This window comes from Gymnoscopelus braueri, assembly GCF_963280865.1.
Source record: "Gymnoscopelus braueri genome assembly, chromosome: 13".
Lineage (NCBI taxonomy): Eukaryota > Metazoa > Chordata > Actinopteri > Myctophiformes > Myctophidae > Gymnoscopelus > Gymnoscopelus braueri.
In genome coordinates this window covers 50299544-50371632 of record NC_137615.1, presented here as the reverse complement: position 1 = coordinate 50371632, position 72089 = coordinate 50299544, and the positions used below count along the sequence as shown (strand labels likewise).

The 72089-nt window shown below is 40.8% G+C and overlaps 3 protein-coding genes across 4 annotated transcripts in view; all 3 read left to right on the top strand.

Annotated features, from left to right (window-relative positions):
- Positions 1 to 14707, top strand: part of LOC308099667 (high-affinity choline transporter 1-like) — a gene marked incomplete at both ends in the record, with an annotated part of 19364 nt that extends 4657 nt beyond the window's left edge. The window contains 7 exons of the mRNA XM_080448401.1: positions 1 to 48; positions 514 to 669; positions 3123 to 3271; positions 3908 to 4042; positions 9921 to 10008; positions 11838 to 12055; positions 14147 to 14707. The exon at positions 1 to 48 is cut by the window's left edge and continues 66 nt beyond it. Coding sequence (XP_080304527.1) covers positions 1 to 48; positions 514 to 669; positions 3123 to 3271; positions 3908 to 4042; positions 9921 to 10008; positions 11838 to 12055; positions 14147 to 14707 — 1355 coding nt within the window. The remainder of the gene's footprint in view (positions 49 to 513; positions 670 to 3122; positions 3272 to 3907; positions 4043 to 9920; positions 10009 to 11837; positions 12056 to 14146) is intronic.
- A 31890-nt stretch (positions 14708 to 46597) lies between these two features.
- LOC308098217 (5-hydroxytryptamine receptor 3A-like) lies at positions 46598 to 52729 on the top strand. The gene is made up of 9 exons (XM_080446478.1): positions 46598 to 46627; positions 46751 to 46917; positions 48826 to 48870; positions 49239 to 49348; positions 50665 to 50837; positions 50965 to 51128; positions 51348 to 51558; positions 51665 to 51823; positions 51991 to 52729. Exons 1-9 carry the CDS (start codon positions 46624 to 46626, stop codon positions 52248 to 52250), a joined length of 1293 nt encoding a protein of 430 aa, XP_080302604.1. The 5' UTR covers positions 46598 to 46623; the 3' UTR covers positions 52251 to 52729.
- A 3907-nt stretch (positions 52730 to 56636) lies between these two features.
- LOC308098214 (5-hydroxytryptamine receptor 3A-like) lies at positions 56637 to 67758 on the top strand. 2 transcript variants are annotated; one of them, XM_080446474.1, is made up of 10 exons: positions 56637 to 56768; positions 59521 to 59590; positions 59836 to 60002; positions 60124 to 60168; positions 60277 to 60386; positions 61491 to 61663; positions 61777 to 61940; positions 62182 to 62386; positions 62498 to 62656; positions 66769 to 67758. In XM_080446474.1, the coding sequence occupies exons 2-10, from the start codon at positions 59551 to 59553 to the stop codon at positions 67017 to 67019; spliced, it is 1314 nt and encodes a 437-aa protein (XP_080302600.1). In that variant the 5' UTR covers positions 56637 to 56768; positions 59521 to 59550; the 3' UTR covers positions 67020 to 67758. The 2 variants fall into 2 exon arrangements, with proteins under 2 accessions (XP_080302600.1, XP_080302601.1); XM_080446475.1 differs by having other exon boundaries at positions 62498 to 62787; positions 66769 to 66929.
- The last annotated feature ends 4331 nt before the right edge of the window (positions 67759 to 72089 follow it).

Here is a 72089-nt window from a genome sequence, read left to right as displayed (position 1 = left end):
TCATCTGGGCCCTAGGGCCCCCTTCATATGTGCTGTTATTCCTCGTTGGTAAGAAGCAGCATGTATATTCTTTCCATTTTCTGTAGGACTGTCCATTGTAGTCTGGGAAGAGCTGAGATTTAAGCCTGTGTATTTGTTTTTAGAAAAAACACAAAACACACTCCAACATCTTGTTTATTATGCCCTCAACTTCACTAAAATAGGATTTGGGTACAAAATTGGTGGGAAGATGTTTTTACATTTTGGACCCGCAAAATAATCATAGAACTGGGGACCCCCCAAAATAATCATATATGTACTGGGTAACCCCCAAAATAATCATATTGGAACTGGGGACCCCCACCCTGACAAGCACTTGGAATTGTAGAAGTTGGCATTTAATTTTGTTTTCTTTGACCAGTTTGTATAGTATAATCTGTTAGTTACTTTTGATGCAGTAATGTTTTTTTTTCTTTTAAATTAAATTATCACTTCACTGTCTTCTGTTGACCCCCCCCCCCCCCCCCCCAACAGGAGGCTTGGTCTTTGCTAAACAAATGAGGTCTAAGCGCTACGTGACGATGATGGATCCATTTCAGCATCGCTATGGCAACACAATCACCACAGCCCTTCTGCTTCCCAGTCTCCTCAGTGACATTCTGTGGGTGGCCGGCACCCTGTCTGCCTTGGGTCAGTCATAGCCTTGTTCCCAGCCTTTTCGCATTTCCGAGGAGAAAAGCCTGGTCACGACTTAATGCAGAGTAGAGCTGGGATCGGGCCCGAACACGTCCCGTTACCGACATATTTATGTCCGACCTGAATCGAGCCTGACCATTCATTATTAATATGCGTCCGACCCAGGGCCCGGTACTGATGCTTTTTTTCCCTCACTTTTTCTTTTCTTTCTTTTTCTTTGAGGAAGGCACTTTATTAGTCAGGCAAGGTGCACATTATAACACGTTTGCGTGTCAGTGTAATAAGTGGCTTCCTCAAAGAAAAATAAATGAGGAAAAAAAGAAAGAAAAGGCGACTGACTGATTATACTAGTAGGGGCCTGTAAGTTACCATGAAAGGGGATCATTTTATATCTATACAGTACATTGATTATTAAATAGTATAAGACATGCACAGCACTGCACACACACACCTTTTCCACAGTTATCATCAATAGCCTTTATTAATATTCGGTCTTACCAGCATTGACAATAGAGCACCGAAGTCTGACGTAATGTACACATCCTAGGTTTGTCTACCTGGTTCGCGGTTTTCCACCCCCATTCTGAATCCCCATAGACGTATTTAATATCGCGTCAAATAAGAACTGTGTTCCAAAAATAAACAAATGACCCTGGCGGTTTTACTCTTATGGATATGAAGCATCAACTGACGGTGAGAAAACGCTAATGTTACTTCCGCCAAATTAGAAACAGACTGTATCAAATATAAGTGACTGACTATCATAAACGATACAGAACCTCCTCCCTGACAATATCGTCGAGACAGTTTGTTTATTTTTCGACCACAATTCTTATATGAGACGATTCGATGATGACCCAATGTTATTCTCCATAGCTAAATTACTTTACGAACCTGGGGATGAACGAGTGACGTCAGGACTTCTGTACTCTATGGACATCAGCTTTTAAAGTCCACGTAGCGGGCAGAGGCAGGCTATTAATATGATCATCATGGATCGAGTTATTTACTCAACTGTTGACTGTTTAACAGCTTATAAATCAAGCTATTAACATTTACCAATCCAACCATCGTGGTTTACATGTTGTCATGGAGGAAGAGGATAGCATCCACAGTTGGCGGGTTCAACCCTGTCCTCCTCTGTTCAATGGTTCTTCCAGCTGCACTAAAGTTTTGTCCGCTGCTGCCGGTTGGGAAAATGCTGTTAATTAGCTATTTTAACATTTAAACCTATTATTAATATCATTATTTGGATAAAGTAGTACAACGATTCATAAAACCCATCATAATCATTTAATGTTTTTATCATGATCTGACAATGTCAGTGCGGGTTCATTCCCGACAGCCTGCTGCTGCTGCTGCTGTGGGCTGCAGTTATAGATCAGCCTTATTCGTCGTACGATGGTGTCGCGCGTTGAAAATATCAGAGCTACAAGCTCACAACACGTTGCAATGCGTCGCCTAGTGAGCTTGTATGTCTGCTATTTTCGATATGCAACAACACCGGCATACGGCGAAGCACAAATCAAACTTCACACAGCTGATGCGTCTCCTCCTAATCAGCGCTGCTACGGTGTCATGATAAACAGAACCGGGGTGCCGACGCCCGAGGTGATAGAATCTGAACCAAGCCGGACCCAATTGACGATAATAAAACACAGGGACCCGAAATCGTATGGGTCATGGATATTATACAAAGCACAGCACAGTCTGTCTGCAATGGATAAAGTGGTGAAAGTTGGTGACACATTGCAGGCAACTTGAGGCAAGTAATCAACATTCCTTGCGCCATCATGATATAACATTAACAAAACAAAACAAAAGCTTTAGGTTTGGCATATTAAGGTTGAATGAGATGTAACTCTGGTCCATAGCATTAGAAGGAGTTCTCCTTCCTTTCCCCTCACACCCGCGGTAGCGCAGGCTGTGCAGCCTCTCGTCTTTAGTAAAATATCAAAAAAGGCACTTTCGCTACTCACCAAAACAAAGACCGTTTTATGGAGTTGAAAGCCTACTCTACTTAGAGGGAACACTCGGAGCCCCCCACCTCACGTGTACAGTAAAATACACTTTTTGGACAGAAAATTTAATATTTCACCAAAAGGAAAAAATGTTTTGGTTACTCCACTGCGCCCCCTACATATCTGGTCAATGGAATTTTTCTATTGACCAGATTCTTCCTTCCGGTGAAATATTTTCTTTTCTGTCCAAAAAGTGGAAACATCATCATCTTTAATTATTAGAGATTAGACATATCCATTACTGGTTAAATAACGTTATGTTTTCTTTCCTACAATATTTAACAACTACTAAAGTGAGGTTGTAAATCTGCTATGAAAGTTTGTCTATTGCTGTGGTTGGTTCACCTACAGTATTATGACATGTGCAGAGTTGGGACACTAGGGTTCAATTGGCTTATAGACACGTGTGTATTGTGTGTTTTACAGGTGGGACAGTCAGTGTGATTCTTGATCTTCATTCGTCCTACGCCATCATCCTGTCTGCAGGTGTTGCTATCACCTACACAATGCTGGGAGGCCTTTACTCAGTGGCCTACACCGATGTCATCCAGCTGTTGATCATCTTCATCAGTCTGGTGAGAGCAGACACAATAATAATACTACTAATAATAAGAAATTATGCATGAGAAAACAGCAAAGAAAAACAACTTTTTTAGGGGAAAAAACTCTAAGAAAAGGCTAAAACGAAGGAATAAAGTCAATAAAAACACTGGAATGAAGCGAAGGGGGAAGGGGGGGTTAGCTGGGGAAAGCCATATTGAAGAGGTGGATTTTGATGGTGGTTTTGAAGGTTAGGAGGGTGCATGGGGGCTTCTCTGAGAGTATTGGGAAGTGTATTTCACAGAGTTGGGGCAGCAAAAGCTCTATCGCCCCAGGTACAGTACATGAATGTCAGGGGCAGCATAGCTGAATGGGTAGAGACTGGGAAGCAGAAGGTCTTAGGTTCAATTTCCGGCCCTGGCAATATGTCGAGGTGTCCCTGCATGAGCAAGATCCTTAGGTTTACTTGTAACTGCACTTGGATATTTTCACAATTTAGCTTTTTTCTTTTGGAAATATTTTGGGAAATATATATTTTTTTTGAAAGAGTGTGGCAAGTTTTGATACATTTTGGAAAGTGGTTAAGGCAACCTCCATCCCCCATCCACGATAGCATTGGAGGTGCAAAACATAATTATGTTTTTGTTGAACTATTTCCTTTCCTTTCCCAGTGGCTGTGTGTTCCCTTTGTAATTCTCCACCCATCATCATCTAATGTGACACTCACACCTTTACACTCATCGCCCTGGATGGGGGAGCTCAAGACGGAGGACGTTGGAAAATGGATCGATGAATTCCTCTTATTGGTTAGTTTTTGTTTTCCCCCAAATCCTATTCATGTACAGTGTGCATCTGTGTTTACATATCCGCACTGTCAGGCGGAGACTGTCAATGTCCATATTTCATATTTGTATATATTTTATAATTATGGTAGGTTACACAAAAGTAGCAGAAACAGCCTACAAGCTGGAAGATCTACAATTTTCACAGAATGTTTGCCTCAGAATAGCTATAGAGTTCATGTGGTGACTAAATAATAACTGCATTGGATCCATTGGAACGCAGGTTCTTTTTTCCTTTGTCTTAAAATTGTCTTAAAAGTAATAGTTACAAGCTACAGCTACAATTCAATTTTATTAAAGTGTCAAATCACAACAAGTTGTCTCAAGACACTTTACATGTAGAGCCGACAGACCCGACAGTCCCACCCTGAGCGAATTTTTTTGCGACAGTGGCAACGAAAAACTCCCCCTTAACTGGAAGAAACGTCAGGCAGACCCTAGGCTCTATTAGGGTGGGGGCCTTCTGCCTCGACCGTGTCGGGGGGAAAGAAGAGAGAGAGAGGGAGAGACAGAGGAGAGACAGAGAGAGATACAAGTAGTAATAACAATAGTTGCAAATATAATAGTTTAAGATTGTATGATAATATAGTACAACAATAATGTGTATGCAGTATATAATGGTATAAGAATGTTAAGATAATATACAGTAAAGTGTAGTGGTATAGTGTAATGTAGTAGGAATCCACGGTCGTGCTCCATGGAGAGGCCTGGTCCGCAGTCACACTCTTGATCTGCAGCTGGGGGTCCGTAGTGACAGTCCATGGAACTGCGACGTGGGAGATAAAAGAAACTCCGGGGAACGGGTCCCCGGGAGTGGAATTAGTGGCCTTACTAGAACGTGAATCCGTACAGTTTTAATTACAATTGCACCAGTGGGACACAAACCCACACAACCCAAAGGGAGGGCGAGAAGAGAGAGGACGAGAGGAGAAAGGAGAGAGGAGAGAGGAGGGGGGGGGGGGGGGGAGAGGGGAGAGAGGAGGACTGTAGGGTGACTGAGTACTGAGAAACACTATACAAATACAAATTCACGATGTAGGTCAAAAATCACCTGGCATCTGTCTACATACACTTCGGCTATAGGCTTTATCATAAAGAAAGTAGTCTTTATAATATACAGAGTGTGTCTGCTTCACGGACTGAGACTGGGAGAAGGTTCCACAGCTGAGGTGCCTGAAACTTAAATGCTCTGCCTCCTGTTCTAACCTTTTTGGGGTTTCCTGGAGCCGTAAGCATTTTTTCATACTGTGGACGCAATGGTGTTTTGGCTGATCTCTTCTTCTGGTTCCTGTCAGTATGCGTGCAGCGGCATTCTGGACTAGCTGCAGGCTATTTAGGGACTTACTTGGGCTCTTATAAGGATACTGGTTAAAGCAAGCACATCATGGCACTGGCATAATCATAAGACTTAAGTATAATGTAGGCCAGGGCATAAGTGGTTTATAGAAGCAAGTAATCAATAAATTAGAATAGTATATGATTAATATTGTTTGATTGGCCGCCAATTGTCAATGTTCAGGATATATCGGTTATAAAATTGGCCCTGACAGTCATACAGAATATAAATGAGTAATTACAGAACAAACCCCTGGGGGGGAAGCAGTACATGAACAGAGCTCACCTGGCATGCTCTCATTCAGCCTCACCGTCTTCTATTGGAGAGGATCCAATCAACACAACTAGAGTCAACACCAAAGTAGTTTACAGAGTTCATCCACAAACAGGCGTTGTTGAATAGTGTTGAAAGATGATGAAAAATCAACAAACAGCTTGGCATAATTTTGAGTAAAAGATCACACAAGGTGACAATAGCGTGCTGTACACCCTGCCACTCCTATGTTCAAACTGCAACAGACCAAGAAGGTGTTTAGTCCAGAAGTTCCTGTTTAATCAGTTTCTCAACAGACTATTATGATCAGGGAGCTCAGGGCAACTGGCATGCAGTCACCTTTTGGTGGTGTTCTGTGTGCGTGCACATTTGTATTGCTTTTTTATATATTTCTGTGAGGTTTATTTTCCTCTAAGTGTAATGTTAAAAAATGTGATCATGAAATCAAAATGTGGTTTAGTAGTTAAACCGAATGTCTAAATGATCAAATATAATCAGTGTAATACAGAACATGAAAACAATAAGGATCTTTTGAAACAACAAATTCAGTGGGATTATTTATCAAGCATGTCAGCGTAGGACTGGCTGCTGATCTACAACCGTATCATTACTTTTAATGAAATGTAAAACAGGTATGCTGACATTGGTCCAGGTCTAACCCTAACAAATCATTTGACTAGACGTTTCCAGCAGACAGAGAACTGAGAAAAAGAAATAAACTAAGGAACTGAAATTTCAATCATAACTAATGTTTTTATTATTATTATTATTATGTGCATTACACTTTTTTTCATAATTATATAATTAAACTATTGACTTATTCTCATTATTTCAATTAGGGGTCTATAATAAGATGAAAAGGCAGTGGCTAAATAGATCTCATGCCCACAATGAGACTGTTGGGGCCCAGAGGGGGCCCTTCTGTTCTAACCTTCTTGAATTAGCACTCACGTCACGAATGTGTTCCATTGTGAGCTTGTAGATTCTCTACTTTTACTTGTAGTGGAGTAAATTTTACCAGGATGACTGTAGGGTGACTGAGTACTGAGAAACACTATACAAATACAAATTCACAATGTAGGTCAAAAATCACCTGGCATCTGTCTACATACACTTCGGCTATAGGCTTTATCATAAAGAAAGTAGTCTTAAATATACAGAGTGTGTCTGCTTCACGGACTAATCCAGTACCTGGCCTGTAGACCTGTAGACTGAGTCAGTGGGTCCCTAGACATGAATAATCACAGGTGCTTGTCCGCAATAGTGCCACGAATGGCGTAATGGCCAAATCAAATATGGCCGCCATCGGCTATGATGAAAATCCAACTTTTTTGTTTTTGAGTGTATATTCACATGTAATACCTCCATTTTGACTAATTGGGGGTGTGGAATTCATTTCTTATATTGTTATGACCATTTTGGGTGATTTTGACCTTGAAAGGTAATGGTCAAGGTCATTTTGCTATTCCGAAGACCTTAGCCATAACCCGGCCATTGTTAGGAGTAAAAACAGGTGCAATCAGTCTAATCCAACTAATTCTGACATTTAGAATACATTTTTGATATTGTTTTGACCATTAAGGATCATCTTGTCATTGAAATATCAATATCAATGTCATTATTAAATAACCCGATTAAAGGTTTTTTCTTTACTGTCACTTTTTTTCATAATCATTTTTTTTATTTATAACAAAAGACATGTACATGAGAAATATAACAATTATAAACATCCCCCTTTAACTTTTTCTCATGTGCATGTCTTTTGTTTTAAATAAAACAAATGATTTTGAAAAAAATACAATAAAAGTGACAGTAAAGGAAAAAAACATAATCGAGTTGTTGAATAATGACATTGATATTGATATTTCAATGACAAGATGATCCTTAATGGTCAAAACAATATCAGAAATGAATTCTAAATGTCAGAATTAGTTGGATTAGACTTATTGCACCTGTTTTTACTCCTAACAATGGCCGGGTTATGGCTAAGGTCTTCGGAATAGCAAAATGACCTTGACCATGACCTTTCAAGGTCAAAATCACCCAAAATGGTCATAACAATATCAGAAATTAATTCCACACACCCCAATTAGTCAAAATGGAGGTATTACATGTGAATATACACTCAAAAACAGAAAAGTTGGATTTTCATCATAGCCGATGGCGGCCATATTTGATTTGGCCATTACGCCATTCGTGGCACTATGGCGGACAAGCACCTCTGTGATTATTCATGTCTAGGGACCCACTGACTCAGTTCAAGTGAGAAATTCCCCCAACACCAAATTGCGAACAGGTCTACAGGCCAGGTACTGGATTAGACTGAGACTGGGAGAAGGTTCCACAGCTGAGGTGCCTGAAACTTAAATGCTCTGCCTCCTGTTCTAACCTTTTTGGGGTTTCCTGGAGCCGTAAGCATTTTTTCATACTGTGGACGCAATGGTGTTCTGGCTGATCTCTTCTTCTGGTTCCTGTCAGTATGCGTGCAGTGGCATTCTGGACTAGCTGCAGGCTATTTAGGGACTTACTTGGGCAGCCTGATAATAAAGCTTTGCAATAGTCCAGCCTAGAAGTAACAAATGCGTGAACACGTTTTTCTGTATCATTTTGAGACAGAATGTGCCTAACTTTTGCAATATTACGCAGGTGAAAAAAGGCAGTTATTGAAATTTGTTTTATGTGGGACTGAAAGGACTATCTTGGTCAAAGGTAACTCCCAGATTCTTTACAGTGGCCCTGGAGGTCAAGTAATACCATCTAGGGTAAACTTCTCATCGGCTAATTTATCTCTAAGGTGCTTAGGGTCAAGTACAATAACTTCAGTTTTGTCCGAGTTGAGGAGTAGGTAATTACGAGTCATCCAACTCTTGATGTCTATAAGACATGCTTGAAGTTTAGCCAGTTGATCTATTTCATCTGGCTTCATCGATAGGTATAATTGTGTATCATATTTCCTAATGATCTCACCCAAAGGAAGCATATATAGAGTAAATAGTAATACAAGCTTTCTGCCCGACAGCGGTGATGTCCATGTGTGCACTGGTTCAGTTCCTTTGTTTTGCGTTTGATGGTATTACTACTATATTTCATTATTTTATTTGGCTTGACCCCAGTCTCTGATAGCCTGGTAAACCATCCCCCTTCCGGAAATCTCATTTGCATTTGATTTCAGGAATGAGTCTGGCATGAACTCCTATTTGGCTATTTGGCTGTGGGCGGGAGCTAGTACCGTTGCCTGACAACCCCTTCAGCCAATCAGCAGTTCGTTCCACCACCACCACAGAGCAGCGTGGCGCAAGGGGACATTAGAAAGGGCCATGCCGAAAATAGGTTGCTTTATTCGGATACATGTTTGTCACTACATACCCCTGCCGGTTCTCTGAATTTTTCTGTCATGATTAATTGACCACATATATGAAGTTAAACAACTAAATGCTGTCCGAAAAATTTCTTAAAAGTAATTTCCGTGCCACAAAAAAGAAGTCTGAGAGCGTTTTGAAGTTTTAATTTACGGCTGAGAAATGTTTAATGGTGGCCGTTCGTTTCCGTTCGTTTTCGCTCGGCTGCACTCGGCTCCATTCGGCTTCCACCTGATTGGCCAATGTGGGCTGTCAATCACAGAACAATGAGCGAGGATGCTGATAGGAGAGTTCATGTTGTGAATTCCGCAGAAACGCCCAGACAAGCTCTCAGGCCAGACTCACTCCTGAAATCAAATAGAAATGAGCTTTCCGGAGGGGGGGTGGTTTACCAGAGTCTGGTGTATTAACTCAGCTGTGTGGAACCTCATGCACACACCCTGGCACATTCCTCGTTAGTGGCAGAAAAGATCACAAAGTGAGTAAGTGGTGCCTGCTCTGTTTGATAAGTTTATGCTGGTATTCAGGTGGTACTACTCTGTTTGATGTGTGGGCGCTGGTATTCATGCGGTACTACTCTATTTGATGTGTGGGTGCTGGTATTCATGCAGTACTACTCTATTTGATGTGTGGGCGCTGGTATTCATGCGGTAATAGTGCCGCGGATCATATGAGACGCGTTGTTAGCTTGTAGATCAGCTCTGACGCAATGCACTGTGTGTGTGTGTGTGTGTGTGTGTGTGTGTGTGTGTGTGTGTGTGTGTGTGTGTGTGTGTGTGTGTGTGTGTGTGTGTGTGTGTGTGTGCAGTCCCTGGGAGGACTGTGCTACCAGTGCTTCTATCAGAGGGTCCTTTCTGCTGCATCACCTGCTCAGGCCAGAATCATGTGTTTTGCATCAACGATCATCTGCTTCATCATGGGGATTCCCTCATTCATCATAGGAGCAGTGGCTGTTTCTGCAGGTACTTTACAAACACACAACTTACACACACTGTTAAAGCTGCAATCCGTCACTTTTGTCCTACCCAGGATTCGAACCCTGACCTCCTGCATGAGACCGATTTTCTACCGCTGAGTTAAGACCTCCTTGGCCAGGGGGGAATATTGCTCTTATGAGTTTCAGGCAATACCACTTGTCAACCTAGCATGGAATTCAGACTGATTCGCTCTGTTTGGCCATGGTCCTATTTGACTCATATTTCCAAAAGTCACCAATTACGTAGGCAAGTCACGAAGTGACCTGAATTTTACATTGGAAGCCACTGGTCCCCCCCACAGACCAACCAGAAGCCGCTGCGCCTGGGTGCCCGCGGGTGCCCGTCCTGCCCCTTGGAAATAGGATCAGTACCAGACTCAGAAGCAAAGTGAGAAGAAAAAACCTGCCGAACTGAGAGAATCAGTCTGGATCCCAGGCTATTTGTCAATGGAAGAGTATAGGCAGACCTCCTCCAACCACTGTAGTATTAACATACTCTACAATACAGATTGGTTCAAATAATGTTTACAAGTTTGAGATTGCAGCTTTAAACTCACACTCTGTAGGATTTTGGATATCATTTTTCAATGGCATATTTTCACAATAACTATTCCACATAAATGTGTTGTGTCCACCACTAATCTAAATACTGTTTTTATTTGCGAGTGTCTGGCCCTATATTCCCACTACTCTGAGCTTTTGTCCTCGTGAGATGAGAAAAGTCTGGGCATGATGTTAGATTCCCACCAAATAGTAAAAAAAGAAAAGAAAAGCATGCACGTGCAGGAAGGCAGTAAGGCACAACAAATGCAGCAACACCCGGAGCAGAGGCGATGATTGACAGGCAAAATCCCTCAACTGCGACACCTGCAGGCAAAGATTTATTCTTTTCATTGCAGTTGAAAAGGCTTTATGAATCTGAGAGAAACTAGAAAAAGTGCTCCTGGGAGCACAGGTCTCCACCAGGTCAGGTACGTTACTGTGGCCTCCTGGTGGCGCTATAATAGGCCAATGTGAAAAGGGTGCCATTTATTCTTAGACCTTTAACGGCAATCGGACAGTGCATTCATGATTTGAGGCATTTTGTTCCAAAAATGTGTTTTGCTTTAGACCTGCTGGTGGCGCTATAACAGGCCAATGTGAAAAGGGTGGCATTTCTTCCTCGACCTAGTGGGAATGAGCGTGTGAAATTTCCTGCAAACTTTGGAAGCCAACCTTAGCCAATGAGGATGGAATATGGGAAATCGGACAGATTGCTGTTGATCACATGACTATAGAGATACTGTGTACCGATTTGCATGACGTTTGGATAAAATCTGTAGGAGTAATATTAAAAAAAGGGTTTTGCACAAATCGGCCTCCTGGTGGCGCTATAACAGGCCCATGTGAAAATTTGGGGCAGAGGTTTTGCATTGGCATCCAGGGAGTGTGTGTGCACAGTTTCGCAGCGACCGGGCCAACGGTGCCGGAGATTACCTGGGCACGGACGGACGGGGTGCAAAACATACTCTCTCGGCATTCCTTTCGGCCTGGCGGAGACAAAACACCTGCTATGGATCACTGGAGTGGAATTTTCAGTTGAAACATTTGAATACACGTTTGAAGGACCATGATAAAGACTTTTAATGTGTTGTAAAACTGAATGTCATGAAACCTTTAAAGATTGATTGATTCTGTTCCGAATTGTTGCCATCTTGCCGATCAATGATGACATATTTGTCATTGGGCTGCCCTCTGCTGGTCCACTGACTATAAGACAAAAACATGTTCAAGTTCATCTTCTCATCACTTTGGATGTCCGGTTCCCCCTTTCAGACTGGAACCAGACAGAGTATGGTCTTCCAACTCCGTTTGAGCGAGGGGAGGCAGGGAATGTGCTTCCACTGGTCCTGCACAACCTCGCCCCGTCCTGGGTGTCTGTGTTGGGCATTGGGGCATTGACTGCAGCCGTCATGTCCTCTTCAGACTCTGCCATGCTTTCTTCTGCATCCATGTTCACTCAGAATATCTACAAAAGCTACCTCAGGAAACAGGTTGGATACTTTGCTTTATGTGTACTATAACCATATGTAAATATGTCTCTGCATGTTTGCGCCTACTTGTGTTTATGTGTTTTTATGTATAAGTGACTATATCACTTTGCATCCTGCCAAGAAATGCTAAACCGTTGTTGTGATAAGCACAGAGGACCTGTAGGGCTTTCAGCTATGCAAAATAGGTTTTGGTATGATAGCAGATGGGTGCTCTATTAAAGCTGCAATCCATAGCTTTCTTTGTGAATAAAACATTATTTGGACAATTTCTATGTTAATACAATATAACTAACACAATTGCAGTGGTTGGATCTGCTCTTCTATTGAGACATTGTGGTTGGGTAGGACCACTACTGGTTGACAAGAGCAATGGCATGAAATTCTGAGGGAAATGTCTCGCCCTCCCAAATTAGCTGTCCGTTATTATCTCAACAGTAGAAATGTCAGCACTCGCAGGGGGAACAAACCGAATCCCGGGTACTACATCGTACAACTTACCATCCTAAATCTCTTAAAAAGAGTCTTACTGTATCACATTTAACCATGTTAGACAGATATGTAGCTCTGATGAGGAATTTCGAGGAACAGTCAATTATCGTTAAAGACCGGTTTGAAAAAGGTGTTACAGGGAAGAGTGGATATAAAAATGTAATATGTATGCTGAAATGTCCCTGTGACCTTAGGAGCTCTGAATAGCAGGATCACTAAAAACAGGAATGCTCTTTGTACCTAGCTGCATCCAGTCCAGTATTTCTACTCTCAAAATATATTGGGATGGAGGTGGACCCGAATGAGGATTTTAGCATTGGAACAATATTATATTAGTATGATTCATGGACTCCATTGATTCATTATCATGATTAGGCCTCTGGTTGTATGATGTGTGTGGTCAGTGTGGATGCTGTGATTTGCTGTTTCCTCCCCCAATCGTTGTTACCTTTGAAAACTGGGGCATGGAAGGTTAAATTTGAAGATTCGTTTTTTTCTTCAATAATGGCAATAATGTGTTTGCTTCATCTATGTTGCATTACTTGTGCTACCTTTGTATGTTATTTGTATATTGTATGATTGTTCACTATTGTGCTAAGGTCTTGACACGCCGGTTTCATCATCCCATGACCTGCACCTGTCATTCATATTTAGTCTAAAGAAGAGCTTTGGCTCTAAATGTTACTTACTCGTTGGATGCCTAAATAAAAGTCACTTAAAGGACGACTTCACCCATTTTCAACCTATCTTCATATAATTAGGCCTCACTAATGCTCATGATAATATGGTAAAAATAAGAATCTACTCGGCCTGTGTCTTATAGGAGAGCTGAGGACACTTCAGAAACCTGCCTACTAGTGTTATTATTTTTTTAACGCAAGAACAATGGCTTCCATTATAGCATGCTAACTTTCCAGGATTAGAAAGCCTGCAGTTTCTATTACAGTAGCTTGGATTCCCCATCAATGATGTCACAGGTAGGAGGGTTTCTGAACTGTCCACAGCCCTCCTCTGAGACACAGACAGAGTAGACAAAAATGTTACCATATTATAATGAGCATTAGTGAGGACCAATTATATGAAAATAGGTTGACAATGGATGAAGTCGTCCTTTAAGGGAGCCACAGTGGGCAGAGCTTCTTTTTGTTTTGCTTTTGATCCTTGTTCGTTTTGAGTCCATCAAGGTTGTTCGATGTGTGTGACTTATTTTGATCTTGTTCGAATCCCAGGTAGGATATGAAAGTTATGAATTGCAGCTTTATTGAATTAAAGAAATACATTTGGGACCAGATCAGTGAACGAGAATAAACACTTCTGAGATCAGAGTTTTAAGCCTGATGTACACTTTGTCGTATGATGGTGTCACGCGCTGAAAATAGCAGATCTACAAGCTCATCCACAACATATTATGAGCTTATAGATTTGCTATTTTCTGCGGGCCACACCACCATCCAAAATTTGGTATTAGGCACCAGAAGGAGATCAGACGGCCAACACTGATCTGCATCGTCATTAAGACACAGTCATAAAGCAAATACTTGATTTAATATTGCATCGATGTCGTCATTTTGTAATAACAAGTATTTTCCACTCTCTCTCAAGGCATCAGAGAGGGAGTATGCATGGGTGATCCGCCTAGGTGTGCTGCTAGTGGGCTTGGCTGGCACCGGTCTGGCCTTAACTGGGGAAGGCGCCCTGGCTTTCTGGTTGATAAGTTCAGACCTGCTGTACTGCACGATCTTCCCGCAGATCATCTGTGTCGTACATTGTCCCTTCGCTAACGGATACGGTGCGGCCACCGGCTACTTCCTGGGGACTTTTCTGAGATTTCTGAGCGGGGAGCCTCTACTCCACATCCCCCCTGTCCTGATGTTTCCCGGTTGGAGGGAGGATGAGTTAACAGGAGACATCCACCAGTATTTTCCCTTCAGGTCTTTGATAATGTTGCTAACCTTGCTCATCATTCCCTCAGCCTCCTTGCTGGCACGTCTGGTGTTCACCCGCCACATGCTGCCTCCTTCCTGGGATGTCCTTGGTGTCTTTAGGGAGGCTGGGACGGCTGTAAAGGGTGAAAATGGAGCGGGGAGAGCAGAAGTAATCTTACCTGCTGCTACTGAGACTACTGAGAATTTGCTGGCTATCTCCTCCACCTCCAGCTGCTAGGAGGATGGTAGAGCCCAACCGATGATACATATTTTATGCCAATTATCCCGATTTTGGAGAATACTAGACCACTGAATATTGATGACCGCAATGGATAGCACTTTCTAATAACTATACAGTTATAAGCATTTTATTGCCGATTTTAATGTTCTTAATGATTGTATTCTCATACTTTTTAAATGATAGATTCAATAAGTATTATATCAATTTACAAACCAGTTATTTAGGAGTTGTTAATGGTTCATAAGATCATTCAGAAAGTCTTAAGTAAATTATATTCAGACCATTTGTATGTATATTTATGAGTAAATTTGTACATGCATGGTTAGTGAGCTTGTTAATACCTGTTTTGTTACACTTATTCATATACTCAATGAATGATTTATTAAGGTAGTTGCTACTTGTTAGTTAAGTATTTCGCGTGAGCCCATCTAAAGTGATGACTATCTATGCCGTATAAAGCAATTATAAATGAGATAGAAGCGGTGATATAGAAAATGCCAATATGTATTCCAACAAACAACGACACCTGAGACAGAACATGCCCTTGCAGTGTAAAAATAAAACAAACAACATTTTGCTGTATGAAAATAAACAATAAACAATCTGCTATGCTATGAATGTAAACATGGCTGAAAAATTAAATAAAGATTATTGTACTGTATGAAAACAAAACAATCTATGTTCTGCCCTCACTATGCGTATAGCCACCCTTGCAGAGTTAGGCAGACGGTTAACATCAGAAGGAAAAAAGGACTAGGAGGAGACTGATTTCCATCTAATTTGACCCAAGACTTGTTTTGGGTTTCTTCTTATAATTATCTTTTTAGTTTGTTTCTTATTTGTAGAACTACAATGACATAGAATGAATTTGTTACACTGTGTACTGAATAATGTTTTCCACTGTAAATATTTACATTTTTTAACAATGCTTTTAAATAAATGAATTAACTTTTAAACTTTCAGAATTAAGCAGCTAAACATTCACACAGTTGCAATGATATGATAATAAGCATACATAAACCACATGAATTGCTTAGCTATTAAAAAGTTTTGATTTGCACAGAATGTATAAATCCGTTTTTGTATTCTAATTGGCATGAACTGAAAATACTCCGAAAAATAATAATGTGCAAATCACTCCCCATATGCACAAATAAATCACTTAACAAATAAAAACACATCATTGCCTATTGGCATTAGCATTAGCTCAGAGCAGAATAGCCTATAAGCTATCATGACACACAGTAGGCTGCAGCCTTATGTGTCCCGGCACGACGAACAGACAGTCTTTTCGGAACTAGAGCAGAAAAGAGCAGGAAACTAACTTTTTTTTTTTCATCTAAAATGTGCTAAAGCCACTATAGCAATATGACTATATTTCACTTAAATGTCAGAGCTTAACGCGACATGAAAATATGACATGAATGCATTAATGTGAAGTGGAATCGATAATAGTGTTGCGGTCCGCCAGGAGATTGCCTGGAGTTATATAATATGGCTAATAGTTAAGCTAATTTCAGTACTTACCCACTGTTTGAAGCCAAACGCGGAAATGTCCGCGCTCCATTAGTTATCGACGCGAGTCGCGTTATTATTCCCTTACTTTTCACGTATTATACATCCCAAAGAAACAATTATTAACCACGTTATGGTGTTATAATGACTCAACTTTATAACAACATAATATGGAGTCTTCTTTGCTGGTTTTGGAAAAGGGGAATCGTTTCCACAAAGTGTGTTTGTGTGACAAATGAGCGTATTTATCTAGCGAGAGAGAGAGATAAATAAGCAACCAGGTCTATGAAAACAACCCCAAAATAATTAAGTGACTATAATAGGCCACACGAGCACTTTAACCTACTGTATATGCATTTATTGGTTATTCTAAAATAGCCGATTTGAAAATAGCCGATCTACAAGCTCACAACGAATAAAAAGCAACTCGCAACTACCAATATAAGCAACTTTACAGAAAACATGGTTGCTTATAATAAGCAGACATGGCAACACATCAGCGGCAACCAGTGGCTTTTGCATTTTTTCAGACAAACAAACATGTACATAAACAAGTGTGTATGTCACCTAACTATTTTGGATTTCTGCACAGTGTAACATTACTGTCCTGTTTTAAAATGAACAAGAAAAAGTGCTCCTCGGAGCACAGGTCTCCGCCAGGTCAGGTATGTTATTGTGGCCTCCTGGTGACGCTATATAATAGGCCAATGTCAAAAGGGTGGCATTTTTTCTTACGCCTTTCAAGGCAAGCGGACACTGCATTCATGATTTGAGGCATTTTGTTCCAAAAATGTGTTGTGCTAAATTAGACCTGCTGGTGACGCTATAACAGGCCAATCTGAAATGGGTGCCATTTCTTCCTCGGCCCAGTGGGAATGTGTGTGTGAAATTTCAATCGCAAGCTGCGTGCATAGTTTGAGGCATTTTGTTCAAAACGGACCAATCCTGCAAACTTTGGAAGCCAACCTTGAGGATGGGATATGGGAAATCGAACAGATCCGTGTTGATCACATGAATATAAAGATACTGTGTACCGATTTGCATGATGTTTGGATAAAATCTGTAGAGGGACAGCGAGTGTATTTTCCGGCAGCGGAAGCTGCCACGGAGCTGTCGCGGCGGAGCAGCGGGCTGCCGGCGGGGGAGCAGCAGGATACCCTAACCCTAACCCTAACCCTTCCTATGCCTAAACCTAACCCTAACCCCTAACCCTAACCTCAGTAAAACTATACCTAAACCTAACCCTAACCCCTAAACCTAACCTCAGTAAAACTATGCCTAAACCTAACCCTAACCCTAACCTCAGTAAAACTATACCTAAACCTAACCATAACCCCTAACCCTAACCTCAGTAACATTTTATTACAATGATTAGTAGGCTACAGTCCTACTGATTCCGCGCTGCCGCTTCTGCGCCGGCAGCCCGCCGCTCTTCCGCCGGCATCCGCCGGCAGCTGCCGCTCCTCCACCGGCAGTTCCGCGGCAGTTCCACGGCAGCTTCCGCTGCCGGAAAATGCACTCGCTCCTTCTGAATCTGTAGGAGTAATATAAAAAAAGGTTTTGCACAAATCAGCCTCCTGGTGGTGCTATAACAGGCCCATTTGAAAAAAAAATTGGCATCCAGGGAGTGTGTGTGCACAGTTTCGGAGCGACCGGGCCAATGGTGCCGGAGATTAGCTGCTCGCAGACAGACGGACGGACGGACGGACGGACGGACGGACGGACGGACGGACGGACGGACGGACGGACAGGGGGTAAAACATACTCTCGCCATGCCTTTTGGCCTGGCGGAGACAATAAACACTAAAATAACCAAGGTTACTGTAGAAACATTAATGGAACCAAATGACTCACCCTGCCCCCTTTTTTGGGGGAAAATAAAAAAAGATATATACAAAAATAAATGAAAAAAGTAATCGAAAAAACACGGCCCCCTCGCGTATTAGGAGGGCAGGGTGAGTCACCAGAACCAAGGACGGGTATTTTTGATGAATCTAACATGTTAAAAATGGAGTTGGAAGTTATTATGGGTTTGTATAGGAAGGGGGCTGATAAAATTAATGTCAAATATCTAAATACTGAATCAAGCAACTTATAAACAGTCTGGGGGGCTCACAAAAGCCTGAGTAGACGATAAGATGACCTCACCTAACGTTTCTTTGAAAATGAAATATCCCTTTAAGCCCTGTTTCAAATAGTGAAAATAGAAGACAAGTTATGAGCTTCACCTTTATAAAGTCTAAATGTGAATTAATAGCGGTATTTTTATTATTTCCTTTTTTAATATGAATAAGAACTTTAGTGTCAACTTTCTAATAATATTTAGGTACTAGCTTGTATAGATTCACTTTTATAAACACTTTCTAAAATGTGTATTTTTCACCACTGGTTATGCAGGAATGCAATAGTACTACTAGTTTAATTGTGATGGAGATAATAGAAGTCCAGTATTGATTTAAAATAGGCCAATTTGAAGGTGCTCAGGTGCAGATTCATTATTTTATCTCCATCACAATTACACTGGAGTACCTGCATACGCTGTTGTCTTGGAGGATAAAGTTCACAGTTTAAACATTAAGCAACACTCTATAGCAATGCTTATAATGTAGTATGTAGTGTCAATGTCCTGCCTCCAGAGGATGGATTTACTTTATATGGGCACAAGAAAGAAATAACTCCAGTATTGATTTATAATAGGCCAATTTGCAGTGTTCAGTTGCTCATTCATTGCAGATTAATTGCCAGTGCATTGTTGTGTCTGGTGGAACATACTGATGTTATTAACATGACTTTGTCCATAGCCCAGATTTTGTTTACTAGAGACTAGAGAGACATGGAGACTCCTGTTACTGAACAAACACTCTATAGCAATGATTACAATGTAACATTGTAACTCTGTTACTTACTGTATGAGAGTGTACAAATGGAACCAAATGGCCCCTTTTGGGTATTAATGTATAAGGTAGCGAAAAGGGAAGGGGAAACGTGCATTTATGAATTAACAACTTAAGCCCAGTTTCAAATAGTGAAAATAGAAGACACTTTGTGAGCTTCACTTTTATAAAGGCTGAATGTGAGTTAATAGCAGCATTTTTTTTGTTTCCTTTTGTAATATGAATAAGAACTTTAGTGTCAACTTTTTAATAACTGTTCCAGCCTGGGGGCTGGATGGATGGTGGATGAGTGGTAAAATATTTAGGTACTAGCCTATACTAGGTTGTAGATTTTTTAAAGTTTTGCCATTTCTTTTAAAACTGTGAAGTGTTCACTCAAAGACCCTGACCCTGGGTTTGAAAGTTCCCCCAACCCCCTTGCTGTCCATGTATTCCACCGACACCAAGACCATATTCATTTGCTGACTTTTGACACTGACGTTTTATATTTTTTTATGAAGATTTTTCTTTAATGGCATTTTTGGCTTTGTGATCCACTGTTGGCACATTTATTCAGCGATGTTTACATGTCTATAGGATTGCAGATTGTTAATTGTTTATTTTCATACAGCACAAGAATGTTTGTTTTATGTTTTACACTGCAAGGGCCATGTTCTGTCTCAGTTGTGTTTGTTGCAATACATATTGACATTTTCTATATCACTGCTTCTATCTCAATTATAAATGTTTTATAAGGCATAGATAGTCCTCACTTTAGATGGGCTCATGCAAAATACTTAACTAACGAGTAGTAACTACCTTTATAAATCATTCATTGAGTATGAATAAGTGTTTATAAAGCATGTATTTACACACTCACTAACCATGTACAAATGTACGATAAATATACATACAAATGGTTTGTATATAATTTACTTTCTAAATGGTCTTATGAACCATTAACAACTCCTAAATAACTGAGGTGTAAATTGATATAATATATATTTATAAATGGCAAATCTATCATTTACAAAGTATGAGAATACAATCATTAAGAGATTAGGTTATCAATCGGCAATAAAACGTGTTTACTAATGCTTAGTAATGTATGATTAATGCTATATTAATGATAAATTAGGTATTCAATAATGCTTAACTACCTTTGTATATTGTATAGTTGAAACATTTATAACTGTGTTTACTAATGCTTAGTAATGTATTAATAATGCTTTACTAATAATGAATTTGTGATAAATTAAGTATTTACTAATGTTTAACTAATTCTTAATAGTGTATAGTTATTATAAAGTGCTACCGACAATTTCACAACAAACCTTAAAAAATGTAAATTGGAATTGTAGTGCAGTGAAAACTTGACATCACACTAATACATTATGGTACAATTGAGGCAACTTATCAGGTATTATGTTAAACATCAGTACAGTTGTATGAAGTGACCTGAGGTATGTTTTCAGTCTGTGTATCCACAGGATCGGCATGGAGAGGAACTGCGTGGGTGATTGTAAGCGTCTCAGGGAGAAACACAATCAAACATTACATCATTATGTCAAAGAGAACATAAAATGGATGGTTGGATCAACTTTCTTTTCTCTGTCACACATTATTTCCCTTCCTCCACTAGGTGGCACTAGAGTCAAGCTTGGTGGTTGATGAGGGGACCACAGTGGTGCTGGAGGGTCTGAGGGTGTGTCCCTGCCAGGGGTCTTGGTGTGGGTGGGGTCATACAGAGGTCGGTACACATGGTCTTTCATTATGAAAACCAATAGCATCCTGCAGCACTGCAGCAGCATCATCTAAGACAGTGTCTGGTTAAAGCCTCTTTCAACCTGGCGTCCCTATTTTGGCCATGTCATTATTGTCCAAAATGTTCAGAAACAGTGAAAATAGCAGATCTACAAGCTATGTTGTGAGCTTGTAGATTGGCTATTTTCACTATTTTTGTACAACGCCACCATACAATGAAGTATAACATAGGGATTAACTGATTTGGGAGACTTTACTTGGTTTAAACACGTAGGGGAGACAGGGAAAAAAGTAACAGGGGGCAAAAGTAACACACTCAATAATTCTAATTAGAAATAAACTAGAGGGGTGAGACTTCTTGTGCACATGCTCAGTAGGGTCCTCTCTCTGCCTATGGAAGGATAGAATGATAATTTCATCTCAGCAGAAGTTTTCAACAAAAAACTGATTTTGAGGTGTAAACTTACATTTTTGAGTGTATGGTATTTCCCCTCTGCTGTCTACAGATAAGATGTCAGCTGATTTAAACTTAGATGAATTGTATCTCTATGATATTGGTCACAAATTAACATCAGCAGACACAGAGCAGGCAGCAGACACACACACACACACACACACACACACACACACACACACACACACACACACACACACACACACACACACACACACACACACACACACACACACACACACACACACACACACACACACACACACACACACACACGCGCGCACACACGCACACACACACACACCGCAGCAGTGCAAATGTTTAGCTCAGCCCTGACTCCTCACTCTATTGACTTACTGGTAATACAGGCGGCTGCCAATGATGCAGATGAAAAGGGACGCGTCTGCCTCCATGGTGCATCATTACCTTTTATTGTCCGCCATTTTCACGGTTGTTCACATAACGGACAAACAGGGGTAGTAAATAGAATCTTGTAGATCTCCTATTTTTGAAAAATCGTGAATATTTGTGCAAATCTTTGAATGTTCGCTTTTTTTTTTAAGCGAACATTTTTTTACTCAAATCTTTACTTGTGTCCCTGGAACACAATATTTTGGGATGGGGTTCCGTAGCCAAATACATATAATTTTGGGGGTCCTGGACATGAAAGTTTGAGCACCACTGATATACTGTAGCAACATGCGTTTTTCAGAAAACTTGTTAAGACATTTTGTAGAATCAGACTAAGGTCTTAATGGGTTAGTAAATAGAATTAAGGAACCATTTTGTGCATCTAAAATCAGCAGTACAACAAAATTGTATGAATCGTTTTATTTAAGCAAAGATTGGTGAAGGCGGGCCTGGAAAACGGCTTAAACTAGGTGGACAATTTGCCTGTTGGCCGAAATCAGAATGACCCCGAACCCAAAAACAAAACTCTCACCCTTTGAGGTGATCATGGGCAGGCCTTTTCCAACTCCATGGATTCATAACACTAAACACCTTGGTCCATGTCTCACCGGAGACATGGACACCATTGTATCTGACTATACCGATGCTCTGATTAACAAACTGAATAGCGTTCATGGTAATGTCTCACTTTCTCTCCCTCTGCCGTCTAGTAGGTCTGTCTCACCCCCACAGGCCAGGTGATTTAGTACTGGTGAAGGAACTGAAAGAAGTCCTGGGTGAGCCGAGGTACAGTGAGCCGCGACTGAGGTAATCGCTGTTACTAGGACTGCTGTCCTTACGGCCCGGGAGCCTAGGTGGATCCACACAACCCGTTTGAAGCGGACACCAGGAAAAAAGAAATGTCTATATATATAAAATGTCTAACTGTTACTCCCCCAGGTCTTGCAGATTAGAGGAAGAGGGCGCCAGGGCCGAGGAGGGGGACGTTTCTCCTTCTCCCGCACACCCTGGTTTTGGTCCAACAGAGAGCCCCCACCGCCGTACGCACCTCGAGCCCTCCACCCCCTCCAAGAAATAGAGTAGTCAGACCCTGGTTGACTCAGGAATGCCGCTCCTTAATAATAATTGTTATGCCCTAAACCTAACCCTAACCCTAACCCAATTGGTTGTCTAAGCAGCATGTGCTGCTACGCTCTGGGCATACTGTTAGTTAGTTTATTTATTTTGGTCATGATTTAGAAAAATAAACAGAACATACAGAATATTGTCAACAAGATAATTTTGGCAGAAAAGGTTTGGGCTGAAGCAGAAACTTATTATGCCCACCTTATTAATAATTAAATTAAATTAATTGTCACAACAGAAAAGGAAACAAAAGAGAAACATTTTGGGGTTTGCATCAATTACACAGAACAGTCAGCAAATACCATTTACTAATTGTTATATAATGTATGTTTTACTTGTTTCATATTTATAATAATAATGTATCACTCTTACTTATAGTAATAATAGTAATAATATGTAAGAACTACCATATAACATGATATCAATGTTAATATGTGAGGAATTTGTATAAAGACAAAACAAATACTCCCACTACCATGTTTTATATGTGAAGTGGTAGCTTCATACATATAAATATATTCTTGTTGATATTCATTTTTGTGGACAATTAGATTTACATATATGTATGTATATGCGCACACATACTGTATATCCATATGTATACATATGGATACGCACGTACGTATGCTCGTATGCACACATTATGTGGAAAGACGTATTCACTATATCACTACTTTGTCACTAGTGATTCTATGTATTAATTACCGTTGCTTTATAGGTTATTTAAACATTTCTCATGGAATTGCTCAATTTAAGTTTATTGTCTAGTTTATTCCATAGGTGTGGGTCTGTAGCCCAGGGGACGTGTCCACCTGTGGCAGGACACAGCTACTCATAAAGGTTTATATGATGAAGGGCATCACTAACCATTCTGTTTTCTCCCAGACCACACCGACACACCGGACTACGACTAAATGTATGAACGCAGACAACGTCCTTTTTCTAAGAGAAAAATGCTGAATCTGAGAGGCCAGTCAAGCCTAATGTTACGAAAAAAGAGGGCTGACATGCCTTCTGCCATTCGACCAAATGCTGTCAACCTAGCAATCACACCGCCTGTTAACATTGACCCAGACTCTGCTCTCAGAAATATGGTTAGACATGACAATTTGGCCTTAACTATAATGTCAAAGTTTGGCTACTCATACAAACTCATGGGGAGGAAATTGATAAGTACACAGGCGAAGAGAACCTTATCCTGCGATCTGTCATGTTTGAGTTCAACAGGAAACATCACCCCGGCGATATGAATTGGGCCTCTCTGTACAGAGTCACTCACTATGAGAAGACTGTACAGAAGGGTTTCAGATTCTCCATTCAAACGACACTAATATAAACTAATTTTTTCAATTAATTTGAGAGTCGTAACAGAGCCGGTATTCCACAAATGAACACTGATTCAATTCGACAGAGTAGGCTAGTGGTCGTGTCTGTACCGTGGCTACAATCACAGTGGCATCACTGAACTGGTCAAAGCACGACATCTACTCAATCACTTACGACATAACACCAGATATTCCTTCCTTTTCATTACATTTTTATTCAATGTATTAGAAAAGTATGATATGCTTTTCTTCCTCCTATGACTGATTAGATGTATGCTGGTCTTCTTTCATTGTATAATGGTGTTGTCCTATTCAAGACAAAAGAGGGCAACTGTTGTGAATATTATACAATGCTCTTTCTTCTACCTAACTCCTCGTATGCAGTTTCACATCACTGACATAATGAAAAAGTAATTGGCTTTCTTTATGTTAGGGGTGCAACCTGTCCTGGACGGAAGTGCTGAGGTGCAGTGCTTCTTAACCTTATTTCCTGTCCCCTTGTCACCCTAACGTTTCTTGGTAACACGCTAGCCTAGAACTGTTTGCGATGTTTGCAGAAATTACAGTTATCTACAAGATTCATCTACCAGCCTTCCTGTAAATCGGGGAGGCTATAGCGCCCCGTGCGGGAGGCCATTTGCACCCGTGGTGAAAACCTGACGACGTTGCTCAATTTGGGTCTCTGGAAAGCCACAGCACATCCTCCCATCAGCACATCTGTCTGACAATCCAGGATGTGACAAAGGGGCCCTGCCGATGTCTTCGCTTATCTCATCTGATGAACGTGAAACATATAGGCATAATTTATTTATGTAATAGCTACGCCCATACGAGACCGCCTCGGTGGGCTGTCCAACACTAATTCTATCAATGTATATATGTGACTGCTTGTCTTTCAATAAATGAGAACATGTTAACTTGGACGCTTGTTTGAGACTTAATGTGTTCCCGATGCATCGCTCTTCTTCTATGCTGCTATAACTGAGACATCACCTTGTATATTCCTATGAACTTCTCTCATCCACATCATCTGACCAGACTTTGAATGACCTATCACATATTGATGATGTTCACCTTCGTCTGCAGCTCAGGTACAGTAGAACTCTGCTTTAATGACACTGTCTATTTGACACTAAACACTAAGGTATAGATAGTTAAGATTAAATGTAAAACATGACTTTTAAACGCATAGTGATTGCTGCTTGGGTGCTTTTACTGCATGTCTTTAGACTTCGTGTGATTGTGAAGTTTAAAGGAGTCTGAAAGGTTCAAATAAAGCAACAATCCACAAGAGCCTGTGGTTTACGTTGGAGTTTAGAACAGCTAGGAGCTGTAGTGAGGCCTGACATAGAGTGGATGGCCTTGGACCCTTATAGCCAGGGCAGGAATTTCACGGCGGCCACGTCGTTGCCCCTCTCATTGGCCGTGTGGCTCTCGAAAAATGACATGCCCTCACGGCCACTGTGGTGCCCAGCTGCCTCTTTTTTTGCATGAATTTTCCTGCCAATACGTTTTTTTTTTTTGACACCAGTTCCTTTGGTTGAGCTGTGCACCTACAACATGGCCAGTGGTAGGTAGGTTTGAGAGAGAGAGAGAGAGAGAGAGAGGAGAGAGAGAGAAGAGAGAGAGAGGAGAGAGAGAGAGAGAGAGAGAGAGAGAGAGAGAGAGAGAGAGAGAGAGAGAGAGAGAGGATTTCGTAGTAGCCTGCGACCAATGTGCCTCGATGTTTTTTTCAACAGCAAACTATAGATTACGCTGGCGGCCTTAAGGCAGGTACAGACTGCAGGACCTTTAAGTGGTCGGGGGGTCATCTGATCGTTAAGCATTACACACTGCAGGAGTTTATTTCTTGAAATCGGCTGTCATATATCGTTGTGGTTTTCACACTATAGATTGATCCCCGACCAGGGATTACACACTGTAGGATAGTTCACTAGGATGCTATCTCCAGAGTCAGACCCAATACATACATTTGTGTTTATTCCAATTCATTTTAATCGACGTATCCCGTGATATGCCCCTCGATCTCCCTCTCTCTCTCCCTCTCCCTCTCTCTCTCTCTCTCTCACTCTCTCGCACGTCAAGTGCGCAGAAGCAGTCAGTGACAGAGTTGCCATGTCCGCTTATTATAAGCGAATTTCGGATTGTTTTTCTGTAAAGTTGCTTGAAAGTGTAGTTGCTTTTTTGTCCTTGTTTCCTAAAGTTGTTTGAACCAGTTGTTCTCAAAAATGTTCATGGCAAGGACCCCCAAATTAATATTTGTCCGCAGAGGCGCAGACCTCCCATTTCTGAAAATATGTTGTGCCATAGACCCCCATACAAGATCTGCGTGGATTTGGAAAATATTTAATTTCCCCCCCCCCCAAGATTTCTTCTTTAAAAATAGCCTATCTACAACGTGAGCTTGTAGATCGTCTATTTTCAAGTATCCAATGTATTTGTATATAGGCTTCATGCATAGTCGCTTGTTGGGCTTGTTTTCACAAACCTGGTTGCTTATTTCTCTCGCAAAATCTGGCAACACTCACAGACAAACACATACACACACACACACACACACATACAGATCGCTCGCTCTCTGTATGTCTCTCTCTCTCTCTATCTCTGTGCAATAGTCTCAAATAAACAGCCCCCTTCGAGCACGCTCGCTCACTCTCATTCTGTTTTATAATAATGTTTAACTTAATACAGGACTGGACAGTAACTATGCGGGAGATCTGTTTATTGTGGACCTTCCATAGCCACGGTGGCTGTAATGTGCTCTCATTGGCTGTGGCGCTGATCTCCTCGCAGACCCCTTTCATACTGTATGATACTGTGAGATGTCTAGTCGGCGACATAGCTGAATATCTAACAGGGTAGTTATCTGAAAACGGTCGGAAAGCCGTCGCAGAGCGGATAATCGCGGCCATATTGTCTCGCGGAGCCTTTTACACACGATCAAAGGCCGATCTGTGTCAGATCGGGAGGTTTTGTCGGCGAGCGCCAAAAAAGGTCGGCGACAGCAATATTGGACCAAATCTCCTGCAGTGTGTACCTGCCCTTACACCACAACACCTTTTCAGTCTTAAACGATTTTGAAATCGGGTATCATCACACAAGATAATCTTTCAAGATTCTGTTATCAGATTATCTTAAACATGCGCACACTAAACAATTAAAAAATCGGGGGCATCTCACACTACAAAATTCTATCCAGATTATCGGGCTTGCCCGAACACAGCAATAATAAATAATATGAAAAAAATATGTATTAATTATTAATAATTACAATTATATAAGATATTATTATATTGGTATCCTATATTATTTTGATATCAAATAAAGTTACACATTACAATCCGTACATTTTCATATTATACATTTGCATATTTAAAGTTTTTTTATGAGCATGCCATACACTGACAGGCAATTGTGGAGAATTGATTCAGTGTGCTTTTTTCCGACAGCCAGTTGCGCTCCTGAGCTGCGCCTCGCAACACACACACACACACACACACACACACACACACACACACACACACACACACACACACACACACACACACACACACACACGGTGCATTGCGTCAGAGCTGATCTACAATAGCTAACAACGCGTCTCATGATCCGCAGCACTTGTGGTCTTGTGAATCGCATAATGTTAACCGCTCGACAGTCGACACCATTGAGCGACGAAAAGTAATCCTGGCTGGCCGAGAGACTTCCCTTGCATGCAACATTTTGCAAAATCCATGGATTTAAGAACTATGAAGGATGCACCAACATATTTTTTTTTCTAAGGCATTAGATGGCGGGCCAGATAATGAAAGGCTAATTTAAGAAAACGATAGTTAAAACATATACTGGAACTCCAAGAGTCAAGACAGAACGCTTTATATTGGCCTACATTAATTACTCTGTATACTCTCACAGAGAATTAATCAAAATGTATAAGCTATTGGGTGGCATAATAAACTGTAGCCTATGACGAGCTGTTTTCCCCCCTTTCCATTTGTGAATAGTAGCCTAATACAGTTATTATGGACTGACCATGTAGCAGAGCCTCAGCCTCCATTGTAATTATAATCATTCAATAATTTGAATGATTTTACTTGTATTCTCATTATTATTACCCCCTTCTGCCAGACGTAGGCTTCAACATCACATTATTAAGCATGATTCATCATAGGATCGCTATGCAGATCTACAAGCAAGCTCACACCGCGGCACAGATTGAATATATTCGGGGCGCAACACCACTGTATGTCGAAGCATAAATTGGTCGTTACTGGATGGATTGCGCTCTGCCACTTGTGGAGAGAGATAGGCTACTGCGTCTGCGTGAGATCGCTAAACATTAATCTGCTACTAGTTAACAAGAGCAATGACACCCTATCCAAAAGTATAAAGAGGATATGTATGCAGTGCTGCAATATGTTTAAAGATGAATTATGGACAGCAAACTATGGGCCTCATGCAGCAACGTTCTTAAGAGGAAATTTCTTCTTAAACCCACTTAAGATGTTTTTAAGAAGATTTTGGTATACTCCAATGTTTTCTTAACCGTGATCTGTTCTTAGGTAAGAACAGAATACGCACACTTTCTTAAGAGGACATTTTTTCTTAGACCCACTTAAGAAGTTTTTAAGAAGATTTTGGTATACTCCAATGTTTTCTTAGCTGTGATCTGTTCTCAGGTAAGAACAGAATCTACACACACTGAGGAGCACTCTTAGGGTGGCCTTTGAGTTCTTAAATGTTTGTGCAAAAATAATTAATTCTCGAAGTTTCTTCAATTCTACAGTTGTATAATATAGGATTTAAATTACAATCATATTTTTATCATATCTTTAGAGCAAAAAAGGTTCGCAAAAGTGTGGTCTGGGGACCCCCAGGTGTCCTTCAGGTAGTTTCCCGGGGGTCCACAGCAAACGAGGAACAGTTTAATCACTTTAACCCTATTTTATACTTTGTTTGAAAATAGCCGATCTACAAGCTCACAACGCGTCCCATTACTGGCCATTTTGAGCTTGTAGATCGGCTATTTTCGAAACATTTTGAGAAATCTTGAAAATATTTCCCTAGCAGAAAATATTTTCAGGTGGGGGTCTGCAGCCAAATGCATGTCAATTTGGGGGTCCTTAACATGAAAATGTTTGAGACGGGTCTGAAATTACAATCTAACCCAAACAGACCCGGTTGAGTTGAAGCCCAAGCCCCATACCCACCCCATAACCCCCCACCCAACCCACCCTCATCACCCCCCCATACCCCCACCCCCATATCCCCGACATTCGCCACACCCCCATTTTCCTGTCCCCTTCCTACCTGAAAGCCCCCCTATACCCACCCGTCACACCCATCCCCATACCCCCCACATAGCCCCCTACACCCCTCCTTGCACCACCATATCACCCACCACACCCCTATTTCCACCCCATTACATACCAAGCAGCTGCTACCTTAAAGACCCTATATCCACCGTAATAAAATGTTTTATATCCACTACTAACGCTACTCCTGAACATGAAATATGGATAACATTTTTAACAGCTAATTTCAGCAAATGTACGTTGATGTCTAGTGTGATATGCTGATTAATGTGAGAGAAATAATAAAATACATTCATTAATTAAATAAAATAATTTGCTGTTCACTTCAGAAGTACCTCCACAGAACTATTAATTAATTTATTTTTATGTTTGGAGTCTGGTGTTCCACCATCTTTAGACTTATAGTTTAGGTATTCTTTACTTCATTCTCTCAATTTTATTTCTGTGTGTGATTTCCTGTGATTTCTTGTGTGCAGCAATCACACACAGGTGTGACTGCAGGCAGAGCCATGCAGTCATGCCTTATATGGGGATTGGTGGGGCGGCTCCCCCTATGGTAATTAGGATGAACTGGCACACCCCTTCAAGTTACGAGGATTGGGATTCATCATCATCAAGAACATAGTTACGAACAATTCTGCCTTTTAAGAACGTTTCATGAATCTGACTCAACTTCTCTTAGAAATTCACTTAGGAAGAAATGTAAGAGGAAACATTAGGAACTTATTGCTGCATGAGGCCCATTGTGTTCATCTTACCTGGTGTCATCAATGCAAAAGCCGTTGTGTTTCATCGTCTACACACGTTTTGGCTGCTTGCAAGCCAAGGAGTATAATTTTAGACGGCGCCAACAAGATGAAGCATGGAATGGTAGCCTACCAGGCAAGTTATATAAAGTCCAGTGCGCTTAAAATTAATTAATTAATTAATCAACCATAAAACAACAGTAACAACACACTCTACCAGCCTTCAATGCTGGAAAAAGTACTCAAAATTAATGTGTTACTTTACTTTTGTTTTACTGTACTTACAGTACCAAAGTAAAAGTACTCATTATACAAAATATCCCATTCAAGTTTTCAAATGTACTGTATGCACATCTTTTGAAAATAGCAGATCTACAAGGTCACAATGCGTTGCGCTGGTAGATATAGGGCTGAAGTGGTTACTGTATGTTTTGTAATAATAATCCAAATCTATAAAGTAAGTAACTAAAGTTTCATAAATGTAAAAAAGTGGAATAAAAAGTACAATATTTTCCTCTGAGATGTAGTGGAGTAGAAGTAAAAGTATTAGAAATTGGAAATTAGAGTACCAATACCTCAAAATTTTACTTAAGTACAGTCCTTGAGTACATGTACTTAAAGACCTATACCAAAATCCATTTGAAAAAATTGCTTCTCAATGTTCTTATAGGTCAAATATTGATATACGATTAAAATGCGATTAATTGCGATTAATTGATTACAAAGCCTCTAATTTATTAGATACATTTTTTTAATCAAGTCCCAGCCCTAATTGTAAAGCTTTGCAAGGCCAGGTTCACTGTTACAACAGATATGCTGGTCCTATGAACCTGCTTGTGGGCAGCCTTAGATCAGGTAGCTAAGCTATAGGACTGGTTGTTCACAAAACACGCCTCGTCACCCAGGTCACCCTGGCTTTTGCGGTCTGGGCACTCTAAGCTCTGGAATACGCTTGAAGCTATCATCTTTTAAATCACTTCTGAAACATACTTCAAGGCTTGTTCTTAGTTATATTTACCTATTTTATCCACATTTATTTAATGGTAGTCTTTTTTTTGTTAGGCTCAATTTGCATATTTGATTTGTTGATTTGTTTTACTGCTGTTTATTTAGCCATCTGTTTTAAATGTACTTATGTTGTAGCTCCTGATGGCTGCATTTTACCTTGTTATTGTAAAGTACTTCGTATATCACAAATAAAGTGTATTATTATTATTATTATTATTATTATTATTATTATTATTACCCTTATTAATATTAGGTTGTTGTTAGAAAAAAGTTTGGGCTGAGCTCGAGGCTTATGTTGTTGCTGTTTTTACATGTCAACGCTATTTTCCTTATTGCAAAAATAGTTTTGACTTTTTTTTACTGATATCACAATGCTTGTATTTACAATTTGACCTACACTATGATGATTGGGTATAGGATTTGATTATGCTTGCACCAACATGCTGCAAATGCAAATCAAAACATTTACACACCTGTTTTTAATTTTCCTCAATGATTTTAACCTTGGCTTTATTAAACATACTTTTAGGTGATTTAGTCAAATTTAGTATGATACAATGATATGTACTCAATGATGGGGGTGTTTTAGGCAAATGTGGTTTTATAAATGACATGGCAGGCAGGCAGTGGCGTAGCAAAATAGCGGGCCCTGATGCAGGCTATTTAGGACGGGCCCCCGATCCTCCCGTGCACGCCGCAAGCCGTCTCCTCATAGAGCTTTGCAGTTCAAGTGGTTACGTTTAACGTGCATATGTTCATATTTATGATTAACGTTGTCTTTCACCTCCATGCGACATGACCTTGCAGTCAAAGTGTGGATAGCTGTTGTGAAGAGTCTAGGCACCCGTGCTGGATGTTTCATCCTCAAATGCGTGTGCAGTTGTTAATTTGTGGTAGGACAACTTGCCACCACTCCATCTTGCTTGTGTATCTCGCCCTCTCGTTTGAAAGTGTATGTGGCTCTTCTAACTCGTACTTAAACGTCTTGTTTTGACTGTTCAAAACTCAGCTTTACCGGTGACTGGGTTATTATTGACAGGAAAATTTGTCTAAGTAACTTAACAGCGTGTGTTTTGTTGGAGGGAGGGAGAGAGAGAGAGAGAGAGAGAGAGAGAGAGAGAGAGAGAGAGAGAGAGAGAGAGACTGTTTAGAGCGGGCCCTGATGCGACTGCATCCCCTGCATCGCCTATACCTACGCCACTGGTAGCAGTGACACAGCATGTCAGTTATTAGAAACCCAATTTCCCCTGAGCAAGGAAATGTCTATAGGGGGAAATAATTCTTGTTAAGTTAAATTAATTTGACTTAAGATTAGGTGTTGGTTATAGGCACTGCTAACATGGTATTTTAGTGGTTAGTTTAGGCTAGGTATGGATTGTTCAGGTTAGGTTAGGTTAGGTTAGGTCAGGTTAGGTCAGGTCAGGTCAGGTCAGGTCAGGTAAGGTCAGGTCAGGTCAGGTCAGGTCAGGTCAGGTCAGGTCAGGTCAGGTCAGGTCAGGTTAGGTTAGGTTAGGTTAGGTTAGGTTAGGTTAGGTTAGGTTAGGTTGGTCCTTCCTGCAAAAGGGAAACGTTAAACCATGCACAACAAGGCAAGCAAACAAGAGGCTGGGCTTGATGGTTACATTGATTCATGTATATCTTCTATTTTTATGTGTTTTGAGCTACATCATTATGCCAAATAGTCACCAGCAAACAGGAGAAACAAAGAGCATCTTGTCCTGTATTTTAACATATTATCTGCTGTATTGGTAGAGAATGCTCTCTGTTACTGTGAAGCTCATTCATGTGATACATTTTCTCCTCAGCTGTCCAGACTAAACCAACACCGGACTCAACAGGTAAACAATGATTTATTTAATTCATGAATTATACTAGCTGGTTTCCCATCATTGCTCGACCGACTGATTTCCCTGTCTGTCTGTCTGTCTGTCTGTCTGTCTGTCTGTCTGTCTGTCTGTCTGTCTGTCTGTCTGTCTGTCTGTCTGTCTGTCTGTCTGTCTGTCTGTCTGTCTGTCTGTCTGTCTGTCTGTCTGTCTGTCTGTCTCTCTCTCTCTCTCTCTCTCTCTCTCTCTCTCTCTCTCTCTCTCTCTCTCTCTCTCTCTCTCTCCTCTCTCTCTCTCTCTCTCTGTCTCTCTCTCTCTCTCTCTCTCTCTCTCTCTCTCTCTCTCTCTCTCTCTCTCTCTCTCTCTCTCTCTCTCTCTCTCTCTCTCTCTCTCTCTCTCTCTCTCTATCCCCCCAGAGTATGTGAGGTTGGTGAATGGGACTAGCTTGTGTTCAGGCAGAGTGGAGGTGAAGTCTAATCAGTCGTGGCTCTCAGTGTGTGAAGGTGACTTTGACCAGCAGGATGCAGAGGTGGTCTGTAGGGAGCTTGGCTGTGGGGCTCCTTTAGTCCTCCAGGGGGCGCTCTATGGAGAAGTGAACGTGCCAATGTGGGACAAAGAGTTCCAGTGTGAAAGCAGTGAGTCTGTTCTCCTGGACTGTAGAACCTCAGACTCAACTAGAAACACCTGCTCACCTGACAAGACTGTTGGACTCACCTGCTCTGGTAAAGGTTAAACTACACTATTGGATTATTTTATAATCAAAGAAATAATATGTTTTAGTGCTCATTCTATTGTCTCTGTACAGAGCCTGTTGATGTCAGATTGGTGGGAGGAACCAGTCACTGTACTGGTAGACTGGAGATGAAACACCAGGGAGAGTGGAGAACAATGTATGGTTTATGGAACCATAAGTCGTCATCTGCAGTGTGTAGACAGCTGGACTGTGGCTCTGCTGTTTCAACAGAATGGACTTCTGGTTCTACATATCAACCTGTATGGTTGATTTTAACTGTCTGTGTTGGGTCTGAGTCTGCATTGAGGGAGTGTGGAAGACATGTTAAAGCTAATTTGACTGACAGACTGGAGGTGATCTGTTCAGGTAACAAATAATTATTTAAACGGTAATGAATTGATCTATCTATCTGTCTGTCTGTCTGTCTGTCTGTCTGTCTGTCTGTCTGTCTGTCTGTCTGTCTGTCTGTCTGTCTGTCTGTCTGTCTGTCTGTCTGTCTGTCTGTCCGTCCGTCCGTCCGTCCGTCCGTCCGTCCGTCCGTCCGTCCGTCCGTCCGTCCGTCCGTCCGTCCGTCCGTCCGTCTATCTGTGGTACCAATATGTTACGGCTGGTGAATAAAAAGAAAGAAAGAATGTCAATTTGCTAATTCTCCATCCCACTGGTGATGACATTGTAAATTCAAAATAACAATACAATAAATTAACCCATAATTGATCTATGTATCCTTTGCAGTGGTTTAATTAAAATATATTATGTTAATATCTCTCTCCCACTCTCACTCTCACTCTCACTCTCTCTCTCTCTCTCTCTCTCTCTCTCTCATCTCTCTCTCTCTCTCTCTCTCTCTCTCTCTCTCTCTCTCCCCCCAGAGTCAGTGAGGTTGGTGAATGGGACTAGTGTGTGTTCAGGCAGAGTGGAAGTGAAGTCAAATCAGTCGTGGCTCTCAGTTTGTGAAGGTGACTTTGACATGCAGGATGCAGAGGTCGTCTGTAGGCAGCTTGGCTGTGGGGCTCCTTTATTCCTCCAGGGGGCGCTCTATGGAGATGTGAAGGTACCAACGTGGGCTGCAGATGTGCAGGATGCAGATGTGGTATGTAGGGAGATTGGTTGTGGGGCTCCTTTAGTCCTACAGGGGGCACTCTATAGAGGTACAAAGGCTCCAATGTGGACCAAAGAGTTCCAGTGCAAAGGCAGTGAGTCTATTCTCCTTGACTGTGGAACCTCAGACTCAACTAGAGACACCTACTCACCTGACAAGACTGTTGGACTCACCTGCTCAGGTAAAAGACAGACTACAATTTTGAATTATTATTTTACAATCAAATTAATATTGCTTTTTCAACTGCACATTATATTGTTTCTGTACAGAGCCTGTTGATATCAGGTTGGTGGGAGGAACCAGACGCTGTACTGGTAGACTGGAGTTTAAACAACTGGGACAGTGGAAACCAGTGGATGGTTTGTCTAACTGGAACCATGAGTCATCATCTGTAGTGTGTAGACAGCTGGATTGTGGCTCTGCTGTTTCAACAGAATTGAGTTTTGCTTCTGCTGACCAACCTGTATGGGGCATTATATCTTACTGTTTTGGGCATGAGTCTTCACTGAAGGAGTGTGTCATAACAGTGTCTCTTAATTCCATAGACACACTGGAGGTGATCTGTTCAGGTAACAAGCAATGGGCCTCATTCACCAATATTGGGCCTCATTCACCAATACCTTCTTAAGTTTTATTCTTTAATTTACTCCTAAGTTAATGCCTAGGAGAAGTGGAGTCAAATTCATAAAACATTCTTAAAAGGCCTGAATTGTTTGTATATATGTTCTTATGAGGATGAATCCCAATCTCCCCCCCTCTCTCTCTCTCTCTCTCTCTCTCTCTCTCTCTCTCTCTCTCTCTCTCTCTCTCTCTCTCTCTCTCTCTCTCTCTCTCTCTCTCTCTCTCTGTCTCTCTCCAGAGTCTGTGAGGTTGGTGAATGGGGCTAGTTTGTGTTCAGGCAGAGTGGAGGTGAAGTCTAATCAGTCGTGGGTCTCAGTGTGTGAAGGTGACTTAGACCATAAGGATGCAGAGGTGGTCTGTCGGGAGCTTGGCTGTGGGGCTCCTTTAGTCATCCAGGGGGCGCTCTCTGGAGCTGTAAAGGCTCCCATGTGGACCAGAGAGTTCCAGTGCGAAGGCAGTGAGTCTATTCTCCTTGACTGTGCAACCTCAGACTCAACTAGAAACACCTGCTCACCTGAAAAAACGGTCAGACTCATCTGCAAAGGTACAACTCAGACTACAAATTTGTATTATTATTTTACGATCAAAGTATTAATTATTTTACTGCACCTTCTACTGTTTCTGTACAGTGCCTGATGATGTCAGATTGGTGGGAGGAACCAGACACTGTACTGGTAGACTGGAGATTAAACACTTGGGACAGTGGAGACCAGTTCATGTTATGTCTGACTGGAACCTGAAGTCATCATCTGTAGTTTGTAGACAGCTAGATTGTGGCTCTGCTGTTCCAACCAAATTGAGTTCTGGTTCTACTGACCAACCTGTATGGGTGATTATGTCTCACTGTTTTAGGCATGAGTCTACACTGATGGAGTGTGGCATAAGTATAACAGGGTATCTTAATGCCACTTTCACACTGGAGGTGATCTGTTCAGGTAACAAACAATGACTTAAACATTGACAGTAATCTATACAGTGTATTATTTGATTTAAATCATATGATTGATCATCATATTATTCTCTGTCTGTCTGTCTGTCTGTCTGTCTGTCTGTCTGTCTGTCTGTCTGTCTGTCTGTCTGTCTGTCTGTCTGTCTGTCTGTCTGTCTGTCTGTCTGTCTGTCTGTCTGTCTGTTAATTTGATTAAATTAAACTTTATTGCAGTTAAATAATTTAGTATCAACGTCTCTATAGACATGTAATTCACAGTGAATTATGGTAACAGCCAACCACCTATATTGTTGTTACAGATCTGTTGTTTAAGCCAAACATCACAGCCTTAAACAGTGTTTCTGAGGGCCAGCAGCACAGGCTGCAGGTGTTGGAGGGTTCCAACTTCACCATCAGCTGCTCCATTCAGTCACAATACCCAGGAGGCTCCTTCCACCTCACCTTCACTGGATCCAACACAACACACAACCACACCCAGCCAGCTGTCAATCACTCTGCCAACGTCTTGTTTGCCAACTTCCTGTTTCCTGCAGCAGACCACACCCACCAAGGGAATTACTGCTGCATTTATCACATCTATGTGTTTGAGCATGACTTCTCCTCTGAGAGCGAGTTCCTCTCTCTCACTGTCAAAGGTAACCTGAATGAAATGAACACAATATGAAAATATGAAACTCAATCAAGCACACTTGATACTTTTAACAGAAATACATCAAATAAACATTTTAAATGAGAGATGTTTTTACATGATGTTTTATGTTCCAACATATTCTCTACAGCCTCTATTTCGACATCCAGCATCTTCAGAGTTACACTCACAGTGCTGCTGCCGCTGCCTCTGTTACTGCTGTTAGTCCTCTATTGTCTCTGGAAGGTATACAGTACATCTTTACACAATACAAGACTGAACTGTACATTAAGAAGTACATTTTTATTTAAGAGAGCCTGATCTGATCCATTAAGTAAAAGTTGGGTGCTTCTGTGTTTCTCCAGGCTGACAGAGCAGGAGTGGAGAACGTTGAGTTGGTTTCTTATAAGATTGTCGGTTCCGGTGCTGAAGCTGGGCTGAGTCAAGCGGCAGAGTACCACCTGGACTCAGAGGTGCATCTCCATGTTGAAGCTGGACCCAGTGACGATGCAGAATACCACCCGTGCACAGAGGAGGATCCCCAAGGAGGTGCTGAAGCTGGACCCAGTGAGGAGGCAGGAGTCCAGCAAACAGAGTTGTAACTCCATGTACATCATGTCACATCCATCACATAACTGTACCTCAGTCAAGGTTTGAACAATCACAATGGACACACAAGTACAGTGAGGTTTAGAACAAGTCTTCAGTGAAAACATTCATGAGTATAAGGCCCCCCTTTACACGACAATGGTTTCTAGAGAAAACGGCAAAATAAAATGTCAGTTGTGCCGTCCATTTAGACGGGAACAGCGTTTTCGGGGCTTGAATCCGCAACTAAATGAAACCACCTTCCAGAGTGGAAATCTTTGACAACGCTCCACGGCGTCATTCCAAAGTCTATACCAGTTGTGCTATAACCACGCCCCCTTCTGTGGCCAACGCGGAAGTGCCTCTGCCTACAACAACTGCAGGCTATTTCTTTAGCCCGTATAGTTTTGCACCGCGACGGAGGCGCGCCGTCTCAAGCAAATATTGGCTATCCTACAATCGTGTGCAAGTTATTGTGATTACTGGTTTGATTATTCTGAATTTATTATAATCCAGGGTGTTGTTTCTTGACTACTGACTAAACCCTTTTAATCAATACCCAAGGTGGGGTTAGAGGTAACCCATAAAATCCTTTAAATGCACTGAACCCACGTTTTACTCTATTAACCCTTTCACGCATAACGGTCACTACAGTGGACAGCTATTAAAATGTAATTTACTATTATAAGAATAGGTTTTGATGTCAGAGTTGCATACTAGCCTATACAGGGGACGCTAGAGCATCACCTCAATACTGCCATCCAGTGGCCAGGTGTTGTAACTGCAACATAATCTTTTCAACATCCAAGATGGCTGACAGAAATGTAAACAAGCCCAACAGCTCAGGAATATCTATCCATTCCTTCTAAAGTAGGAGACCCCTGCAGGTAAAAAAAATATTATTACATCAAGTAACATCTAATAAGCACTATAGTTGTGAAAAATTCCAAGTATTGATTTTATATTGGGAGGAAATTATGATTGATCATCTGTCCACTAAATTGGACTGCATGCATCACTGGCTCTATTTCAACTACAATTCATACTTTTGCTGCCACAGTTTGCTCTTGAAAATGCTTCATCTGCAGTTACCTTTCTGGATATAAATCAATGTATTCATGTTATTAGAAAGTAACCTGCATTGTTTGTATCAAAGATAATATTTTATGCATATTTGTTTACATTATGGGAGTACATTTGTGTCTATTTATATTTTGTAGAGGTCATGTGCAGCTCATTATAGACCTAGGCCTACGGGATAGTGGAGTAACTATTATATGACTAAAGTGAGGATGATGATAGTGGCCAGTGGTGATCAATGGCTGCCAGAAAAAGAAGGATAAGCATATATGATTAGCAGTGACAGTGAATCTGTATGATGATGATGATAATAATAATAATAATAATAATAATAATAATAATAATAATAATAATAATAATAATAATAATAATACGGGTAATAATAATAATAATAATAATAATAATAACCTATTTGAACCTACAAGGGAAATTCAGTTTTGACCCAAGTGGTCAGACTTCAGCAAAAACCTAACTGTGTGATGGGTGATGGTTGATTGAAGTAGTCTCACCTGGCCTGAGTCAAACTAATTGGACTCACAGTGCCCAACTCTGAGTCCAATTAGTCCAATTAGTTTGACTCAGGCCAGGTCAGCCATCCCCCATCCCACACAAACAAAAACAATCCCCATGGAGCTATTTGAATTGATTACAGTTGTAATAAAAACTGTTGCAGTAGGTTATCAGCAGTCATTACTGTTGGAACACATAACATGTTGCCTATCCAATCATTTTGGCATATAGTCCTTTTTGCTAAAATGCACAGAGAAAGAAATAGTGTGTGTGTGTGTGTGTGTGTGTGTGTGTGTGTGTGTGTGTGTGTGTGTGTGTGTGTGTGTGTGTGTGTGTGTGTGTGTGTGTGTGTGTGTGTGTGTGTGTGTGTGTGTGTGTGTGCGCGTGTGTTTATTTTTTGCATCATCAAGCTATTATTGTGGGTAGCCTACTTGTGTTGTTGTGGAGTGGAGCTCTTGCTATAACAAAGTATAGGCATATAGTAGTGTCATTACTGTAACCTGGTATCTGGAATGTGATGCTGTTGCTGCAGGGTGAACTATATAGGCCTAGGTAGCTTATAGTATAATATATTTCTTAGCCCCCCACCCAAAATCACCACCAACCGCCACCATTATTTTGATGAACATTTTCTACAAAAATAACAGAGGACATTGTGAGTAACTCTCCCAACACTCTCTTTCAGATGTATTTCAGTAATACAGTCTCTTCAGTTTTACTGACCTATATCCTGTACTATATCGCTTCACCAAGTCCATCTTGTATGAACATTGTGAAACACATTGCAGTGTCCAAGGCACCCCTGAGACCAGGTTTTCCCCTGGAAACCACTGGCCCCAGCATACAGACACAAAACAATGCAAACAGATGCCATGATGTTGCATGCACAGGAACATCCAAGTACATCTGCATAAAATGCTTGCAGGCTTTGTGCCCTAGGTGCTTAGTCAATTTAGTTTGACTCAGGCCAGGTGCGACTACTTCAATCTAGCCTGCACTAGTCTGGCCATGCCAGGCTAACTTCAATCAGCCATCACCCATCACACAGTTTGGTTTTCACTAGACAGTAAGCACTCATGTTGGTGTTCAATTTAGAGTTATTTTGGTTTTCACTTGACAGTAGAAACACTATTATTTATGTGTTTTGTGTTTGTTGAGCCAAGGAGTCAAGAGAAAGTTAATAAATAGTATTAGAATATGTTAGAAATGTGAAAAATTTAGTTTTACAGCATTACACATATATTTGATTTGATATTATTAGATTTTTATAATTTTATTCATTGGTTGTATTTTATCCTTATTCTTTTCAGTTAAAAACACAAATGCATGCTGTCCTCCTGAGTGGACAGGTCAATAACTCCTTAAAAAATTGTTGTTTTAAAAAAAATTAAGTGCAGTTGTTATATTTATGTCTAAAGACACATAAAAACACTTAGTAACATTTTTTTTTCTCAGGTTATTTATCATAAGGTTTAGAACAAGTCTTCAGTGAAAACATTCATGAGTATAAGGCCCCCCTTTACACGACAATGGTTTCTAGAGAAAACGGCAAAATAAAATGTCAGTTGTGCCGTCCGTTTAGACGGGAACAGCGTTTTCGGGGCTTGAATCCGCAACTAAATGAAACCACCTTCCAGAGTGGAAATCTTTGACAACGCTCCACGGCGTCATTCCAAAGTCTATACCAGTTGTGCTATAACCACGCCCCCTTCTGTGGCCAACGCGGAAGTGCCTCTGCCTACAACAACTGCAGGCTATTTCTTTAGCCCGTATAGTTTTGCACCGCGACGGAGGCGCGCCGTCTCAAGCAAATATTGGCTATCCTACAATCGTGTGCAAGTTATTGTGATTACTGGTTTGATTATTCTGAATTTATTATAATCCAGGGTGTTGTTTCTTGACTACTGACTAAACCCTTTTAATCAATACCCAAGGTGGGGTTAGAGGTAACCCATAAAATCCTTTAAATGCACTGAACCCACGTTTTACTCTATTAAGGAGATAAACCAAATTAGGAGAATTATCCCTAACTAAAATAACTCTATGAAACTTCTCTTTTAAATACAGGAAATGTAAAATTTATTACAGTATTGCTTACAGCTTTAAGCAGAACATTCAGGTAAAAGTAAGTAGAATGTAATACAATGTTCAATTAAGCTGTTACAAATTAATCCATATCACATACATGAGAATATTAAAGTTCTATCCAAATAGATCTCAAATACATAGGTACCCTTACCCTCCCGTGCTGTGATAAAACAAGACATAATTAAAATATCACCTTCTGGTAGTTCCTTCCAATTATCCAGATTCCTTCCTTCTACCTGTTGTCTATTCTAAAGCAGAGCGAGGTATAAGGCATATATCTTTCCCTCGCCTGACTACAACCTAATAATAGGCGATAAGGAGGCCCCTTATACGACCCATCATCAAATTGGGAGATCTTTTAGTCTAATACACGCACTATGTTTTTGGCAGATTTTTCTACCCTGTCTATTATTAAGCATCTAAATTCCATATTCGCACAAGTCAGAGGCTAATTCCCCAACTCGGGTGATATGGTGAGATTACTCTAACAGACCCCAGATCTCTAACGACAGCGCGCAAAGTCTCTCAACAACTTGCTCTCTGAACACTGTTTATAAAGGCCATTTTGGCCCATCCTATTTTTCCTACCACCCACGCTCTCTTGACCATATCCTGTTTATTACCCCATGGTAAGCGTGACTGTGCTTGATGTGTCATGACCCTTGTAATCTATGTCTGGGCCATGTCACATCTTCCCTATTCTTACACACTATTTTACCATGCAGTACCCTTAGGGAAGTTATGTTTCCATAGTCTCAGTAGCTATTACCCCATACACTAGTCGTGACCATTATTTTCCTATCTATACTGTTTATCTCAGTTTACTTATCATCAGCTAACCAACTAAACTCTTATGTAAGTGTAAAGCATTTACACTTTACCCCACTATCGCCTAATCAGTGTATTAAACGTATTAAGTCTCTTTAACCTGGATGTTTACCTTTATTAATCATTATTAATAGTCAGCGTTTCCCTGTGTTTATAACACTCAGTCTGTCTGTGGTAGTAAGGCCTTTTCTCTGGTAGTAAGGCCTTTTCTCCTTCCTTGTAATACCACGTTACCTTCTTTCTACTTTCTCCATAACACTCCTTTCATTGAGGAGTGATTACTTCATCATTACCACTTCTTCTAGTGATTAATACAATCTTTAACCATATAATAAGCATTACCACGCTTTATCATTATTTTTCTTCTCAAAGTCACACTCTCTCTGCTTTTTGGCTCCTCTCCCAGCTTTCGTGGTTTCCTGTCCTCCACTAGAAGTTCCTCTTTTCTAGCTGTTTCTTTTACTGCTAACCTATTTTGTCATTCTCACACACACTGTAGTGGCCCTGTCTTTTCTCACATCTTAATTTTAACCCCTTGCATTCAAGCTTGAAACAGAAAAAGGTTTTAAGTACCTTCCTCAGTACTCAGTTCATCAAATTAACACAGTTTAGGCATAAGGCATCAATACAATGAATATATGAAACAATATGGTGGAGGATGGCTCTGATCTCCCTCATCGCCAACTGATTCTCTTATGGACTGTCCGGTGATGTTGGGGTGTTGGGCCATCTTCCCCAGGGCTACTCAACTTAAGATGGCTCAGGGGCCACTCAGCAAAATACCAAAAGTCCAAGGGGCCGCAAGATAAAAATGACGGTCCTATTTTGGATTTTTCGATTTTGTAACACACACTACGCATTGTTATTGTTATAAGAAAATGTACATTTTGACATCATATTCTTTTCACTGTACCTGTTTATTTTGTGTGTATGTCCAGTGGCATCAGTTCAGCAAAAGCTAAGGTATGGCAAGGTTAGGGTTGCCAACTCCCAGAGATTGAAATAAGGGACACCTACCCGGAAAAAAATGGGGGTCAAACCCCCCAAAAAAACTGAAATGCATAGAAAACTATGCATTATACCTGTAACAATTGATGTTTTTTTTTTTTTTTTTGACCATGAGGGGCCGCCAAGACGCTGCGTTGGGGCAGCATGCGGCCCGCGGGCCGCGGGTTGAGTAGCGCTGCCCTAGACCCTGCTCTATCTCCACCTCCCTTTCCCCCTCATCTGAACCTTGCTGCTCTTCTTCATCACTAATGGTAATCACGGCATCTCCGATCCTATTTCTGATCGTAGCTGCTAATTCCATCCTTTCTTCAACATCGCTGATTTCTATCACTACCCTCTGACGCTCTCATTGTTTCTCCTAATTCCTCGATATTCCTCTCCACATTTTCTCTTTCTGCATTAAGAGTGGCGATTGCTAGTCCACCATTTATGGTGGCCAACACATGTTCTAATATCTCCTCTTCTGTTGGGATTTCTGAAGGCCCCTGAGCTGCAGAGCTAGGCCCTGCTTGACTGTTATGGAGCATAGCGCCATCTGAAGGCCCCTGAGCCGCTGAGCTGGGCCCTCCTTGACTGTTATGGGGCATAGTGCCATCTGAAGGCCCCTGAAGTGTCGGTACCACATGCTACTTGTTTGGCTCTTGCCAGCCGCGGATCTCGATTCATGCAAACAACTGCCCCCCGGGCGACAATATATATATATATATATATATATATATATATATATATATATATATATATATATATATATATGTATATGTATGTATATGTATTATGTATATGTATGTGTATATATGTATTTATTTATGAATTAATTCAGATGGGGGTCTGCGAAGAGATACAATAATTTGACGTGCACATGTTTGAGGACTGTTTAAACAATAATACATTAACTACACTTTAAAAACAAGCCCAAAAAAAATGTAACACGCAACAACCAATATTTACAAGCAACTTTACAGGAAAAACAAACCCAAAGTCGCTTATAATAAGCGGACATGGCAACCCACAGATTAGCTGTGCACACTACAGCGTTTTCGATCACAGTCTGAAGGCAAAATAAAAAGTGTGAACGCAACGGCACTTTGACGTTTTCCCTAGATTGTCGTCTAAACATGGCCTAACACTCTGAAGACAATGACACCTACAGAGACAGACAGACAAGATTACTGCTCTGTGTTTGAAGCTAATAATGGTTAATTTAGTCCCTGTTTTCAAAATAATGCAATAATAACAAATGTATTTTGGCCATGAGGTTCAACTGTTTTATTTTCATTTTTTGTTGTGTTGCTTTGTTTTGTTGCTAGATCAGTTTATCTTTCTTGATGGAGAGCTACAGAGTGTGAGCATGTCAATGCCTTGCAAACAACATGAATAAACCACATGCAGCACAAATGTAGGCTGTGGTTGATAGGTCACTGCCTTTGATAGAGCACAAGGCTTTATAATATGTAGCTGGTATCAACAGGATGCGTAATTCAAGCCCACAGTGGTTCCAGCTGACAGCTTTAAGTTCTATTTACAGGGCAGGCCAGGAAAGCCCCCATTTGAAGTTGTAAACAATCTAAAGTAGCTGCATTTTTCCATGTTACCACAGTGTTAAACATTGCATTTATACTTATGTTGTATTGTTAAAAAAATTAAAATAGATAAAGAGAAAACTGGTGTCCTTTGTCCTAAGTGTTTTATGTGTAGTGTGGATGGTCAATATTATACAGTTTGGTCACCTTAAAGTGGCACGTAACTTTATGTTTAATGAATAGATTTTAAATATGTCCAATATGTATGGTAGAGTACGTTGTATTTTGTATGTTCCTTTGTAGTATCCCTGCTCTTCTATTGAGACATTTAGATTGTGTCAAAGGTCATGTCTCACCACCTGATGGTCAAAATTCTATTAATTCCCTGATCAAGCAGGCAGGCTCTATTAGCCGAAGGTTAAAGATGTCTGTCCTTGCGCAGGAAACCGGGTTAAAATCCGGGGTAGAAGAGGAAAGTTACATAGTGCAGCTTTAACTGCTTAAACCCTATACTTAAAAAATACCAAATCTACAGATCTGCTTGATTATCGTCAGGTTTTTGCCTATAATATGGCAAATGTTCGTCTATTATGGCATCCCAGAATAGGGACAGTAGGGTTCAGGTTATATAGAGTTCAACCAGCCTCTTATTCTTCATTACATCTGTTCACCTGTTCATGCTCTGAAGAACACTAGACCCAAACGTCATGATGTCTATTCACCTTCATGTTATTTTAGCTTAAAAATTTGACACATGTTACAGTATCTTCAACTTCAATTTTATTGTCACATCATAAGTCTTCATGAGGTACTGAATACATGTAAAGTGTGGATTTGGGTGACATTATTTTGTTCATGCTTCCAATGAATTGCAATTTACATTGTTAAGTAAAGAATACAAATAAGAATGAACAACTATGCTTGAAGCGTGCAAGTACAGTATATGCATGGCACACAAATGGTACTGCGATATTTACATGATCAAATGTACAGGTCACATCTACAAAGTTCCTCAGTCTATTATGCAAATGTTCAATAAGAAAATAATAATCTCAAATCAAATATACTAACGTGTATGAGGATGTATGTACAGTCATATGTAGAGGTTGGTGTGCCTGTGGGTGTAAATAATAGAGATAAAAACAGAAGATAACAGATTACAGTCAGAGTGCAGTAGGTACAGGTACGTGGTTGAGGTCAGGTTAAAGTGAAATGGAATTGAAAACCATAAATTGAAAAGAAATATAAACAGATTATTATTATTATGTTAAATACAATCACTCTGGACAGCATGACAACAGCATTTGTAATAGCATTCTGAGAAGATGATTGTAAGAATAAAAGGTTTATATACAAAAATACAGTAGTATAATCAGTGTCAGCAGTATAATGATTATGTAAAAGACCTGTTCATGATGTGCCAGCATACAGTATAAGGACAGATTAGCAGCAGTATATTTGTTGACATCACATTTAACAGCAATTATAGTGTGTGAGTCCCAGGTTACATGCGATGTCAGATAACACACATAGCTCTCCTCAACTGTAACTCAGCAAACAGCACATTCAATCATCTGGATTAAAACCTTTTTCATCAAAGCACTTGAGCCATGAGTGAAAATTAATTAGATCATGACTGATACCTTTATTTCGCCTGGCACAGCCAGCTGGCAGATTCATCAGGTTCCCAGGTTTACCCTTTATTACACAGCCACGCTGATTTTTCAAAGGGATTCATGAGTTATATGATATGTTTTTGCTTTTGTACAAAGACTGTCCTATTGTTACAAGTGTTTGGACATGTGCCAATCTTCACCGTCCACCTACATATAACGTGTGGCCAGACCTCTGCACAGGCACACTGCGATGATGTTTCCACAGGCAGTAGCTTTCCTCGTCCTGATGGGTGAGTTGTTAAATTAGTTAGTTGGTTATTATTAAATACAATTTAAGTAGTTATGTGTTATGTTAGCTTATTATTTTCCCAGTGATGTGTTCTATAATTATGAGTGTCGTTCCTTGTCTGTAGCTGGTGTTTCTAATAGTCAGGGGGTGGACTGTTCATACTTTGGTCTGCTGGATCACTTGAACCTGACAAGTAAAAGTGATGTCCACGCAAATGTTCGGCCTGTGAAAAACTGGACAACACCCACCCTTGTTGGGGTGGATTTTATGATAAATGGTATCCTGGAAGCAGTAAGGACCCTTTATGATAACCCGTTTCGCAAATACCGGCATCTTTGATATCCCCAACTGCATTGTGGGTACGCGCAAAGCCTTATGGGAAATGAAAGGTCCCTACCCGCATCTCTTTGCTTTGATAGTCTTGGGCTGTAGTGTGATATGACGGCAAGATGACAGACGCGACGATCAATTCAGTCATTTAACTGTTCATCAGATAAGACCATGATATTGTTGTGTCAAATGCATTAAAAAAAAAGATTTAGTTGCCCGTTGCCGTGCAGCAGGTGTTTTAAATTTCCAACCTAAGGCTACACAATATGATAAAGAAATGCAGAACCAGAGGCGGGCCAAATTGCAACTAAGTACATTTACTCAAGTACTGTACTTAAGTACAATTTGAGGTATCTTTTCTTTACTGTAGTATTTCCAATTTTCAATACTTTCTACTCCACTACATCTCAAAGGCAAATATTGTACTCTTACTCCACTACAATTACTTCGAAACTTAAGTCGCTAGTTACATTGCAGATATGAATTATTACATTTATAAAACATATATTAACCACGTTAGCATTAACCACCTATATTATACCTAGGCTATTTGAAAATAGCAGATCTAAAATCACAACACGTCGCGATGTCACACGTTGTGAGCTTGTAGATCTGCTTTTTTCAAATAGCCTAGGTACAGTATACAATAGGTGGTTAATACCTCCTCGAGAATGAAACTCTTCAAATATAGCCAAATTAAATGTAAAGCATAATACAAAGCGTGCGCGAAATGTTAATCAATTTGGGCCATTCTAATAATGATTGATGATGATGATGATGAAGGCTCTTGTTGCGCTTATTTCAGACGAGTCTAGGCTACAAATCTCAGTCCCCTCCCTGGTAGGCAGGCTACTGAATGGAGCGGAGGAGAGCATTGCTTTCCTAGTTGTCTGTTATCAGCTACGTTTGATGATACAATAGCTGTATTTAATTTTTTTTATATAAAAAAGAAATTGAAACTACGTCTCTAAAATGTAGATGTATCAATACTGCAATGTAGAAATACTCTGTTACAAGTAAATGTCCGGAATTAAAAATTTACTTGAGTAAAAGCACTAAAATATTGGGATCAAAATATACTTAAAGTACCGAAAGTAGAAGTACTCAATATGCAGAATGTCCCATTTCAAGTTTTCTAAATGTATACAAATCTTTTTAAAATAGCCAATCTACAAGCTCACACGTTCTGAGCTTGTAGATCTGCTATTTTCAAATAGCCTAGGTATAAAATAGGTGGTTAATGGTAAAGTGGTTAATGTATGTTTTATCATGCAATCATTTATATCTGCAAAGTATAACCAATCAAATAATTGTAGTGGAGTAAGAGTACAATATTTGCCTTTTGAGATATAGTGGAGTAGAAAGTATTGAAAATTGGAAATACTCAAACTGTACTTAAGTATAGTAGGCCTACTTGAGTAAATGTACTTAGTTACAATTTGGACCGCCTCTGGTTCTGTATTTCTTTATCATATTGTTTTAATTTGGTGTACCTTAGGTTGGAGATTTAAAACACCTGCTGCACGGCAACGGGCAACTAAATTTAATTACATTTAATGCATTTGACCCAACAATATCACGGTCTAATAAATCCTGTCTTAACTGATGAACAGTTAAATGACTGAATTGATCGTCGCGTCTGTCATCTTGCCGTCATAGCGTACTACAGCCCAAGACTATCAAAGCAAAGAGATGCGGGTAGGGACTTTTCTTTTCCCATAAGGCTTTGCGCATACCCACAATGCAGTTGGGGATATCAAAGATGGCGGTATTTGCGAAACGGCTTATTGATTGAACTGCATGAAGATTTTGTGCCACTTTATTGTAAAATGTCATGTTCACTGTGCCTTCTAAAATAACTCTGTGCAGAATGCGATGTCTCAAACCTTCACCTGCCATTCCTGGATCATGATGGTAAGAATTGAGACACTAATGAAACACGTGTTTCAGGGCGGAAACCCCTATTTGTAGCTTAACCTTTCAGGACAGGAACCCCTTTTGGGGTTCTTGTTGGTATATACAGTATATAGCAACATAATGTTTTTGTGAATTTTGAATAAATATTTGAAGTTTTTCAGAAAACTTACGTCAGGATTTAGAAGCCGTTTTTAGAATCGGCCTCAGGTCTAAATGGGTTGAAATAGATCATAAAGTGTTTGAACTGTCACGGTAGCAATAACACCAAGTTTGGTGTTCTGATTTTGCTACCTCATAATTATCGTTTGGATCATTCCTGTTGCCTAATTTAGAGACTAAACTAAACTAATCCTTTCTGTACACAGGGCTGGAAAAGTGAATTCCTCTCCTGGGATCCAAATGAGTTTTGTGGAATAGATTGCCTTACCTTGCCAAGAGACATGCTGTGGTTCCCAGATATAGCTATCCTTGAGGAGTACGTCAAAATCAGCATGTTACTACAATTAACTCCTCGTTTGTTGAACCTATTTGTTTATTGTCCATTGTCATCGCAGGGTAATTTGCAATGACACTCGTCTCTACTTCAAAAGGGATGTCTCACATGGTCTGAAGCATGTGTGTGCTTGTATGAGTGTGCAGGCATATACAAAGTTTGTACATTTCTTCACCAATTGACACATCTGAAATTCAACTCTGCTCGCGGAACCCACCTGGAGAGCCTGGTAGGCCTATATCTGTAGGGTAGTTGGGCTATAGGGTGCCCCCTGCGTTGGGTGGAGGGGAGCATGAGGGGTGGGTGTGGTTGTGGAGATCAGTGCAGGGGTTGGTGTAGCAGGGCTGGGGTTGCCCTCAGGTCACGATTACACATTTAGGTTGAAGATTATGATGATAGGGCGATTATGTAATAATTGTGACAGGCCTACACTCAGGTGGTCAGAGGAGTGTTGAGGCGGAGGTAAGAGGTGGACCTGGAAAGAAGCCCAAGTCTCTCTCTCCCCTCTATGGATTTGAAAAGCAGGTGCATAAGGAACTCAGGCCCCTCATGTCCCTCTGGCCATTAAAGACCTGAAGGCCGATTCTACAAAATGTGTTCTAAATTCTAATTCAGTTTTCTGAAATAACGTATGATGCTATATCAGTGGTTCTCAAACTTTTTTTGGTTTGTTGCAGGGACCCCCCAGAAGCAAAGATTTGAGTTGAAAATGTAAAAAAAAAGATATACATAATTCAAATTTGCACAAATCTTCAAAAAAGAGAGATCCACAAGCTCATAGTGCGGCACGAAGTGACGCGCTATGAGCTTGTATGTCTGCTATTTTTGAATAGCCAAGTATAAAATGATAGTTAAAGTGATTAAAGTGGTTAAAATCTAAAATGACACAGATGCTTTCCTGGTTTTACAGCACAGTACAACAGTACAGACACTGATGCATTGGTGAACAGTGGTTCAGTTAGTCTTTGCTTCATTACAAACATATTGCTGGTGAAATCCTATGTTCACACACTCAACATTACATTAGCTGCTATCATGGGAAGCCTCAACTGCTCCCAAATTGCATATAATACCCAATCCTCCATGCTGCCGTGCTGTGTGTTTGAATGAAAGCAAGAATCACACCCTCTTTCAAACATTAAACTCAATGTTAGCGGATTGAATAGTACTGCATTCATATTATTGCTGACCACTTTACAAATGGTGTTATTAAATGTAACATGCCATAATGTTGTGTAGAACTTTCATATCAAAGTTCTCTATACACTCTTAACTTAATCTCTCTTCTGCCCTATCAGTGTATCTGACAGTGGGGCTACTATAAATGGTCCGTATGTCATTGTGTATCCCAATGGTGCGATACAAGCAGCTAAATTTCGCCGATTGACCACCATGTGTCAGATGGATCTTATGGACTTCCCTTTCGATACCCAAAAATGTAGCATCAGCTTTATATCCATTATCCAACAACGTAAGTCATGCTAACGCTGCTAAAAATAGTGTGTGCATCCATGTTTCTTGTCATTACATTTTCATTTAGGATCAATAGTTAATTAGGTCATTGTTTGTTGATCTTGAAATTGTTTTCATCTTCTCAGGCCGAGGCATAATATTGGATCAATTCTCTAATGGCTCTGAACTTACCCAGATGTCAACAGAACATATGATTACACAAGGGGAATGGGATCTCAAGAAGATTACCATTAATACAAATTATATTTTCCATACAGATGGAAAAAGTTATAAACGGCTTACTTATGAGGTATTAAAATGATATATATATATATATATATATATATATATATATATATATATATATATATATATACACACACACACACACACACACACACACACACACACACACACACACACACACACACACACACCACACACACACACACACACACACACACACATACGTGAGGGGGGGGGGGTCAATATGTTTTCTTAACTCATCCCTGTAACCTTACACATCCAGATCACCATAGCTAGGAGACCGATGCTGTATGCAATGAACGTCGTAATGCCTCTCCTCTTCTTCCTGGTTCTGGATGTGGCTTCCTTCTTCATCAACGAGGCCAGAGGAGAAAAACTGGGCTTCAAAGTCACCCTCCTGCTGTCCATCTCTGTCTTACTGCTGATTCTCCAAGATATGCTGCCCTCCACCACCGCAGAGTTACCTCAGATAGGTGAGGGAACCTCTCAAACCTGGGTTTACAGACAGGAGAATAAGGAGATGCATTGGCCTGTGTTCCCCTCATTATCAATGATGGTGTCACTCTGCCCTTATTGCAGCTCTGTACTGCCTTGTCATCTTCACATTGATGACCATAAGTGTCCTGGAGACCATTATGGTGAGCTTCCTGGTGGACATGGATGGTTACGTCAGTCAGGTTGCTCTGAACTCCACCAACGCCTCTGAGGAAACTCTGGAAGAAACTGTCCTTCAGAAAGGTATATCACACACTCTAAAAAGATGCTCGCCTCACACATTGCTTCATCAAGAGTAATTAAGGATTAAAACTTTATACAACAATGGGTGTTTGTTCAGCTGTAGTTAATTCATAGATATTATCCTCGTAACTGATTATTCCTTTAGATAAATGATTTCACCCTTTCAGAACCTGGTGCTGATGGTGTGAATGGTGAAGACAGAACAATAAGTGATGCTGTGCTGCTGAAACTGATCCTAGAGGCGGTGAAAGAGGCTCGTCAGGACTGCTTCTCTGCTGCTAGGACAGGACAAGATAAGAAGAAGTGTGGATACTACACTACACTGGCCAGATACATAGATATTGTGTTCTTGGTCATATACGTTATTACCATTGGAGCATTTCTGGCATACATGTACACAGTGTGGTTTTTTCTTGCATTTGTATAGTAATAATAGGATTATACATAGACTAAAATAGATGACAATCATATATGATATATATGTACAGCATTTATGATGTAGATGTTCCAGTCCAGCAACATGTGATAGACATAGTTTGTGTATCTATCTGTATGTCTGTCCCCACAAAAGTAGACCAATCACACTCAGCTCAGTCTGCTACTTAAATCACAACTCTGCTCACACTGTTACATACAGTGAAACACAAGGTCAAGCTCCATAGGCAATTTGTATCAATATATTAGCATATAAAGCTCACATTAGCATGTGAGTACATCATTAGTGATGTGTGGGCATTTTTAAGATAATATATGCATGTCACTGTAGTTCACTGTAAAAGGATGAGGGGAAGCAATTCTCCCGCTAGAATAAGATCTAATAAATCTTTTCATTTTAGATTTTAAGATGTGGACTATTATATGTAAGAGATTCAAGACAGTTAACCAGACAACCGATACATAATTGAACTGTCTATATTAAAGGTGTAACTATATACTGGGGCATCCTGGTGGCTTGAATTAAAACATGGTCATGATCACATGGATGTTCAGTTCATAACCATCCCCTCTTTTTACTTAATTGATGTCTCTCTGTATTTAACAGTGAAAGACATTTAAAAAATGATGAAAAATATTGATGATGATGATGTTGATTCAGTGTCATAACTTCACAGAGAGCTGACTGAAAAAATATCAGCCACTTATTACTACAGTCAGTAGGGCCTACAGTTCAGTGTTTAGGCTTGCATCTGGAACTTTGGGAAATAATCGATAGTAATTACAGTGGTGAAAAAGGGCAGATTATTGGTCTAAATGACTGGCGCCCTGCCCTGTACAGTTCCAACCAAGTGGTCAAGTTTGCTGATGACAACACAGTGATAGGTCTGATCACAAATGATTATGCTTATCGTCAGGGATGAGCTGTAGGGGGTGCTCAGGGCGTCGGCGACCCCTTAGCTCTGGCACTTTGTGGGCTGGGGGCTCGCGCGAGCACGCACCGTCAGCGGCAGTCTTTAACACCTTAAAGTTTAAACAATAGCTTCTCAAGGTTCGCGCCGTCAGGCGGCGAGCCGTTCCCAATAGCCTCTACCTGGCTGCTTTGCATAACATTAGGCTACTCGAGAAAAGCCATGGACTTGAATTGAAGGTGTTACATTCCTCTCACAATGAGAGACAACAGTCTCTGCACTGCAGAGTGTGAAGGGGCTGCTTAGCAGAGGACCCAGTTCTCTGAGACAAGACAAAGACAAGTTGTCTGATTATTTTAAGTACTTATGTGTGGGTGAGTCTATGTAAAGGACTTTTATATAAAACTACAAGGAAAATAAAATAATGAATTAATTGAAACAAAAATAAAAACAACAAATTAACAATGCAACTAAATAATAAGAGATATAATTACATTACAAATCACATGTTGAATACAGTATTTCAACTAGCACTGAGCTGATCGGCTATGTGCACATGCATGCACGTGCGTGTGCATGTGACGTCAGAAAATAGAGCCCACCTAGCTCAAAAATCCACAGCTCATCACTGCTTATCGTAGACTACAGGAGGCCATGCAGATTACACTCCCCAATCCAGATTGGCGACGCTGCAGTGGAGAGGGGCAGCAAGTTCAAATTCTAAGAAAGGGTCAACGAGTCCACTGGGAACCTCACGCAACAATGTTAACTGTGGTGGAAAAAGTACTCATTTTTTTTACTTAAGTAAAAGTATCAATACTGCAATGTAGAAGTACTGCAATGTAGAAGTAATCAAAATGTACTTATGGAAAAGTACTCATTATGCAGAATGTCCCATTTCACAAGTTCTCAAATGTATAAAATGTATACAAATCTTTTGAAAATAGCAGATCTACAAGCTCACAATGTGTCGCGTTGCGACACATTTTGAGCTTGTAGATTGGCTATTTTCAAATGGCCGAAATGAATATAGGGCTGAAGTAGGTAATGTATGTTTTGTAATAATAATCAAAATCTACAAAGTAACTAGTAACTAAAGTTTTCAAATAATTGTAGTGGCGTAAAAGTACAATATTTGCTTCTGAGATGTAGTGGAGTAGAAGTAAAAGTACTGAAAATTGGAAATACTTAAGTACAGTAGGGTAGAACCGGGACGAACGACGCGCAGGGACGGTTGCAACACGGACCTTTTTTCATGCTACACTTAAAATTCGTCACATCCGGCGACGTCACCCTCTTCGTCTTCGGTCGAAAACATCAGACACGATTTTTTTCCCAGTTCTGATCAAAATTGGCAGAGTTGAAGCCACTTTTGTGTATTTCGACACTGTAGTAAAAAATACCCTATTTGAGTGTTTTCCATTTGTACTGCTGTGTTTATTTGGTGCCGATTGTAAATGGATTTTGTCTGTTAGGCTAATCTGTGGGCTAACTCTCAGTGAAGGTTCCATTGAAAAATATTCATTAGCTTTTGTGCTAGCTAGCAAAACATCCGGGGAGGGCAGGGAGGGACGAACGGCGCATTAAGCCACTCGATGCATTACGGACAGGGAGGGACGAACGGTGCATGTGTAAAACACAAAGTTGAGGAAACAGACAGAGGGGACATTAACATGATACATTTATTTGACTATCAGCATGGTCATTTGCTCGTAGGGTTCTACTGAAGCATCAATGAGAGTTAGATGCCAGAAATGTAACGTTTGTACTTGTTATAGGACATTTCATCCGACCGCGCCGTCCGACCCCCGTGTATGCACCGTTCGTCCCGACTGGCGGCCGTGTGCGGAGAGTAGCGCAACGTCACTTTACTTACCGATTGCGTTCGACTCGTTTCACTAAAATTAAAACGGACTGCGGGTAATGGGAGAGGACAAGTGTCTCTTGTTCACAAAAAAGTATGGTTACATGAAATTAAGTAATCTCTGTGCAGGGAGGGAAATAGAAAAGGGTGCGTCGTTGGACCCCACTCTCCCCTACTTGAGTAAATGTACTTAGTTACTTTACACCACTGAATGTAAATCACACAACAAGTGTGAATCACCGAAGCAAATAGCAGTGTCCAAGAAAAAATTAAAATGTCATGAGTTTGTATACAGTGCACATCATTTGTATACAGGTACTTTACATACAAAATACGTGTATGGACGTATGTTATTGTATCGTTCCACGTGAGTTCCAGTTCATGTTTACAGAGGATTCCAAAACTGTGAAACACTCAGTTCCAAGAAAACCATGGACCCTACTTTTCCAGAAACAAACACTAGCTGGGCCCTCAGGTCAAGAGGTCACACACAACCCCTGACTTTTGTTATGGTTGGCAGATCTGGAAACAATCCAAGAAAGTCACCAGCGACAGAAACATAGGCTATGCCATGTTACAGATGAGCTGTTAAAAGGATAACTGAAACATCAGTTCATGCACATAATAAGTATATCTCTGCTGTCCGGCAGAAACCAGCTCCAAAATGTTCATTTTTCAGGAAATGAGAAAAACTAAACAAAAAGTGGAGTTAGGAGGTTTTGTTCATCATTGATAAGAACAGCTGAATGGACCTCCAAGCTCACAATGAGGTTGGAGGTCAAAAGGGAGTGGAGCCTGGAGTGAGCTAAACCAGCTAACTCCACCCCCCTTTGTTAGAGTTAGCTGGTTTAAAAGAAAGTTTGAGGATCCAATGGAGTTAGCGGGTTTTGCCGGACAGCAACAAATCATAATTAAATGTGGATTTTTTATGGATCTCCTTTACAACACACACACACACACACGTACGCGCACGCGCGCACACACACACACACACACACACACACACACACACACACACACACACACACACACACACACACACACACACACACACACACACACACACACTTACTGCTGTAATTGTTGTGATTGGCCACTTATCTCGCATCCTGTAGAGACAGACAGACTCTTTTTTTCCTGTCCCGCCTCTGTCATCTCAAATTGTTATCATTACTGTCATTACTTAACCATGTAACTGTAAGCCCTATTTTGTCACCAGCTTGTAGATCTAATATTTCTACAATTCATGCAATTTTCTAAAATGTTCACAAATTATCATATTTTTTTTGGGGGGGGGGGGAGTTTGATTATTATTATATATTTCCCCCGGCTGACATGCCCAAAATAGGGACAACAGGTTGAAAGTGCTTAAAATCAAATGAAATTCATTCTCACAACATCAAGATTCAAGGTCTAGGTTGATGATGTAAATTGATATCAAATCAATCAGCTACTTCCTCTATTCTAACCCAACCCCTTTTAACAAGCCTGTAGCCTCTCCTCCCCCTAACTGACCCTCCTCTGTAAGTGAATAACCACGGCTGGGAAGTGTATTGTAGGAGGGAATGGGATCTGTAATTCAACACACCCATTAGACTGACCAGCCACATCAAGGAAAACACATGTTTTAGGGCTCAACACTGCTGATTCACTGCTGATTGAGACAATACACACAGTCACACTGAGACACCACTGAAGAGGCATACACGCACACACACACTGCTTTCCATCAGGGGTGAGTTACATTTTTGTTAGTCAACGTCCTTTGGTATGGATAGTTTCATGCTAAAGCTCTCTTCTCAACCTCTTGAAGAAGAGTCAGGTACAGTCAATTGTGTTAACATGTTTGTTTTTAAAGCTGTATTACTTAGCTTTAATATCCTACCCGGGATTCAAACTCAGGTCACCAATGAGAGCGAAACAGTTCTTACTGTTACTTATTTGGAGAGCACATTTATAGACAGTTAGCTTTTATAGTTGAAACATTTTACAAATTCACAAAGGTCACACAAAGGGGAGTGACAGTACATCTGCCTGTGTGAGTTTGGGTTATATATTGGCTCCTCAAAGAGAGACACAAAATCTACACTGTGGCTTGGTTTTCATAACAGTCCCATGCGTATGTATACACTGAGATAAACAAGCTATAGAAAATGCGTCAAAGGGCAGGACATAACCAAAGACTTGTGTCTGTGGGCTACTGTGTGCATTTTCAGTCAGAGGAAGACTCACAACAGTTTCTGTAGCTAAACTCAGTCACATACTCTTGTTGAGGTCCGCTCATAATTCCGACCTCCCATTATTCCAACCAGTGGTGGAAAAAGTACTCAAATGTTTTACTTAAGTAAAAGTATCAATACTGCAATGTAGAAGTAGGCCTACTACTCTGTTACAAGTAAAAGTCTGGAATTAAAAATTTACTTGAGTAAAAGTACAAATGTATTGGTATCAAAATATACTTAAAGTACACAAAGTAAAAGTACTAACATGTTTGAAAATAGCAGATCTACAAGCTCACAACTGGTCGCAACGCGACACGTTGTGAGCTTGTAGATCGTCTATTTTCAAATAGCCTAGGTATAAAATAGGTTATAACGTAATACTGTATATCTGCAAAGTAACTAGTAACTAAAGTTTTCAAATAATTGTAGTGGAGTAAAAGTACAATATTTGCCTCTGAGATGTAGTGGAGAAGAAGTAAAAGTATAGACAATTGGAAATACTCCAGTAAAGTAAAAAAATACCTCTAAATTGTAGAGTACTTGAGTAAATGTACTTAGTTACTTTACACCACTGATTCCAACGTTCCATTCGTACGACAAATGTTATAGGTTAGTGAGAGGTTAGGGTTAATTCCCATTAACCCTTAGTGAGAGGTTAGGGTTAATTCCCATTAACCCTAACCTCTCACTAACCTATAACATTTGAATTAGAGTATAGGGTTAGTTATAATGGAGCCAGTCGGAATGCTGAGCCGTCGGAATAATGACATAGCACCGTTTTGTTAGGGGTATTCTGAGGTAATCATTGCTCAGTCAATACATTGATCACCTTAATATGATTTTTTATTTGTTTTAATCTGTTTAGCTGCTAATTACTTTCCTATGACCTTGTTTAATTCAAAGTGTACTTTTCCCCTGCCTAGAAATGTAATGGAGTCAAAACTAGCCTATAGTTGTCTTTGAAAAGTAGTGGAGTGAAAGTAATAGCCTACGTATCCAAAAATACAAAAGACTCAAGTAAAGTAAGTACTCAGCAGATATCTCTAATCGATTGGCTACACAAGACTACCAGGGCTGTTCCTGTGTTAATTGGTGTGGTGCCACTCCTCCTTGATTCATTGGGGTTCACATTCAAACAAGCAAACAAACCTGAAAGTGATTGCACAGTGGATGATATGAATGGTTGTTTTTATTGTCTCCGCCAGGCCGGACGAGACTGTTTTCACTCCTGTCCTTCCGTCTGTCCGTGTGTTTGTGAACAGCTAATCTCGGGCACCATTGGACCGATCGGCCTGAAACTGTGCATGCACACTACGCCAAGGAAGGACCTCTGAGTGCCACTGAAAAATAAATTAGGTTGAGGTTCTTCCTTGGCGTACTGGGAGTGTGCGTGCAAAGTTTCACTGCAATCGGACATGATTTGTGACATTTTGTGTAAAACAGGGCCCTCCCACAAATTGTTAAAGCCAACCGTCATAGAATCTGACACATTTGACGGATGCATTTCGATCACGTGGCCATTGAGTTTTGTGTGAGTTTTGAACAAAATCTGTAGGAGTAGTGAATGTGTTTTAAAGAAAACGCGAAATGGCGGAAAATGTTGTCAGGCAGAAATGGGAGTTGCGTCATGATCCAAGGAATCCAGGGGATAAAAATGGTCCTACAGTTCAAGAGTTATAGGCCAACATGTGAGGGCCCTGTTATAGCAGCACTATGAGGCTGATTTGAAACATTTGTTTCTTCCTTGGCCTGCTGGAAGTGTACGTGCAAAGTTTCATGGATGGACAGACACAAACACTCGGACAGACAGGAGTGAAAGCATAGTCTCTGCCCTTTGGCCATCCTGCCTTCGGCCGTTTGGCCTGGCAGAGACAATAACAGCAGTACAAATATTGCATGTTTTGAGCTTGTAGATCTGCTATTTTAAATAACAAAATTGGGGAAACAAGTGATACATTTTGAATATTTCATATAACATTTACGGTTAGATGTCATTGTGGTGTAGCACTCCTCTGCTGTAACCTCAGCAAACAAGCAGGTTCAATCATCTGGACAAACTTTTCATTAAAGCACTTCAATCAAACAACAGAATAATGTCAGGGAAGATGAATAGGATCATAAATCCTACCTTTATTACACAGCCATGTTGATGTTTCCAAGGGATTAACGAGTAATAAAATATGATCTGCTACTATGTACAAACACTGTCCTATTATTACACAACCATGTTTGAACAAATTATCTCTTTCTCCATCCATAAAACAGGTGGCCAGCCTGCTGCACAGGCACACTGCGATGCTGTTTCCACAGGCAGTAGCTTTTCTCGTCCTGATGGGTGAGTTATTAGTAATTAGTTAGTTTGTTCTAATTTAAAAAAAGAGTAGGTTGTTTATTATATATTTTTTATATATTATACACTGCTGCTGTGAGTTCATGGTTCATCTGGCTGATGCTTGACTGAGGCAGTTCTCACGGAATATGACTTGCTATTGATTGTTCTGAAGTTGACTGTTGTTTTTGTTAGTCATTTTGTTGATGTGCATGTGCTCTATAATTGCGAGTCTTGTTTCTTGTCCATAGCTGGTGTTTCTAATAGTCAGGAGGTTGACTGTTCATACTTTGCTCTGCTGGATCACTTGAACCTGACAAGCAAAAGTTATGTGCACGCAAATGTTCGGCCTGTGAAAAACTGGACAACATCATTGCCCGTCGGGTTGGATTTTATGTTATATGGTATCCTGGAGGCGGTAAGGACCCTTTATGATATTGATCGAACTGCATGGAGATTTCATGCCACTTTAATGTAAAATGTTACGCTCCACTGTGCTTACTAAAAATATCTAACAAAGTGATCCCGGTTCTGTCCAGAATGCAAAGTCTCAAACCGTCACCTGCCATTCCTGGATCACGATGGTGAGAATTGTAGTAGGAATTGTTGATAGAAAACTAAATGTTATTTTGGAGGTGAAGTATACAAATAAATAATTGTGGGGACTAAACTAAACCTTTCTGTACACGCAGGGCTGGACAAATGCATTCCTCTCCTGGGATCCTAATGAGTTTTGTGGAATAGATCATCTTACAGTTCCAAGAGACATGCTGTGGTTCCCAGATATAGCTATCATTGAGGAGTATGTCAAAGTCAGCTTGTTAAAGCAAAACATAAATTACACTGCAACTCCTTGGGCCTTTTGCACAAATCTGTAGTTAAGTCGAATGGATAAATGGATCAAGATATGCAAAGGATAAACAGACACACATGATACATTTTGTGGAGGACAGTCTGAAGATGCTGTATAGTCAGTTTAGTCAAATGAGCAAAAAAGATAGACCAATGGGATAGGTTTTATTTGTTTTACAGTTTACTTTATGATAATAATAAATATATGTGATTGCATTAGGCAGATTTCCTGATTAGAAAGAAAATAGAAGAATCAGCTCATTATGATTATTATTTTTACATGATTATTTATATATGATTATTTATAATTCAACAGACACTGATGCATCTCTGACTGTAAGCAGCTATATCAGGAGGTTTAATCATTCCCAAATTGCATATTGGCATCTGTTTTTCCATGCCGCCTTCCGAATATAACTCTGTTAGCCCATTGACTATTACTCATCGTTACTGTCGGGCAGAAACCAGCTAACTCAATTGAACACCCTTTACGTCTGTGTGTTGGTAAAAAAGGTATTGAACCAATGAAAAGTATTAAAAAGCGCTTCTGACAAAACCAGCTAACTCCATTTTGACGCTTTTGCATTGTTTTCCATAAATCAGTGCTATTGAACACCCTTTACGTCTGTGTGTTGGTAAAAAAAATATTGAACCAATGAAAAAAGCGCTTCTGACAAAAGCAGCTAACTCCATTGGATCCTCAAACGTTCTGCTAAACCAGCTAACTCCACCAAAGGGGAGCTGACTCCAGGCTCCACCCCCTTTTAACCTCCAACCTCATTGTGAGCTTGGAGGTCCATTCAGCTGTTCTTATCAATGATGAACAAAACCTCCTGACTCCACTTTTTGTTTAGTTTTTTACATTTCCTGAAAAAAAAAACATTTTGGAGTTACAGTAGCAGGTTTCTGCCTGACAGCAGAGTCATGGTACTGTGGTAGACTTAATATTATTGCATGCTGACATTTTTTACAAATGGTGTTAAATATAACAATGTGTCATAGATAAAGTCTTCTTTCTATAAATTATTCACTTAATCTTTCTTCTGCCCGTCAGTGTATCTGACAGTGGAGGTACTACAAAGGGCCCATATGTCAGTGTGGATTCCAAAGGTTTGATAGTTGCAACTGAAACTCGCAGATTGACCACCACGTGTGTGATGAATCTTCAGAACTTCCCGTTTGATACACAAAAATGTAACATCACATTTACATCCATGATCCAATCAGGTAAGTCATATTAAAAACGATGTGCATGCATGCATGTTACCAATACATTGTCATTTATGATCAAGACTTAATTATGTCATGTTAGTTGATCAAATGTGTTTTCATCTTCTCAGAGAAAGATATAATGTTGGATCAATACATGAATGGCTCTGAAGTTACCCGGCTTTCTACGCAATACATGATTACACAAGGGGAATGGGAGCTCGAGAAAATCACCATTAATAAAACCAGTCATGAATATGGCAGTGGATCAAGTCATTCAATACTTACTTATGAGGTATTAAACAACACCTGGTCTGATAACAGTGTCTCCCACTTGGATCTCGGAGTTCATGTGACCAGTCTATGTTATCATTCACCTGACCTTTGGACAATTGGTTTCAGCCGGCTGTCAGTCGGTTCACATACTGCTCACATGAAGTCTGAGATACACAAAGCTACACTGTTCCCTCAAAACCCTTACAATTTTTTTAAGAGGTGAAACTAATGAAATATTTTCTGTGACCCTACAAATCCAGGTCACCATAACTAGGAGACCGATGCTGTATGCAATGAACGTCATACTGCCTCTCCTCTACTTCCTGGTCCTGGATGTGGCTTCCTTCTTCATCAAGGAAGGAGAAAAACTGGGCTTCAAAGTCACCCTCCTGCTGTCCATCTCTGTCTTACTGCTGATTCTCCAAGACATGCTGCCCTCCACCACTGAAAAGTTACCTCAGATAGGTGAGGGAACCTTTCACACCTGGGTGTACAGACTAAACTGGAGAATAAAGCCATGCATTTTCCTGTGTTCCCCTCATTATCAATGCTGGTGTCACTCTGCCCTTATTGTAGCTCTGTACTGCCTTGTCATCTTCACATTGATGACCTTGAGTGTCCTGGAGACCATGATGGTAAGCTTCCTGGTGGACATGGATGGTTATGTCAGTCAGGATGCTCTGACTACCACCAACCCCTCAGATGAGACCATGGCAGAAACCGTCCGTCTCAAAGGCATGTCATTCGATCTAAAAAGAAGCTCACCAAAACCAAAAGTAGAAAAACTGCTCCTCGGAGCGTACATCTCCGCCAGGTCAGGTAGGTTATTGTGGGCCAGCAATGTTTGGAATTCAGTGATTATAGAGGTGAGTGGAATCTGTTGAAGTTGAGGGATTAATGTTGATGAAGTTATTGCACAATAACTTTAATATCCCACCCGACACAATATGTTGATTTGTGGGATGTGCGTGCAAAGTTTCACCGCAATCGGACTGCGTTCATGATTTGAGGCATTTTGTTCAAAACGAGCCACTCCTGCAAACTTTAGATGCCAATCTTAGCCAATCAGGATGGAATATGAAAAATCAGACAGATCTGTCTTGATCACAATACTATTCACCTTATTCCTGACCTTCTCCAGAGCGCCGCCATTGCCTCTTACAGGGGGCGCCATTGAGTTTTTCTCTGAGTGCTGCTTCATTCAATATCTGTTCACTTCCTCCCCATTAGGCTACTGCAGGTGTAATGCAGGTAATCAGTGTGTTGCCAGATTTTGCAAAAGAAACAAGCGGCCAGGTCTATGAAAAGAAGCCCAAAGGAAGCAACTAGGCTCAGTTGTACCACTTTACATTGGGTATATGGAAATAGCAGATCAACAAGCTCACAATGTGTCACGTATCACAACACGTTGTGAGCTTGTAGATCTGCTATTTTCAAAAAATATCGGGAAAACAAAAACATTTTAACAAGACAAATCTTTTATGGGGGTCCCTGGCACCACATATTTTCAGTTGGGGGTCTGCAACTCTGCGGACAAATACATATTAATCTGGGGGTCCTTGACATGAAAAAATTTGGGAACCACTGGTTTAAAAAACATTAGAAAGCAAGCCCAACGCATTCACTGCCAAGGGTTTTCTAAAACAGGCTGCAGCCTCTGCCAGCATTTTCAACAATTTTCTTACCTTTTTAAGTAGTCACAGAATATGTATCTCCAGTATGATCGATCCGCTGATGGTTGCTAATCACGAAGGGTTTCACTGTGCTTCCAGAAAGAAAAAAAAAATCATCGCAACCTCCCGTTCGTTTGTTATACGCCGTTGAAAATAGCATGTCTTGCCAAAAATGCATATTAAAACACAGGAGCCGAGATACTGAATATTTCCCAAATGCCTTAACCAGGAAGTGAAAGGAGCAGTAAATCTTTGGATCACGTTATCTCCTGGTCATGTGAAAAAAAAGGCAAGTGTTGGATTTTAAAGGACATTTTAAAACGTCTTTGGCAGTTATGTGTAGCAACTACACTTAAAACTAGAAAAAGTGCTCCTTTTGTGGCCTCCTGGTGGCGCTATAATAGGCCAACGTGAAAAGGGTGCCATTTCTTCTTAGGCCTTGCACGACAATCGGACACTGACTGCATTCATGATTTGAGGCATTTTGTTAAAAACATTTGTTTCGCTAAATTAGACCTGTTGGTGGCGCTATAACAGGCCAATGTTAAAAGGGTGGCATTTGTTCCTCAACATAGTGTGAATGTGCGTGCAAAGTTTGAGCGCAATTGGACGCTGCGTTCATGATTTGCGGAATGTTGTTCAAAACAAGCCAATAATGCAAACTTTAGATGTCAATCTTAGCCAGTCAGTATGGAATATGAAAAATCAAACACATTTGTCGTGATCACATGACTATAGAGATCATGTACCGATTTGCGTGAAATTTGGATAAAATTGGAAGGAATAGTATAAAATAATGTGTTTTACATAAGTCGGCCTCCTGGTGGCGCTATAAAAGGCAGATGTGAAAAATGCAGGGCAAAGGTTTTTCCTTGACCTCTAGGGAGTGTGCATACAAAGTTGTACACAGATAGGTGCAGTTATAGGTAAAAACACGAATCGGCCTGTTATAGCGCCGCCATGAGGCTGATTTGACAAAATTCAAATGGTAGTTCTTCCTCGGCCTAATGGGACTGTGCGTGCAAAATTTCACGGAAATTGCATGCTGTGTTCATGATTTGAGGCATTTTGTTCAAAACGGAGCACTCCTGCAAACTAAGGAAGACATTTTTAGCCAATCAGGATGGAATATGAGAAATCTGAAAGACCCGTTTTGTTTAATGACTATAGAGATACTGTGTACCGATTTGCGTGACCTTTGGACAAAATCTGTAGGAGTGCTGTCCAAAAATGTGTTTTGCACAAATCGGCCTCCTGGTGGTGCTATAAAAGGCCCATGAGAAGAATTTGGGGCAAAGGTTCTGAATTGGCATCCAGGGAGTGTGTGTGCACAGTTTCGCTGCGATCAAGACAACGGTGCCAGAGATTAGCTGGTCACAGACGGACGGACACACGGACACAAGGACACACACACGGACGGACGGACGGGGTGGAAAACATACTCTCTCGCCATGCCTTTCGGCCTGGCGGAAACAAAAAGCCCCAAATTGCTTATTAAGCAGACATGGCAACACTAGAAAACAGGAAACTCATTGGTATGGGGCTACCCACCTCCCCTACTCATAGAGTTAGGGCCATGAAGAACGCAGGAAAGTAGACAATGCTCTGATTAAAATGCACAACAGCCTGCAACATGCCTAAACCAAACACATTTCAAAAACTACAAAGACAAAAAACATTTACAAAACAAAAAAAAACACAACAAACAAACATAACAATTTAAAAAAGACAAAAAAAAAATGGGGCTAGCGGTATGGAGCCTTCTTGTGGCGGCCCTGTTCTCACTAATTTCACTGTACCACCCACTTCTCTACAATTGCTCATTCCTTTCGATTCTTCTTATTGTTATTTTCGAGCTGCGTTCGCTTCCCGCGTTCGCGCGTCTTACTTGTATATCTAGAGGGCGGATTGCCCCGCCTCCCAGCTATTAATTTATATAAAAGTTGCTCAGAGGCGTTTGAAGCACCCGGAAATTGGGTCCATTGGGTCTAATAGAATCTGTCTGCCGGAAGTACCAATATTGGGTCGAAGAGGCTTGTCCATAGTGTTATGAGCAGGCACACAAACGGTAGATGCATTTTAAATGCGGATGTGTTGCATTCTCAGATTGACCACCAGGCGATGGCTGCTTCACTAGTCTGCCGTGGCTCTGGGGGCTTGCCCCTAATCCCCTACCTGGCCACGCCCACAGTGGGCATGGCCAGGCCCACAGTGGGCGTGGCCAAGAATAAGGTGAATAGAAATAATGTGTACCGGATTGGGTGATGTTTCATGTTTGAACAAAATCTGCAGGAGTAAAGTAAAAAACATGCTTTTTGCAAAAATCGGCCTCCTGGTGGCGCTATAACAGGAGAATGTGAGAAGGGTGGCATTTCTTCCTCGACCTAGTGGGAAATTGCGTGCAAAGTTTCACTGCAATCGGACGCTGCGTTCATGATTTGATTTTGATTTTGATTTTGTTCAACCCGAGCCTCTCCTATAGGAGACTCCTGCAAAAATCGACCTTCTGGTGGCAAAAAGTGGGTGCAGAGGGTTTTCCTTGGCCTCTAGGGAGTGTGCGTGCAAAGTTTCATGCCAATCAGACCGATCAGGCCTGGCGGAGACAATAAGGATAACTATAGACACAATGGCTGTTTGTTCATCTGCAGTTATTTCATAGATATATCCTCATGATGGATTATTGTCTCCGCCAGGCCAAAAGGCATGGCTAGAGAGCATGTTTTGCACCCTGTCCATCCATCCGTCCGTGTGTGTGTGTGTGTGTGTGTGTGTGTGTGTGTGTGTGTGTGTGTGCGTGTGCGTGTGCGTGTGCGTGTGCGTGTGCCTGTGCGTGTGCCTGTGCGTGTGCGTGCGTGCGTGTGTGTTTGAGTGCAACAAAATGCATGAAATCATGAACACAGCATGCAATTTCCGTGAAATTTTGCACGCACATTCCCACTAGGCCGATTTCTTTTTTATATTACTCCTACAAATGTTGTCCAAACATCACGCAAATCGGTACACATTATCTCTTTAGTCAAGTCATCAAGACGCATCCGTCCAATACGTCCGATTTTTCACATTCCAGCCTGATTGGCGAATTCCAAACATTGCTGGCCCACACTAACCTACCTGACCTGTGCTCCGAGGACCACTTTTTCTAGTTCCTTTTGATTCATTATTTCACCCTTTCAGAACCTGGTGGAGATGGTGTGAATGGTGAGGACAAAACAGTGAGTGATGCTATGCTGCTGAAACTGATCCTAGAGGAGGTGAAAGAGGCTCGTCAGGACTGCTTCTCTGCTGCTAGGACAGGACAAGACAAGAAGAAGTATGGATACTACACTACAATAGCCATATACATAGATATTGTGTTCTTGATAATGTACGTTATTACCATTGTAGCATTTCTGGTGTACATGTACAAAGTGTGGGTTAAGCATTGAATATGAATAATACAATTATAGATAGGCTACTATTGAAGGATAACAATCAGATATATGATGTGATATGGGTATCTACAGCAATTATAATGCAGATGTTCCATTCTAAACCAACTTGTGAGAGACAGGCCGGGTTTGTACAGCATGGCGTCAAATAGGCCTAGCTGTCTAGAACAGGGTCTGTATGTATCTCTGTCCGTCTCTATCTCTGTATCAATCTGTATGTATGTCCTCACTAAAGTAGACCAATCACAGCTCTGCTCACACTGCTAGGTGCATACAGTGAACCACGAGGCCAAGCTCCATAGTCAATGTTTTCACAAATGTTAGGTGGTGATGTAGAGGCATTTTTCATTATGCATATCATATCACTTTAGCTCAATGTAAAAACATAAGATTAAGGAAAACAGTTCTCTCACTACGAGTAAGACTGAAGTCATGTTTTCAATTGACATTATAATATGTAGACCGTTTATGTAGGAGATTCAAGCCAGTTAGCAAGACAAACTGTCTGAAAGCCTTTTCAAATGCACAAGGATGTGACACTATTATTCAACTTTGTGTATTGTTCTTATGGTTCTAGCACTGGGGCACCACACCATTATTTGTGTATTCTATTTCAATCACATTATGGATTCTGGTTCAGATCATAGCCATCCCCCTTTTTTACTTATTTGTTGTCTCTCTGTATTTAACTGTGAAAAAATAAATGAACTAATAAAGACGGACAAGTTAAAGATGACGTTGATTCTGTCTCATAACTTCACACAGAGCTGACTATTTTGGAAAATGTATGAGCCTCACATTAGACACTAATCCCAGCCTATATAGCCTATTCAGCTGGATCAATAACCTTTGTTCCACCGACCCTCAGCACAGGAGCCTCCCAGTTATGTGTTCTGGGCCCCCTTTACTATGTGTCTTGAGACAACTTGTCGTGATTTGACACTTTAATAACAATTTAATTGAATAAAAATGTTTTTGTCCGGTGTCAGATGTTTGTGAAACCATTAGCTGAGTGGGTTTAAATGGGGGGAAAGTTCCTCCAAATGAGGATCATTTGCAAATGTTACTTGTTTCTTTCAAATGTAACTTGAACTGCTTATAAGACTCACATGCACAAACCAGGCACAGACCCATGGATGCAAGCACACGCAAACACACGCGCACGCGCGCACGCGCGCACACACACACACACACACACACACACACACACACACACACACACACACACACACACACACACACACACACACACACACACACTCATGCTCACTGTAATTGTCGTGAGCGGCCACTTTTTAACATTATAATTCTTACTGTCTGCCATTTTTCTTTTGTCAATAATGACATGCCCAACATACTGTAGGGCCGTCAGGTTTCATCCATGCATTCATTCATTCATTCAACCTTTATTTATTTCCTCAGAGATACATTGAGAGCAGGACCCTCATTTTCAATGATGCCGAGCCCGAGATTACAAAAGGCACACAGTGCAACACAACAGTCATACTATTGAAATTAGAACAGGATAAAAACAAGGTGTACTGTAAAAACAAGCAGACAATAAGCAGTGTTGGGCAAGTTACTTTTAAAAAGTAATTAGTTATAGTTATTAGTTACTGCTCCAAAAACGTAATTAGTTACTTTACTAGTTACTAAATTATGAAAGTAACTAGTAACTAGTTACTTTACTTTACTTTTTTTTTTAAAGAAGACAAAATTTATAAAATAAAATAAAGAAATATATATTATTGTCTCCGCCAGGCCGAAAGGCATGGCGAGAGAGTATGTTTTACCCCTTGTCCGTCCGTCCGTCCGTCCGTCCGTGTGTCCGTCCGTCCGTCCGTGTGTCCGTCCGTCCGTCCGTCCGTCCGTCCGTCCGTCCGTCCGTCCGTCCGTCCGTCCGTCCGTCCGTCCGTCCGTCCGTCCGTCCGTCCGTCCGTCCGTCCGTCCGTCCGTCCGTCCGTCCGTCCGTCCGTCCGTCCGTCCGTCCGTCCGTCCGTGTGTCCGTCCGTGTGTCCATCTGTCTGTGAACAGCTAATCTCCGGCACCGTTAGCCCGCTCGCTGCGAAACTGTGCACACACACTCCCTGGATTCCAATTCAGAACCTCTGCCATGCTTTTTTCACATGGGCCTGTTATAGCGCCACCAGGAGGCAGATTTGTGAAAAACATATTTTTTAATATTACTCCTACAGATTTTATCCAAACATCACGCAAATCGGTACACAGTATCTCTATAGTCATGTGATCAACAGAGATCTGTCCGATTTTCCATATTCCATCCTGATTGGCTAAGATTGGCTTCCAAAGTTTGCAGGTTTGTTTTGAACAAAATGCCTCAAATCATCTACGCAGCATGCGATTTCCTTGAAATTGTGCATGCACATTCCCACTCGGCTGAGGAAAAAATGCCACTTGAAAATGTTCAAATCAGCCTCATGGTGGCGCTATAACAGGCCGATTTGCGTTTTTACCTATAACTGCACCGATCTGCGTGAAACTTTGCACGCACTTTCCCTAGAGGCCAAGGAAAAACCTTTGCCATGCATTTTTCACATCTGCCTTTTAGAGCGCCATCAGGAGGCTGACTTTTGTAAAACTAATGTTTTGCTATTACTCCTTCAGAATCTGTCCAAAAATCACGCAAATCGGTACACAGTATCTCTATAGTCATGTGATCAAGATGGAAGTGTCCAATATTTCATATTCCATCCTAATTGGCTAACATTGGCTTCCAAAGTTTGCTGAATAGGTCCGTTTGAACAAAATGTCTCAAATCATGAACGCAACGTGCAATTTCTGTGAAATTTTGCACACATATTCCCACTAGGCAGAGGAAAAAAATGCCACCCTTTTCAAATTGTCCTGTTATAGCGCCACCAGCAGGTCTAATTTAGCAAAACACATTTTTGGAACAAAATGCCTCAAATCATGAATGCAGTGTCCGATTACCGTGCAAGGCCAAAGAAGAAATGCCGCCCCTTTTCACATTGGCTTATTATAGCGCCACCAGGAGGCCACAATAACCTACCTGACCTGGCGGAGACCTGTGCTCCGAGGAGCACTTTTTCTAGTTTCCAAATGATTTTGATAGGCTATACATAAAAACGTTTATTTGTTTCTTCTTCTTTAGAAATATTTTCTTTCACATCAGGATGTAATGATCATTGTACTCATAGCAATACAATAACCCACCTATCTCCCACACTCCCTCCCCAGTCAGTTATCAGTTTGAATGAATTTGATGGCATTTTCATATAGATGTGAGTGGCCTTAATTTAACTGACAAAACTTTTTTTTTATTTTATGCCAGTGTACTGTATTATACACACACACACACACACACACACACACACACACACACACACACACACACACACACACACACACACACACACACACACAGTTTTAGTGTTGACGGTCTGCCACCTCGGGGCGACTGATTGCCTCGTCACTCAAGGGTCCTTCTGGCCGGTCCACACGGTCACGACTTTTTTCTGTTCTGGCCCCACAGTGGTGGAATGAACTTCCCACTGATGTTAGGACAGCAGAGTCACTGCCCATCTTTCGCCGCAGGCTGAAAACCCACCTCTTCATGAAACACTACCCATCCTCTCTGCCTGGCCTACTTGTTGTTAACTAGTTGTACGAACACTTGTGTTATTGTTGTACTGTTTTATTGGATCTTGTTTAGTCGATACACTTATTTGTTTTAGCTACTGCTCATTTCATTTTGCTATTGTTGTCTCATCTGTTTAAGGAAAATAGGTAGCTGATATATTGCACTTTTACCTTAGTGCTAGGTATACTCTTGGTTGCTTGTTTTTGCATAAAATGCACTTAATACTTCTGGTGATTAGTAGTTTTTGTTCCCACCTATGTTGAATGCACTTATTGTAAGTCGCTTTGGATAAAAGCGTCTGCTAAATGACTGTAATGTAATGTTGCTCTGTGGCACAGTGAGAGAAAAGACCATTGTAGTCATTATGAAATGTAGTGGAACAATTAAACGTCTTTCTGCACTGTAGTGGCCCCAAAATTTCACTGCTATTTTGCTGACTAGTTCTCTGAAGGCAACAAACTCAACCGTTGCGATGGGAAGCATGTCCTCCTCAACAACATACCTGCCAATCAATCTGTTTAGTTGAGTCTGGGTGACATGCTGTGGCGATTTTTTAAAGAAATCGTTTTTTGGCTGTTTAGATGGATGGAGTAGCTGTAGCTCCATCTAGATCACTGCCGGTGGAGTCTTCTTTGGCGACTAGTTTTATAACCCCATGTACTTTAGTTAGGTGCTTCAGGAGATTAGCATTGCTGTTACTCGATGTGGACAATGTTTTCTGTCACTGCAATGTCTTTAGCGCCCTTTATCCCCACAAATTCTAAATAACGGTTATATTTCCAAGCTGCAAACTAACGCTGCGCTGTCGCTCAGCTGAGACTGTGTGTGTGCGGTTGTGTGTGTGTGTGTGTGTGTGTGTGTGTGTGTGTGTGTGTGTGTGTGTGTGTGTGTGTGTGTGTGTGTGTGTGTGTGTGTGTGTGTGTGTGTGTGTGTGTGTGTGTGTGTGTTAGCAAGGGAGGGTCTGTGTATGGCAAGACCCGCCCAACTCTGTCTCTGATTGGCTTACGGTTAGAGATGCACGATATAGGCTAATCGGTAACGTATCGGAATCGGCCGATATCGGCCCTAAAATGCCATATCGGTATCGAACCGATCTCAAAATAAACCCGATTAAATTCACCGATATGATTGAGAAGCAATATGACCGAGAGCAGTCTATCTTCCTGCGCTGCTGCGTGAACAACAGAGACAAGTAGTCAAACTAACAGCAAACAAACTCTTCACGTCCATAGTTCATACCCAGAACAGTCAGAGGGTTTCTTGTACATCTTAAATTAGATTAGAGTAGCGATACTGTGGAGCAGCGGAGGATATATTTTCAACGCGAATGTGTACATTGCCTCGTTATTTAACATCGACATAACAAACACTCGTTACTCGACTCGAGTGCAACCAGCGGCCGCTATAGAACAAGCAAGCTGCTTTTTTATTTAACCACAGAGAAT

Bases quoted from the DNA above. Each gene is read 5' to 3' on its own strand.
- LOC308098217 (XM_080446478.1), top strand. The intron at 46,918-48,825 runs GTAAGGACCCTT...AACTCTGTGCAG, and splicing joins TAAATGGTATCCTGGAAGCA to AATGCGATGTCTCAAACCTT. The intron at 49,349-50,664 runs GTACGTCAAAAT...CTGCCCTATCAG, and splicing joins GATATAGCTATCCTTGAGGA to TGTATCTGACAGTGGGGCTA.
- LOC308098214 (XM_080446474.1), top strand. From the start codon at position 59,551: ATGCTGTTTCCACAGGCAGTAGCTTTTCTCGTCCTGATGG. The intron at 60,003-60,123 runs GTAAGGACCCTT...GGTTCTGTCCAG, and splicing joins TATATGGTATCCTGGAGGCG to AATGCAAAGTCTCAAACCGT. The intron at 62,387-62,497 runs GTGAGGGAACCT...CCCTTATTGTAG, and splicing joins TGAAAAGTTACCTCAGATAG to CTCTGTACTGCCTTGTCATC.